This window comes from Schistocerca serialis, unplaced genomic scaffold (genome assembly GCF_023864345.2).
Source record: "Schistocerca serialis cubense isolate TAMUIC-IGC-003099 unplaced genomic scaffold, iqSchSeri2.2 HiC_scaffold_1417, whole genome shotgun sequence".
NCBI classification, from domain to species: domain Eukaryota; kingdom Metazoa; phylum Arthropoda; class Insecta; order Orthoptera; family Acrididae; genus Schistocerca; species Schistocerca serialis.
In genome coordinates, this window is record NW_026047644.1 from 17,176,863 (window position 1) to 17,248,951 (window position 72,089).

Below are 72,089 nucleotides of genomic sequence, written 5' to 3' on the forward strand. Positions count from 1 at the left end.
AGAAGCATTGGAATGTATAACTAGTGTCACAGGAATGGTTCAGAACATAGACAGTAAGAAGAGTCCGTTTTCTTGTACTTAAGTCGGCATTGTGCCTTTTGTATTTAATCCCGATGCAATTTCTATGTTTCATCGTCAATAAGAACGTCAGAGGGATACAGTAAACCTGAAGTGAAGCATCGGAATCTAAAACCGGTCTAACAGGAAAGGTTCAAAACATAGACAGTAAGAAGAGCCAGTCTTCTTGTACTTGAGTCGGCTTTGTGCCGTTTGTATATATTTCCGATGCAATTTCTGTGTTTCATCGTCAATAAGAAGGTCAGAGGGATACAGTAAACCTGAAGTGAAGCATCGGAATCTATAACTAGTGTCACAGGAGTGGTTCAAAACATAGACAGTAAGAAGAGTCAGTTTCCTTGTACTTAAGTCGGCACTGAGTCTTTTGTATTTACTTCCGATGCAATTTCTGTGTTTCATCGTCACTAAGAAGGTCAGAGGGATACAGTAAACCTGAAGTGAAGCAGCGGAATGTATAACTAGTGTCACAGGAATGGTTCAAAACATAGACAGTAAGAACTGTCAAATTTCTTGTACTTAAGTCGGCATTGTGCCTTTTGTATTCATTTCCGATGCAATTTCTGCGTTTCGTCGTCAATAAGAAGGTCCACCGTATACAGTAAACCTGAATTGAAGCATCGGAATCTCAAACCGGTCTCACAGGAAAGGTTCAATACATAGACAGTAAGAAGAGCCAGTCTTCTTGTACTAGAGTCTTCATTGTGCCTTTTGTATTCAATTCCGATGCAATTTCTGTGCTTCAACGTCAAAAAGAAGGTCAGAGGGATACGGTAAACCTGAAGTGAAGCATTGGAATCTATAACTAGTGTCACAGGAATGGTTCAAAACATAGACAGTAAGAAGAGTCAGTTTTCTTGTACTTAAGTCGGCATTGTGCCTTTTGTATTTAATTCCGATGGAATTTCTGTGTTGCATCGTCAATAAGAATGTGCAAGCGATACACTAAACCTGAAGTGAAGCATCGGAATCTAAAACCGGGCTCACAGGAAAGGTTCAAATCATAGACAGTAAGAAGAGCCAGTCTTCTTGTACTTGAGTCGGCTTTGTGCCGTTTGTATATATTTCCGATGCAATTTCTGTGTTTCATCGTCAATAAGAAGGTCAGAGGGATACAGTAAACCTGAAGTGAAGCATCGGAATCTATAACTAGTGTCACAGGAGTGGTTCAAAACATAGACAGTAAGAAGAGTCAGTTTCCTTGTACTTAAGTCGGCATTGAGTCTTTTGTATTTACTTCCGATGCAATTTCTGTGTTTCATCGTCACTAAGAAGGTCAGAGGGATACAGTAAACCTGAAGTGAAGCAGCGGAATGTATAACTAGTGTCACAGGAATGGTTCAAAACATAGACAGTAAGAACTGTCAAATTTCTTGTACTTAAGTCGGCATTGTGCCTTTTGTATTCATTTCCGATGCAATTTCTGCGTTTCGTCGTCAATAAGAAGGTCCACCGTATACAGTAAACCTGAATTGAAGCATCGGAATCTCAAACCGGTCTCACAGGAAAGGTTCAATACATAGACAGTAAGAAGAGCCAGTCTTCTTGTACTAGAGTCGGCATTGTGCCTTTTGTATTCAATTCCGATGCAATTTCTGTGCTTCATCGTCAAAAAGAAGGTCAGAGGGATACGGTAAACCTGAAGTGAAGCATTGGAATCTATAACTAGTGTCACAGGAATGGCTCAAAACATAGACAGTAAGAAGAGTCAGTTTTCTTGTACTTATGTCGGCATTGTGCCTTTTGTATTTATTTCCGATGCAATTTCTGTGTTTCATCGTCAATAAGAAGGTCAGAGGGATACAGTAAACCTGAAGTGAAGCATCGGAATCTATAACTAGTGTCACAGGAATGGTTCAAAACATATACAGTAAGAAGAGTCAGTTTTCTTGTACTTTAGTCGGCATTGTGTCTTTTCTATTTAATTCTGATGCAATTTCTGTGTTTCATCGTCAATAAAAAGGTCCACGGGATACAGTAAACCTGAAGTGAAGCATCGGAATCTAAAACCGGTCTCACAGGAAAGGTTCATAACATAGACAGTAAGAAATGCCAGTCTTCTTGTATTTGAGTCGGCGTTGTGCGTTTTGTATTTAATTCCGATGCAATTTCTGTGTTTCATCGTCAACAAGAAGGTCAGCGGGATTTAGTAAACCTGCAGTGAAGAATCGGAATCTATAACTAGTGTCACAGGAATGGTTCAAAACATAGACAGTAAGAAGAGTCAGTCTTCTTGTACTTAAGTCGGCATTGTGCCTTTTGTATTTAATTCCGATGCAATTTCTGTGTTTCATTGTCAATAAGAAGGTCAGAGGGATACTGTAAGCTTGATGTGAAGCATTGTAATCTATAACTAGTGTCACAGGAATGGTTCAAAGAAAGACAGTAAGAAAAGTAAGTTTTCTTGTACTTAAGTCGGCATTGTGCCTTTTGTATTTAATTCCGATGCAATTTCTGTGTTTCATCGTCAATAAGAAGGTCAGAGGGATACAGTAAACCTGAATTGAAGCATCGGAATCTATAACTAGTGTCACAAGAATGGTTCAAAACATTGACAGTAAGAAGAGTCCGTTTTCCTGTACTTAAGACGGCATTGTGCCTTTTGTATTTATTTCCGATGCAATATCTGTGTTTCGTCGTCAATAAGAAGGTCCAAGGGATACAGTAAACCAGAAGAGAAGCTTCGGAATCTATAACTAGTGTTACAAGAATAATTCAAACATAGACAGTAAGAAGAGTTAGTTTTTTTGTACTTAAAACGGCATTGTGCGTTTTGTATTTAATTCCGATGCAATTTCTGTGTTTCATCGTCAATAAGAAGGTCAGAGGGATACAGTAAGCTTGATGTGAAGCATCGGAATCTATAACTAGTGTCACAGGAATGGTTCAAAGAAAGACAGTAAGAAAAGTAAGTTATCTTGTACTTAAGTCGGCATTGTGCCTTTTGTATTTAATTCCGATGCAATATTTGTGTTTCATCGTCAATAAGAAGGTCAGAGGGAACAGTAAACCTGAAGTGAAGCATCGGAATCTATAACCAGTGTCACATGAATGGTTCAAAACATAGACAGTAAAAAGAGTCAGTTTTCTTGTACTTAAGTCAGCATTTTGCCTTTGGTATTTAGTTCCGATGCCATTATTGCGTCTCATCGTCAATAAGAAGGTCAGAGGGATACAGTAAACCAGAATTGAAGCATCGGAATGTATAACTAGTGTCACAGGAATGGTTTAAGACATAGACAGTAAGAAGAGCCAGTCTTCTTGTACTTAAGACGGCATTGTGCCTTTTGTATTTAATACCGATGCAATATCTGTGTTTCATCGTCAATAAGAAGGTCAGAGGGATACAGTAAACCTGAAGTGAAGCATCGGAATCTATAACTAGTGGCACAGGAATGGTTGAAATAATAGACAGTAAGAAGAGTCAGTTATCTCGTACTTAAGTAGGCACTGTTCCTTTTGTATTTAATTCCGATGCAATTTCTGTGTTTCATCGCCAATATGAAGGTCAGAGGGATACACGAAGCTTGAAGTGAAGCATCGGAATATTTAACTAGTGTCAAAGGAAAGGTTCAAAACATTGACAGTAAGAAGAGTCAATTTTCTTGTACTTAAGTGGGCATTGTGCTTTTTGTATTTATTTCCGATTAAATTTCTGTGTTTCATCGTCAATAAGAAGGTCAGAGGGATACAGAAAACCTGAAGTGAAGCATCGGAATTTGTAAGTAGTGTCACAGGAATGGTTCAAAACATAGACAGTAAGAAGAGTCAGTTTTCTTGTACTTAAGACGGCATTGTGCCTTTTGTATTTAATTCCGATGCAATATCTGTGTTTCATCGTCAATAAGAAAGTCAGAGGGATACAGTAAACCTGAAGTGAAGCATCGGATTCTATAACTAGTGGCACAGGAATGGTTCAAATCATAGACAGTAAGAAGAGTCAGTTATCTTGTACTTAAGACGGCATTGTGCATTTTGTATTCAATTCCGATGCCATATCTGTGTTTCATCGTCAATAAGAAGTTCAGAGGGATACAGTAAACCTGAAGTGAAGCATTGGAATCTATAACTGGTGGCACAGGAATGGTTTAAAACATAGGCAGTAAGAAGAGTCAGTTATCCTGTACTTAAGTCGGCATTGTGCCTTTTGTATTAAATGCCGATGCAATTTCTATGTTTCATCTTGAATAAGAAGGTCAGAGGGATATAGTAAACCTGAAGTGAAGCATCGGAATATATAACTAGTGTCACAGGAGTGTTCAGAACATTGACAGTAAGAAGAGTGAGTTTTCTTATACTTAAGTCGGCATTGTGCCTTTTGTATTTAATTCCGATGCAATTTCTGTGTTTCATCGTCAATAAGAAGGTCAGAGGGATACAGGAAGCTTGAAGTGAAGCATCAGAATATATAACTAGTGTCACAGGAATGGTTCAAAACATAGACAGTAAGAAGAGTAAGTTTTCTTGTACTTAAGTCGGCAGTGTGCCTTTTGTATTTAATTCCGATGCAATTTCTGTGTTTCATCGTCAATAAGAGGGTCAGCGGGATTCAGTAAACCTGAAGTTAAGAATCGGAATCCATAACTAGTGTCACAGGAATGGTCCAAAACATATACAGTAAGAAGAGTCAGTCTTCTTGTACTTAAGTTGGCATTGTGCCTTTTGTATTTAATTCCGATGCAATTTCTGTGTTTCATCGTCAATAAGAAGGTCAGAGGGATACAGTGAGCTTGAAGCGAAGCATCGGAATCTATAACTAGTGTCACAGGAGTGGTACAAATCAAAGACAGTATTAAAAGTAAGTTTACTTAAACTTAAGTCGGCATTGTGCCTTTTGTATTTAATTCCGATGCAATTTCTGTATTTCATCGTCTATAAGATGGTCAAGGATACAGTAAACTTTAAGTGAAGCATCGGAATCTATAACTAGTGTCAAAAGAATGGTTCAAAACATAGACATTAAGAAGAGTCAGTTTTCCTGTACTTTAGACGGCATTGTGCCTTTTGTATGTAATTCCGATGCAATTTCTGTGTTTCATCGTCAATAAGAAGGTCAGAGGGATACAGTAAACCTGAAGTGAAGCATCGGAATGTATAACTAGTGTCACAGGAATGGTTCAAAACATAGACGGTTAGAACAGTCAGTATTCTTGAACGTAAGTCGGCATTGTGCCTTTTGTATTTAATTCCGATGCAATTTCTGTGTTTCGTCGTCAATAAGAAGTTCCAAGGGATACAGTAAACCTGAAGTGAAGCTACGGAATCTATTACTTGTGTCATAAGAATAATTCAAAACATAGACAGTAAGAAGAGTCAATTTTCCTGTACTTAAGACGGCATTGTGCCTTTTGTATTTAATTCCGATGCAATTTCTGTGTTTCATCGTCAATAAGAAGGTCAGAGGGATACAGTAAACCTGAAGTGAAGCATCGGAATCTATAACTAGTGTCACAGGAGTGGTTCAAAACATAGACAGTAAGAAGAGTCAGTTTCCTTGTACTTAAGTCGGCATTGAGTCTTTTGTATTTACTTCCGATGCAATTTCTGTGTTTCATCGTCACTAAGAAGGTCAGAGGGATACAGTAAACCTGAAGTGAAGCATCGGAATGTATAACTAGTGTCACAGGAATGGTTCAAAACATAGACAGTAAGAACTGTCAAATTTCGTGTACTTAAGTCGGCATTGTGCCTTTTGTATTCATTTCCGATGCAATTTCTGCGTTTCGTCGTCAATAAGAAGGTCCACCGTATACAGTAAACCTGAATTGAAGCATCGGAATCTCAAACCGGTCTCACAGGAAAGGTTCAATACATAGACAGTAAGAAGAGCCAGTCTTCTTGTACTAGAGTCGGCATTGTGCCTTTTGTATTCATTTCCGATGCAATTTCTGTGCTTCATCGTCAAAAAGAAGGTCAGAGGGATACGGTAAACCTGAAGTGAAGCATTGGAATCTATTACTAGTGTCACAGGAATGGCTCAAAACATAGACAGTAAGAAGAGTCAGTTTTCTTGTACTTATGTAGGCATTGTGCCTTTTGTATTTAATTCCGATGCAATTTCTGTGTTTCATCGTCAATAAGAAGGTCAGAGGGATACAGTAAACCTGAAGTGAAGCATCGGAATCTATAACTAGTGTCACAGGAATGGTTCAAAACATATACAGTAAGAAGAGTCAGTTTTCTTGTACTTTAGTCGGCATTGTGCCTTTTCTATTTAATTCTGATGCAATTTCTGTGTTTCGTCGTCAATAAAATGGTCCACGGGATACAGTAAACCTGAAGTGAAGCATCGGAATCTAAAACCGGTCTCACAGGAAAGGTTCATAACATAGACAGTAAGAAGTGCCAGTCTTCTTGTATTTGAGTCGGCGTTGTGCGTTTTGTATTTAATTCCGATGCAATTTCTGTGTTTCATCGTCAACAAGAAGGTCAGCGGGATTTAGTAAACCTGCAGTGAAGAATCGGAATCTATAACTAGTGTCACAGGAATGGTTCAAAACATAGACAGTAAGAAGAGTCAGTCTTCTTGTACTTAAGTCGGCATTGTGCCTTTTGTATTTAATTCCGATGCAATTTCTGTGTTTCATCGTCAATAAGAAGGTCAGAGGGATACAGTAAACCTGAATTGAAGCATCGGAATCTATAACTAGTGTCACAAGAATGGTTCAAAACATTGACAGTAAGAAGAGTCCGTTTTCCTGTACTTAAGACGGCATTGTGCCTTTTGTATTTATTTCCGAAGCAATTTCTGTGTTTCGTCGTCAATAAGAAGGTCCAAGGGATACAGTAAACCAGTAGAGAAGCTTCGGAACCTATAACTAGTGTCACAAGAATTATTCAAACATAGAGAGTAAGAAGAGTTAGTTTTTTTGTACTTAAAACGGCATTGTGCGTTTTGTATTTAATTCCGATGCAATTTCTGTGTTTCATCGTCAATAAGAAGGTCAGAGGGATACAGTAAGCTTGATGTGAAGCATCGGAATCTATAACTAGTGTCACAGGAATGGTTCAAAGAAAGACAGTAAGAAAAGTAAGTTATCTTGTACTTAAGTCGGCATTGTGCCTTTTGTATTTAATTCCGATGCAATATCTGTGTTTCATCGTCAATAAGAAGGTCAGAGGGAACAGTAAACCTGAAGTGAAGCATCGGAATCTATAACCAGTGTCACATGAATGGTTCAAAACATAGACAGTAAGAAGAGTCAGTTTTCTTGTACTTAAGTCGGCATTTTGCCTTTGGTATTTAGTTCCGATGCCATTTTTGCGTCTCATCGTCAATAAGAAGGTCAGAGGGATACAGTAAACCAGAATTGAAGCATCGGAATGTATAACTAGTGTCACAGGAATGGTTTAAGACATAGACAGTAAGAAGAGCCAGTCTTCTTGTACTTAAGACGGCATTGTGCCTTTTGTATTTAATACCGATGCAATATCTGTGTTTCATCGTCAATAAGAAGGTCAGAGGGATACAGTAAACCTGAAGTGAAGCATCGGAATCTATAACTAGTGGCACAGGAATGGTTGAAATAATAGACAGTAAGAAGAGTCAGTTATCTCGTACTTAAGTAGGCACTGTGCCTTTTGTATTTAATTCCGATGCAATTTCTGTGTTTCATCGCCAATATGAAGGTCAGAGGGATACAGTAAACCTGAAGAGAAGCATCGGAATCTATAACTAGTGTCACAGGAATGGTTCAAAGCATAGACAGTAAGAAGAGTCAGCTTTCTTGTACTTAAGTCGGCATTGTGCTTTTTGTATATAATTCCGATGCAACTTCTGTGTTTAATCATCAATAAGAAGGTCACACTGATCCAGTAAACATGAAGTGAAGCATCAGAATCTATAACTAGTGTCACAGGAATGGTTCAAAGCATAGACAGTAAGAAGAGTCAGTTTTCTTGTACTTAAGTCGTCATTGTGCATTTTGTATTTAATTCCGATGCATTTTCTGAGTTTCATCGTCAATAAGGAGGTCGGAGGGATACAGTAAATATGAAGTGAAGCATCGGAATCTATAACTAGTGTCACAGGAATGGTTCAAAACATTGACAGTAAGGAGAGCTAGTCTTCTTGTACTTGAGTCGGCATTGGGCCTTTTGTATTTAATTCCGATGCAATTTCTGTGTTTCATCGTCAATAAGAAGGTCAGAGGGATACAGGAAGCTTGAAGTGAAGCATCGGAATATATAACTAGTGTCAAAGGAAAGGTTCAAAACATTGACAGTAAGAAGAGTCAATTTTCTTGTACTTAAGTGGGCATTGTGCTTTTTGTATTTATTTCCGATTAAATTTCTGTGTTTCATCGTCAATAAGAAGGTCAGAGGGATACAGTAAACCTGAATTGAAGCATCGGAATCTATAACTAGTGTCACAAGAATGGTTCAAAACATTGACAGTAAGAAGAGTCCGTTTTCCTGTACTTAAGTCGGCATTGTGCCTTTTGTATTTATTTCCGATGCAATTTCTGTGTTTCGTCGTCAATAAGATGGTCCAAGGGATACAGTAAACCAGAAGATAAGCTTCGGAATCTATAACTAGTATCACAAGAATAATTCAAACATAGACAGTAAGAAGAGTCAGTTTTTTTGTACTTCAAACGGCATTGTGCGTTTTGTATTTAATTCCGATGCAATTTTTGTAATTCATCGTCAATAAGAAGGTCAGAGGGATACAGTAAGCTTGATGTGAAGCATCGGAATCTATAACTAGTGTCACAGGAATGGTCCAAAGAAAGACAGTAAGAAAAGTAAGTTATCTTGTACTTAAGTCGGCATTGTGCCTTTTGTATTTAATTCCGATGCAATATCTGTGTTTCATCGTCGATAAGAAGGTCAGAGGGAACAGTAAACCTGAAGTGAAGCATCGGAATCTATAACCAATGTCACATGAATGGTTCAAAACATAGACAGTAAGAAGAGTCAGTTTTCTTGTACTTAAGTCGGCATTTTGCCTTTGGTATTTAGTTCCGATGCCATTTTTGCGTCTCATCGTCAATAAGAAGGTCAGGGGGATACAGTAAACCAGAATTGAAGCATCGGAATCTATAACTAGTGTCACAGGAATGGTTTAAGACATAGACAGTAAGAAGAGCCAGTCTTCTTGTACTTAAGACGGCATTGTGCCTTTTGTATTTAATACCGATGCAATATCTGTGTTTCATCGTCAATAAGAAGGTCAGAGGGATACAGTAAACCTGAAGTGAAGCATCGGAATCTATAACTAGTGGCACAGGAATGGTTGAAATCATAGACAGTAAGAAGAGTCAGTTATCTCGTACTTAAGTAGGCACTGTGCCTTTTGTATTTAATTCCGATGCAATATATGTGTTTCATCGTCAATAAGAAGGTCAGAGGGATACAGTAAACCTGAAGTGAAGCATCGGAATCTATAACTAGTGGCACAGGAATGGTTCAAATCATAGACAGTAAGAAGAGTCAGTTATCTTGTACTTAAGACGGCATTGTGCATTTTGTATTCAATTCCGATGCCATATCTGTGTTTCATCGTCAATAAGAAGGTCAGAGGGATACAGTAAACCTGAAGTGAAGCATCGGAATCTATAACTAGTGTCACAGGAGTGTTCAGAACATTGACAGTAAGAAGAGTGAGTTTTCTTATACTTAAGTCGGCATAGTGCCTTTTGTATTTAATTCCGAGGCAATTTCTGTGTTTCATCGTCAATAAGAAGGTCAGAGGGATACAGGAAGCTTGAAGTGAAGCATCAGAATATATAACTAGTGTCACAGGAATGGTTCAAAACATAGACAGTAAGAAGAGTAAGTTTTCTTGTACTCAAGTCGGCAGTGTGCCTTTTGTATTTAATTCCGATGCAATTTCTGTGTTTCATCGTCAATACGAAGGTCAGAGGGGTACAGTAAACCTGAAGTGAAGCATCGGAATCTATAACGAGTGTCACAGGAATGATTCAAAACATATACAGTAAGAAGAGTCAGTTTTCTGGTACTTTAGTCGGCAATGTGCTTTTCTATTTAATTCCGATGCAATTTCTGTGTTTCGTCGTCAATAAGTAGGTCCACGGGATACAGTAAACCTGAATAGAAGCATCGGTATCTAAAACCGGTGTCACTGGAAAGTTTCATAACATAGACACTAAGAAGAGCCAGTCTTCTTGTATTTGAGTCGGCGTTGTGCCTTTTGTATTTAATTCCGATGCAATTTCTGTGTTTCATCGTCAATAAGAGGGTCAGCGGGATTCAGTAAACCTGAAGTTAAGAATCGGAATCTATAACTAGTGTCACAGGAATGGTCCAAAACATATACAGTAAGAAGAGTCAGTCTTCTTGTACTTAAGTTGGCATAGTGAATTTTGTATTTAATTCCGATGCAATTTCTGTGTTTCATCGTCAATAAGAAGGTCAGAGGGATACAGTGAGCTTGAAGCGAAGCATCGGAATCTATAACTAGTGCCACAGGAGTGGTACAAATCAAAGACAGTAATAAAAGTAAGTTTACTTGTACTTAAGTCGGCATTGTGCCTTTTGTATTTAATTCCGTTGCAATTTCTGTATTTCATCGTCAATAAGATGGTCATGGATACAGTAAACTTTAAGTGAAGCATCGGAATCTATAACTAGTGTCAAAAGAATGGTTCAAAACATAGACATTAAAAAGAGTCAGTTTTCCTGTACTTTAGACGGCATTGTGCCTTTTGTATGTAATTCCGATGCAATTTCTGTGTTTCATCGTCAATAAGAAGGTCCAAGGGATACAGTAAACCTGAAGTGAAGCTACGGAAACTATAACTAGTGTCACAGCAATGGTTCAAAACATAGACAGTTAGAACAGTCACTTTTCTTGAACATAAGTCGGCATTGTGCCTTTTGTATTTAATTCGGATGCAATTTCTGTGTTTCGTCGTCAATAAGAAGGTCCAAGGGATACAGTAAACCTGAAGTGAAGCTACGGAATCTATAACTAGTGTCATAAGAATAATTCAAAACATAGACAGTAAGAAGAGTCAATTTTCCTGTACTTAAGACGGCATTGAGCATTTTGTATTTTATTCCGATGAAATTTCTGTGTTTCATCGTCAATAAGAAGGTCAGAGGGATACCGTAAGCTTGAAGTGAAGCATCGGAATCAATAAGTGGTGTCACAGGAATGGTTCAAAACATAGACAGCTAGAAGAGTCACTTTTCTTGTACTTAAGTCGGCATTGTGCCTTTTGTATTTAATTCCGATGCAATTTCTGTGTTTCATCGTCAATAAGAAGGTCAGAGGGATACAGTAAGCTTGATGTGAAGCATCGGAATCTATAACTAGTGTCACAGGAATGGCTCAAAGAAAGACAGTAAGAAAAGTAAGTTACCTTGTACTTAAGTCGGCATTGTGCCTTTTGTATTTAATTCCGATGCAATATCTGTGTTTCATCGTCAATAAGAAGGTCAGAGGGAACAGTAAACCTGAAGTGAAGCATCGGAATCTATAACTAATGTCACATGAATGGTTCAAAACATAGACAGTAAGATGGGTCAGTTTTCTTGTACTTAAGTCGGCATTTTGCCTTTGGTAATTAGTTTCGATGCCATTTTTGCGTCTCATCGTCAATAAGAAGGTCAGAGGGATACAGTAAACCTGAAGTGAAGCATCGGAATCTATAACTAGTGACACAGGAATGGTTCAAAACATAGACAGTAAGAAGAGTCAGTTTTCTTGTACTTAAGTCGGCATTGTGACTTTTGTATTTAATTCCGATGCAATTTTTGTGTATCATCGTCAATAAGAACGTTAGAGGGATACAGTAAACCTGAAGTGAAGCATCGGAATGTATAACTAGTGTCACAGGAATGGTTCAAACCATAGACAGTTAGAACAGTCATTTTTCTTGAACTTAAGTCGGCATTGTGCCTTTTGTATTTAATTCCGATGCAATTTCTGTGTTTCGTCGTCAATAAGAAGATCCAAGGGATACAGTAAACCTGAAGTGAAGCTTCGGAATCAATAACTAGTGTCACAAGAATAATTCAAAACATAGACAGTAAGAAGAGTCAGATTATCTGTACTTAAGACGGCATTGTGCATTTTGTATTTAATTCCGAAGCAATTTCTGTGTTTCATCGCCAATAAGAAGGTCAGAGGGATACAGTAAACCTGAAGTGAAGCATCGGATTCTATAACTAGTGTCACAATAATGGTTTAAAACATAGACAGGTGAAGAGTCAGTTTCCTTGTACTTAAGTCGGCATTGTGCCTTTTGTATTTAATTCCGATGCAATTCTTGTGTTTCATCGTCAATAAGAAGGTCAGAGCGGTAGAGTAAACCTGAAGTGAAGCATCGGAATCTATAACTAGTGTCACAGGATTGGTTAAAACATAGAAAGTAAGAAAAGTCAGTTTTCTTGTACTTAAGTCGGCATTGTGCCTTTTGTATTTCATTCCGATGCAATTTCTGTGTTTCGTCGTCAATAATAAGGTCCAAGGGATACAATAAACCTGAAGTGAAGCATCGGAATCTAAAAGGTTAATAACATAGACAGTAAGAAGAGCCAGTCTTCTTGCATTTGAGTCGGCATTGTGCGCTTTGTAATTCATTCCGATGCAATTTCTGTGTTTCATCGTCAATAAGAAGCTCAGCGGGATTCAGTAAACCGGAAGTGAAGAATCGGAATCCATAACTAGTGTCACAGGAATTGTTTAAAACATAGACAGTAAGAAGAGTCGGTCTTCTTGTACTTAAGTCGGCATTGAGCATTTTGTATTTTATTCCGATGAAATTTCTATGTTTCATCGTCAATAAGAAGGTCAGAGGGATACAGTAAGCTTGAAGTGAAGCATCGGATTATATAACTAGTGGCACAGGAATGGTTCACAACATAGACAGTAAGAAGAGTCAGTTTTCTTGTACTTAAGACGGCATTGTGCCTTTTGTATTTAAATCCGATGCAATATCTGTGTTTCATCGTCAATAAGAAGGTTAGAGGGATACAGTAAACATGAAGTGAATCGTCGGAATCTATAACTAGTTTTAGAGGAATGGTTCAAAACATAGACAGTAAGAAGAGTCAGTTTTCTTGTACTTAAGTCGTCATTGCGCCTTTTGTATTTAATTCCGATGCAATTTCTGAGTTTTATCGTCAATAAGAGGGTCGGAGGGATACAGTAAACCTAAAGTGAAGCATCGGAATCTGTAACTAGTGTCACAGGAATGGTTCAAAACATAGACAGTAAGAAAAGCCAGTCTTCTTGTACTTGAGCCGGCATTGTGCCTTTTGTGTTTAATTTCGATGCAATTGCTGTGTTTCATCGTCAGTAAGAAGGTCAGAGGGATACAGTAAGCTTGAAGTGAAGCATCGGAATATATAACTAGTGTCACACGAATGGTTCAAAGCATAGACAGTAAGAAGAGTCATTTTTCTTGTACTTAAGTGGGCATTGTGTCTTTTGAATTTAATTCCGACGAAATTTCTGTTTTCATCGTCAATAAGAAGGTCAGAGGGATACAGTAAACCTGAAGTGAAGCATCGGAATCTATAAGTAGTGTCACAGGAATGGTTCAAAACATAGACAGTTAGAAGAGACACTTTTCTTGTACTTAAGTCGGCATTGTGCCTTTTGTATTTAATTCCGATGCAATTTCTGTGTTTCATCGTCAATAAGAAGGTCAGAGGGATACAGTAAACCTGAAGTGAAGCATCGGAATCTATAACTAGTGCCACAAGAATGGTTCAAAACATAGACACAAGATGAGTCAGTTTTCCTGTACTTAAGTCAGCATTGAGCCATTTGTATTTAATTAAGATGCAATTTCTGTGTTTCATCGTCAATAAGAAGGTCAGAGGGATACAGTAAACCTGAATTGAAGCATCGGAATCTATAACTAGTGTCACAAGAATGGTTCAAAACATTGACAGTAAGAAGAGTCCGTTTTCCTGTACTTAAGACGGCATTGTGCCTTTTGTATTTATTTCCGATGCAATTTCTGTGTTTCGTCGTCAATAAGAAGGTCCAAGGGATACAGTAAACCAGAAGAGAAGCTTCGGAATCTATAACTAGTGTCACAAGAATAATTCAAACATAGACAGTAAGAAGAGTCAGTTTTTTTGTACTTAAAACGGCATTGTGCGTTTTGTATTTAATTCCGATGCAATTTCTGTGTTTCATCGTCAATAAGAAGGTCAGAGGGATACAGTAAGCTTGATGTGAAGCATCGGAATCTATAACTAGTGTCACAGGAATGGTTCAAAGGAAGACAGTAAGAAAAGTAAGTTATCTTGTACTTAAGTCGGCATTGTGCCTTTTGTATTTAATTCCGATGCAATATCTGTGTTTCATCGTCAATAAGAAGGTCAGAGGGAACAGTAAACCTGAAGTGAAGCATCGGAATCTATAACCAATGTCACATGAATGGTTCAAAACATAGACAGTAAGATGAGTCAGTTTTCTTGTACTTAAGTCGGCATTTTGCCTTTGGTATTTAGTTCCGATGCCATTTTTGCGTCTCATCGTCAATAAGAAGGTCAGAGGGATACAGTAAACCAGAATTGAAGCATCGGAATCTATAACTAGTGTCACAGGAATGGTTTAAGACATAGACAGTAAGAAGAGCCAGTCTTCTTGTACTTAAGACGGCATTGTGCCTTTTGTATTTAATACCGATGCAATATCTGTGTTTCATCGTCAATAAGAAGGTCAGAGGGATACAGTAAACCTGAAGTGAAGCATAGGAATCTATAACTAGTGGCACAGGAATGGTTGAAATCATAGACAGTAAGGAGAGTCAGTTATCTCGTACTTAAGTAGGCACTGTGCCTTTTGTACTTAATTCCGATGCAATATCTGTGTTTCATCGTCAATAAGAAGGTCAGAGGGATACAGTAAACCTGAAGTGAAGCATGGGAATCTATAACTAGTGGCACAGGAATGGTTCAAATCATAGACAATAAGAAGAGTCAGTTATCGTGTACTTAAGACGGCATTGTGGATTTTGTATTCAATTCCGATGCCATATCTGTGTTTCATCGTCAATAAGAAGGTCAGAGGGATACAGTAAACCTGAAGTGAAGCATCGGAATCTATAACTAGTGTCACAGGAGTGTTCAGAACATTGACAGTAAGAAGAGTGAGTTTTCTTATACTTAAGTAGGCATTGTGCCTTTTGTATTTAATTCCGATGCAATTTCTGTGTTTCATCGTCAATAAGAAGGTCAGAGGGATACAGGAAGCTTGAAGTGAAGCATCAGAATATATAACTAGTGTCACAGGAATGGTTCAAAACATAGACAGTAAGAAGAGTAAGTTTTCTTGTACTTAAGTCGGCAGTGTGCCTTTTGTATTTAATTCCGATGCAATTTCTGTGTTTCGTCGTCAATAAGTAGGTCCACGGGATACAGTAAACCTGAATAGAAGCATCGGTATCTAAAACCGGTGTCACTGGAAAGTTTTATAACATAGACACTAAGAAGAGCCAGTCTTCTTGTATTTGAGTCGGCGTTGTGCCTTTTGTATTTAATTCCGATGCAATTTCTGTGCTTCATCGTCAATAAGAGGGTCAGCGGGATTCAGTAAACCTGAAGTTAAGAATCGGAATCTATAACTAGTGTCACAGGAATGGTCCAAAACATATACAGTAAGAAGAGTCAGTCTTCTTGTACTTAAGTTGGCATTGTGCCTTTTGTATTTTATTCCGATGCAATTTCTGTGTTTCATCGTCAATAAGAAGGTCAGAGGGATACAGCGAGCGTGAAGCGAAGCAAATAGAATCTATAACTAGTGTCACAGGAGTGGTACAAATCAAAGACAGTAATAAAAGTAAGTTTACTTGTACTTAAGTCGGCATTGTGCCTTTTGTATTTAATTCCGATGCAATTTCTGTATTTCATCGTCAATAAGATGGTCAAGGATACAGTAAACTTTAAGTGAAGCATCGGAATCTATAACTAGTGTCAAAAGAATGGTTCAAAACATAGACATTAAGAAGAGTCAGTTTTCCTGTACTTTAGACGGCATTGTGCCTTTTGTATGTAATTCCGATGCAATTTCTGTGTTTCATCGTCAATAAGAAGGTCAGAGGGATACAGTAAACCTGAAGTGAAGCATCGGAATCTATAACTAGTGTCAAAAGAATGGTTCAAAACATAGACATTAAGAAGAGTCAGTTTTCTTGTACTTAAGTAGGCATTGTGACTTTTGTATTTAATTCCGATGCAATTATTGTGTATCATCGTCAATAAGAACGTCAGAGGGATACAGTAAACCTGAAGTGAAGCATCGGAATGTATAACTAGTGTCACAGGAATGGTTCAAAACATAGACAGTTAGAACAGTCACTTTTCATGAACATAAGTCGGCATTGTGCCTTTTGTATTTAATTCCGATGCAATTTCTGTGTTTCGTCGTCAATAAGAAGGTCCAAGGGATACAGTAAACCTGAAGTGAAGCTTCGGAATCTATAACTAGTGTCACAAGAATAATTCAAAACATAGACAGTAAGAAGAGTCAGATTTTCTGTACTTAAGACGGCATTGTGCATTTTGTATTTTATTCCGATGAAATTTCTGTGTTTCATCGTCAATAAGAAGGTCAGAGGGATACAGTAAGCTTGAAGTGAAGCATCGGATTATATAACTAGTGGCACAGGAATGGTTCACAACATAGACAGTAAGAAGAGTCAGTTTTCTTGTACTTAAGACGGCATTGTGCCTTTTGTATTTAAATCCGATGCAATATCTGTGTTTCATCGTCAATAAGAAGGTTAGAGGGATACAGTAAACATGAAGTGAAGCGTCGGAATCTATAACTAGTGTTAGAGGAATGGTTCAAAACATAGACAGTAAGAAGAGTCAGTTTTCTTGTACTTAAGTCGTCATTGTGCCTTTTGTATTTAATTCCGATGCAATTTCTGAGTTTTATCGTCAATAAGAGGGTCGGAGGGATACAGTAAACCTAAAGTGAAGCATCGGAATCTGTAACTAGTGTCTCAGGAATGGTTCAAAACATAGACAGTAAGAAAAGCCAGTCTTCTTGTACTTGAGCCGGCATTGTGCCTTTTGTGTTTAATTTCGATGCAATTGCTGTGTTTCATCGTCAATAAGAAGGTCAGAGGGATACAGTAAGCTTGAAGTGAAGCATCGGAATATATAACTAGTGTCACACGAATGGTTCAAAGCATAGACAGTAAGAAGAGTCATTTTTCTTGTACTTAAGTGGGCATTGTGTCTTTTGAATTTAATTCCGACGAAATTTCTGTTTTCATCGTCAATAAGAAGGTCAGAGGGATACAGTAAACCTGAAGTGAAGCATCGGAATCTATAAGTAGTGTCACAGGAATGGTTCAAAACATAGACAGTTAGAAGAGACACTTTTCTTGTACTTAAGTCGGCATTGTGCCTTTTGTATTTAATTCCGATGCAATTTCTGTGTTTCATCGTCAATAAGAAGGTCAGAGGGATACAGTAAACCTGAAGTGAAGCATCGGAATCTATAACTAGTGTCACAAGAATGGTTCAAAACATAGACAGAAGATGAGTCAGTTTTCCTGTACTTAAGTCAGCATTGAGCCATTTGTATTTAATTAAGATGCAATTTCTGTGTTTCATCGTCAATAAGAAGGTCAGAGGGATACAGTAAACCTGAAGTGAAGCATCGGAATCTATAACTAGTGACACAGGAATGGTTCAAAACATAGACAGTAAGAAGAGTCAGTTTTCTTGTACTTAAGTCGGCATTGTGTCTTTAGTATTTAATTCCGATGAGATTTCTGTGTTTCATCGTCAATAAGAAGGTTCAAGGGATACAGTAAACCTGAAGTGAAGCTTCGGAATCTATAACTAGTGTCACAAGAATAATTCAAAACATAGACAGTAAGAAGAGTCAGTTTTTCTGTACTTAAGACGGCATTGTGCATTTTGTATTTAATTCCGAAGCAAATTCTGTGTTTCATCGCCAATAAGAAAGTTAGAGGGATACAGTAAGCCTGAAGTGAAGCATCGGATTCTATAACTAGTGTCACAATAATGGTTTAAAACATAGACAGTAGGAAGAGTCAGTTTTCTTGTACTTAAGTCGGCATTGTGCCTTTTGTATTTAATTCCGATGCAATTTTTGTGTTTCATCGTCAATAAGAAGGTCAGAGGGGTAGAGTAAACCTGAAGTGAAGCATCGGAATCTATAACTAGTGTCACAGGATTGGTTTCAAAACATAGAAAGTAAGAAGAGTCAGTTTTCTTGTGCTTAAGTCGGCATTGTGCCATTTGTATTTCATTCCGATGCAATTTCTGTGTTTCGTCGTCAATAATAAGGTCCAAGGGATACAACAAACCTGAAGTGAAGCATCGGAATCGAAAACCGGTCTCACAGGAAAGGTTCAAAACATAGACAGTATGAAGAGCCAGCCCTCTTGTACTTCAGTCGGCATTGTGCATTTTGTATTTAATTCCGATGCAATTTCTGTGTTTCATCGTCAATAAGAAGGTCAGAGGGATACAGTAAACCTGAAGTGAAGCATCGGAATCTATAACTAGTGACACAGGAATGGTTCAAAACATAGACAGTAAGGAGAGTCAGTTTTCTTGTACTTAAGTCGGCATTGGGACTTTAGTATTTAATTCCGATGCAATTTTTGTGTATCATCGTCAATAAGAACGTTAGAGGGATACAGTAAACCTGAAGTGAAGCATCGGAATGTATAACTAGTGTCACAGGAATGGTTCAAACCATAGTCAGTTAGAACAGTCAGTTTTCTTGAACTTATGTCGGCATTGTGCCTTTTGTATTTAATTCCGATGAGATTTCTGTGTTTCATCGTCAATAAGAAGGTTCAAGGGATACAGTAAATCTGAAGTGAAGCTTCGGAATCTATAACTAGTGTCACAAGAATAATTCAAAACATAGACAGTAAGAAGAGTCAGTTTTTCTGTACTTAAGACGGCATTGTGCATTTTGTATTTAATTCCGAAGCAAATTCTGTGTTTCATCGCCAATAAGAAAGTTAGAGGGATACAGTAAACCTGAAGTGAAGCATCGGATTCTATAACTAGTGTCACAATAATGGTTTAAAACATAGACAGTAGGAAGAGTCAGTTTTCTTGTACTTAAGTCGGCATTGTGCCTTTTGTATTTAATTCCGATGCAATTTTTGTGTTTCATCGTCAATAAGAAGGTCAGAGGGGTAGAGTAAACCTGAAGTGAAGCATCGGAATCTATAACTAGTGTCACAGGATTGGTTTCAAAACATAGAAAGTAAGAAGAGTCAGTTTTCTTGTGCTTAAGTCGGCATTGTGCCATTTGTATTTCATTCCGATGCAATTTCTGTGTTTCGTCGTCAATAATAAGGTCCAAGGGATACAATAAACCTGAAGTGAAGCATCGGAATCGAAAACCGGTCTCACAGGAAAGGTTCAAAACATAGACAGTATGAAGAGCCAGCCCTCTTGTACTTCAGTCGGCATTGTGCATTTTGTATTTAATTCCGATGCAATTTCTGTGTTTCATCGTCAATAAGAAGGTCAGAGGTATACAGTAAACCTGAAGTGCAGCATCGGAATCAATAACTAGTGTCACAGGAATGGTTCAAAACACAGACAGTAAGAAGAGTCTGTTTTCTTGTACTTAACTCGGCATTGTGCCTTTTGTATTTAATTCCGATGCAATTCCTGTGTTTCATCGTCAATAAGAAGGTCAGAGGGACACAGTAAACCTGAAGTGAAGCTTCGGAATCTATAACTAGTGTCACAAGAATAATTCAAAACATAGACAGTAAAAAGAGTCAGTTTTTCTGTACTTAAGACGGCATTGTGCATTTTGTATTTAATTCCGAAGCAGTTTCTGTGTTTCATCGCCAATAAGAAGGTCAAAGGGATACAGTAAACATGAAGTGAAGCGTCGGAATCTATAACTAGTGTCACAGGAATGGTTAAAAACATAGACAGTAAGAAGAGTCAGTTTTCTTGTACTTAAGTCGTCATTGTGCCTTTCGTATTTAATTCCGATGCAATATCTGAGTTTCATCGTCAATAAGAGGGTCGGAGGGATACAGTAAACATAAAGTGAAGCATCGGAATCTATAACTAGTGTCACAGGAATGGTTCAAAACATAGACAGTAAGAAAAGCCAGTCTTCTTGTACTTGAGCCAGCATTGTGCCTTTTGTGTTTAATTGCGATGCAATTGCTGTGTTTCATCGTCAATAAGAAGGTCAGAGGGATACATTAAACATGAAGAGAAGCATCGGGATCCATAACTAGTGTCACAGAAAAGGTTCAAAACATAGACGGTAAGAAGAGTCAGTCTTCTTCTACTTAAGTCGGCATTGTGCATTTTGTATTTAATTCCGAAGCAATTTCTATGTTTCATCTTCAATAAGAAGGTCAGAGAGAAACAGTAAACCTGAAGTGAAGCATCGGAAATATATCTAGTGTCACAGGAATGGTTCAAAACATAGACAGTAAGAACAGTCAGTTTTCTTGCACTTAAGTCGGCATTGTGCCTTTTGTATTTAATTCTGATGCAATTTCTGTGTTTCATCGTCAATAAGAAGGTCAGAGGGATACAGTAAACCTGAAGTGAAGCATCGGAATCTATAACTAGTGTCACAGGAATGGTTAAATAATAGCCAGTAAGAAGAGTCAGTCTTTTTGTACCTAAGTCGGCATTGTCCTTTTTCTATTTAAATCCGATGCAATTTCTGTGTTTCGTCTTTGATAAGAAGGTCAGAGGGATACAGTAAAACTGAAGTGAAGCATCGGAATCAATAACTAGTGTCACATGAATGGTTCAAAACATAGACAGTAAGAGGAGTCATTTTTCTTGTACTTAAGTCGGCAATGTGCCTTTTGTATTTAATTCCGATGCAATTTCTGTGTTTCATCGTTAATAAGAAGGTCCACGGGATACAGTAAACCTGAAGTGAAGCATCGGAATCTAAAACCGCTCTCACAGAACAGGTTCAAAACAAAGACAGTATGAAGAGCCAGCCCTCTTTTACTTGAGTCGGCATTGTGCCTTTTGTATTTAATTCCGATGCAATTTCTGTGTTTCATCGTCAATGAGAAGGTAAGAGGGATACAGTAAACATGAAGTGAAGCATCGGAATCAATAACTAGTGCCACAAGAATGGTTCAAAACACAGACAGTAAGAAGAGTCTGTTTCCTTGTACTTAAGTCGGCAATGTGCCTTTTTTATTTAATTCCGATGCAATTCCTGTTTTTCATCGTCAATAAGAAGGGCAGAGGGACACATTAAACCTGAAGTGCAGCATCGGAATGTATAACTAGTGTCACAGGAATGGTTCAAAACATAGAGAGTAAGAAGATTCAGTTATCTTGTACTTAAGTCGGCATTGTGCCTTTTGTATTTAATTCCGATGCAATTTCTGTGTTTCATCGTCAATACGAAGGTCAGAGGGATACAGTAAACCTGAAGTAAGTCATCGGAATCTATAACTAGTGTCACAGGAATGGTTCAAAGCATAGACAGTAAGAAGAGTCAGTTTTCTTGTACTTAAGACGGCATTGTGCCTTTTGAATTTCATTCCGATGCAAATTCCGTGTTTCGTCGTCAATAAGAAGGTCCAAGGGAGACATTAAACCTGAAGTGAGGCATCGGAATCTATAACTAGTGTCACATGAATGGTTTAAAACGTAGACAGTAAGAAGAGTCAGTTTTCCTGTACTTAAGTCGGCAATGTGCCTTTTGTATTTAATTCCGATGCAATTTCTGTGTTTCGTCGTCAATAAGAAGGTCCATGGGATACAGTAAACCTGAAGTGAAGCATCGGAATCTAAAACCGGTCTCACAGGAAAGATTCAAAACATAGACAGTATGAAGGCATCGGAATCTATAACTAGTGTCACAGGAGTGGTTCAAAGCATAGACAGTAAGAAGAGTCAGTTTTCTTGTACTTAAGTCGGCATTGTGCCTTTTGAATTTCATTCCGATGCAATTTCTGTGTTTCATCGTTAATAAGAAGGTCCATGGGATACAGTAAACCTGAAGTGAAGCATCGGAATCTAAAACCGGTCTCACAGGAAAGATTCAAAACATAGACAGTATGAAGGCATCGGAATCTATAACTAGTGTCACAGGAGTGGTTCAAAGCATAGACAGTAAGAAGAGTCAGTTTTCTTGTACTTAAGTCGGCATTGTGCCTTTTGAATTTAATTCCGATGCAAATTCTGTGTTTCGTCGTCAATAAGAAGGTCCAAGGGATACATTAAACCTGAAGTGAAGCATCGGAATCTATAACAAGTGTCACATGAATGGGTCAAAACATAGACAGTAATAAGAGTCAGTTATCTTGTACTTAAGTCGGCATTGTGCCATTTGTATTTAATTCCGATGCAATTTCTGTGTTTCATCGATCAATACGAACGTCAGAGGGATAGAGTAAAGCTGAAGTGAAGCATCGGAATCTATAACTAGTATCACAGGAATGGTTCAAAATATAGACAGGAGGAAGAGTCAGTTTTCTTCTACTTAAGTCGGCATTGTGCCTTTTGTATTTAAGTCCGATGCTATTTCTGTGTTTCATCGTCAATAAGAAGGTCAGAAGGATACAGTAAACCGGGAGTGAAGCATCGGAATCTATAACTATTGCTCATTAATGGTTGAAAATATAGACAGTAACAAGAGTCAGTTTTCTTGTACTTAAGTCGGCATTGTGCCTTTTGTATTTAATTCCGATGCAATTTCTGTGTTTGATCGTCAATAAGAAGGTCAGAGGGATACAGTAAACCTGAAGTGAAGCAACGGAATCCATAACTAGTGTCACAGGAATGGTTCAAACTATTGACAGTAAGAAGCGTCAGTTTTCACGTACTTAAGTCGGCATTGTGCATTTTGTATTTAATTCCGATGCAATATCTGTGTTTCATCGTCAATAAGAGGGTCAGAGGTATACAGTAAACCTGAAGTGCAGCATCGGAATCAATAACTAGTGTCACAGGAATGGTTCAAAACACAGACAGTAAGAAGAGTCTGTTTTCTTGTACTTAACACGGCATTGTGCCTTTTGTATTTAATTCCGATGCAATTCCTGTGTTTCATCGTCCTTAAGAAGGTCAGAGGGACACAGTAAACCTGAAGTGAAGCATCGGAATCTATATCTAGTGTCACAGGAATGGTTCAAAACATAGACAGTAAGAAGAGTCAGTTTTCTTGTACTTAAGTCGGCATTGTGCCTTTTGAATTTAATTCCGATGCAAATTCTGTGTTTCGTCGTCAATAAGAAGGTCCAAGGCATTCATTAAACCTGAAGTGAAGCATCGGAATCTATAACTAGTGTCACATGAATGGTTCAAAACATAGACAGGAGGAAGAGTCAGTTTTCTTCTACTTAAGTCGGCATTGTGCCTTTTGTATTTAAGTCCGATGCTATTTCTGTGTTTCATTGTCAATAAGAAGGTCAGAGGGATACAGTAAACCGGAAGTGAAGCATCGGAATCTATAACTAGTGTCACAGAAATGGTTCAAAGCATAGACAGTAAGAAGAGTCAGTTTTCTTGTACTTAAGTCGGAATTGTGCCTTTTGTATTTACTTCCGATGCAATTTCTGTGTTTCATCGTCAATAAGAAGGTCAGAGGGATAGAGTAAAGCTGAAGTGAAGCATCGGAATCTATAACTAGTGTCACAGGAATGGTTCAAAACATAGACAGGAGGAAGAGTCAGTTTTCTTCTACTTAAGTCGGCATTGTGCCTTTTGTATTTAAGTCCGATGCTATTTCTGTGTTTCATCGTCAATAAGAAGGTCAGAGGGATACAGTAAACCGGAAGTTAAGCATCGGAATCTATAACAAGTGTCACAGAAATGGTTCAAAACATAGACAGTTAGAAGAGTCAGTTTTTTTGTACTTAAGTCGGAATTGTGCCTTTTGTATTTATTTCCGATGCAATTTCTGTGTTTCATCGTCAATAAGAAGGTCAGAGGGATACAGTAAACCTGAAGAGAAGCATGGGAATCTATAACTATTGTCTCATGAATGGTTCAAAATATAGACAGTAACAAGAGTCAGTTTTCTTGTACTTAAGTCAGCATTGTGCCTTTTGTATTTAATTCCGATGCAATTTCTGTGTTTGATCGTCAATAAGAAGGTCAGAGGGATACAGTAAACCTGAAGTGAAGCAACGGAATCTATAACTAGTGTCACAGAAATGCTTCAAAACATAGACAGTAAGAAGAGTCAGTTTTCTTGTACTTAAGTCGGAATTGTGCCTTTTGAATTTAATTCCGATGCAATTTCTGTGTTTAGTCGTCAATAAGAAGGTCCATGGGATACAGTAAACCTGAAGTGAAGCATCGGAACCTAAAACCGGTCTCACAGGAAAGGTTCAAAACATAGACACTATGAAGAGCCAGCCCTCTTGTACTTGAGTCGGCATTGTGCATTTTGTATTTAATTCCGATGCAATTTCTGTGTTTCATCGTCAATAAGAAGGTCAGAGGTATACAGTAAACCTGAAGTGAAGCATCGGAATCAATAACTAGTGTCACAGGAATGGTTCAAACCACAGACAGTAAGAAGAGTCTGTTTTCTTGTACTTAACTCGGCATTGTGCCTTTTGTATCTAATTCCTATGCAATTCCTGTGTTTCATCGTCAATAAGAATGTCAGAGGGACACAGTAAACCTGAAGTGAAGCATCGGAATCTATATCTAGTGTCACAGGAATGGGTCAAAACATAGACAGTAAAACGAGTCAGTTTTCTTGTACTTAAGTCGGCATTGTGCCTTTTGTATTTAATTCCGATGCAATTTCTGTGTTTGATCGTCAATAAGAATGTCAGAGGGATACAGTAAACCGGAAGTGAAGCAACGGAATCGATAACTAGTGTCACAGGAATGGTTCAAAACATTGACAGTAAGAAGAGTCAGTTTTCTTGTACTTAAGTCGGCATTGTGCATTTTGTATTTAATTCGGATGCAATATCTATGTTTCATCGTAAATAAGAAGATCAGAGGGATAGAGTAAACCTGAAGTGAAGCATCGGAATCTATAACTAGTGTCACAGGAACGGTTCAAAACATAGACAGTTAGAAGAGTCAGTTTTCTTGTACTTAAGTCGGCATTGTGCCTTTTGAATTTCATTCCGATGCATATTCCGTGTTTCGTCGTCAATAAGAAGGTCAAGGGATACATTAAACCTGAAGTGAAGCATCGGAATCTATAACTAGTGTCACAGGAATGGTTCAAAACGTAGACAGTAAAAAGAGTCAGTTTTCTTGTACTTAAGTCGGCATTGTGCAATATAGATTTTAATTCCTATGCAATTTCTGTGTTTCATCGTCAATAAGAAGGTCAGATGGATACAGTAAAGCTGAAGTAAAGCATCGGAATCTATAACTAGTGTCACAGGAATGGTTCAAAACTTAGACAATAAGAAGAGTCAGTTATCTTGTACTAAAGTCTACATTGTGCCTTTTGAATTTAATTCCGATGCAATTCCTGTATTTCATCGTCAATAAGAAGGTCAGAGGGACACAGTAAACCTGAAGTGAAGCATCGGAATCTATATCTAGTGTCACAGGAATGGTTCAAAATATAGACAGTAAGAAGAGTCAGTTTTCTTGTACTTAAGTCGGCATTGTGCCTTTTGAATTTAATTCCGATGCAAATTCTGTGTTTCGTCGTCAATACGAAGCTCCAAGGGATACATTAAACCTGAAGTGAAGCATCGGAATCAATAACTAGTGTCATATGAATGGTTCAAAACATAGACAGTAAGAAGAGACAGTTTTCTTGTACTTAAGTTGGCATTGACCATTTTGTATTTAATTCCGATGCAATTTCTGTATTTCATCGTCAATAAGATCGTCAGAGGGTACAGTAAACCTGAAGTGAAGCATCGGAATCTATAACTAGTGTCACAGGAATGGTTCAAAACATAGACAGTAAGAAGAGTCAGTTATCTTGTACTTAAGTCGGCATTGTGCCATTTGTATTTAATTTCGATGCAATTTCTGTGTTTCATCGTCCATAAGAAGGTCAGAGGGATAGAGTAAACACGAAGTGAAACATCGGTATCTATAAGTAGTGTCACATGAATGGTTCAAAACATAGACAGTAAGAAGAGACAGTTTTCTTGTACTTAAGTTGGCATTGACCCTTTTGAATTTCATTCCGATGCATATTCCGTGTTTCGTCGTCAATAAGAAGGTCAAGGGATACATTAAACCTGAAGTGAAGCATCGGAATCTATAACTAGTGTCACATGAATGGTTCAAAACATAGACAGTTAGAAGAGTCAGTTTTCCTGAACTTAAGTTGGCATTGTCCTTTTGTATTTAATTCCGATGCAATTTCTGTGTTTTATCGTCAATAAGATCGTCAGAGGGTAGAGTAAACCTGAAGTCAAGCATCGGAATCGATAGCTAGTGTTACAGGAATGGTTTAAAACATAGACAGTAAGAAGAGTCAGTTATCTTGTACTTAAGTCGGCTTTGTGCCTTTTGTATTTAATTCCGATGCAATTTCTGTGTTTCATTGTCAATAAGAAGGTCAGAGGGATACAGTAAACCTGAAGTGAAGCATCGGAATCTATAACTAGTGTCACAGGAATGGTTCAAAACGTAGACAGTAAAAAGAGTCAGTTTTCTTGTACTTAAGTCGGCATTGTGCAATATAGATTTTAATTCCTATGCAATTTCTGTGTTTCATCGTCAATAAGAAGGTCAGATGGATACAGTAAAGCTGAAGTAAAGCATCGGAATCTATAACTAGTGTCACAGGAATGATTCAAAACTTAGACAATAAGAAGAGTCAGTTATCTTGTACTAAAGTCTACATTGTGCCTTTTGAATTTAATTCCGATGCAATTCCTGTATTTCATCGTCAATAAGAAGGTCAGAGGGACACAGTAAACCTGAAGTGAAGCATCGGAATCTATATCTAGTGTCACAGGAATGGTTCAAAATATAGACAGTAAGAAGAGTCAGTTTTCTTGTACTTAAGTCGGCATTGTGCCTTTTGAATTTAATTCCGATGCAAATTCTGTGTTTCGTCGTCAATACGAAGCTCCAAGGGATACATTAAACCTGAAGTGAAGCATCGGAATCAATAACTAGTGTCATATGAATGGTTCAAAACATAGACAGTAAGAAGAGACAGTTTTCTTGTACTTAAGTTGGCATTGACCATTTTGTATTTAATTCCGATGCAATTTCTGTATTTCATCGTCAATAAGATCGTCAGAGGGTACAGTAAACCTGAAGTGACGCATCGGAATCTATAACTAGTGTCACAGGAATGGTTCAAAACATAGACAGTAAGAAGAGTCAGTTATCTTGTACTTAAGTCGGCATTGTGCCATTTGTATTTAATTTCGATGCAATTTCTGTGTTTCATCGTCCATAAGAAGGTCAGAGGGATAGAGTAAACACGAAGTGAAACATCGGTATCTATAAGTAGTGTCACATGAATGGTTCAAAACATAGACAGTAAGAAGAGACAGTTTTCTTGTACTTAAGTTGGCATTGACCCTTTTGTATTTAATTCCGATGCAATTCCTGTGTTTCATCGTCAATAAGATCGTCAGAGGGTACAGTAAACCTGAAGTGAAGCATCGGAATCAATAACTAGTGTCATATGAATGGTTCAAAACATAGACAGTAAGAAGAGACAGTTTTCTTGTACTTAAGTTGGCATTGACCATTTTGTATTTAATTCCGATGCAATTTCTGTATTTCATCGTCAATAAGATCGTCAGAGGGTACAGTAAACCTGAAGTGAAGCATCGGAATCTATAACTAGTGTCACAGGAATGGTTCAAAACTTAGACAATAAGAAGAGTCAGTTATCTTGTACTTAAGTCGGCATTGTGCCCTTTGTATTTAATTCCGATGCAATTTCTGTGTTTCGTCGTCAATAAGAAGGTCCAAGGGATACATTAAACCTGAAGTGAAGCATCGGTATCTATAAGTAGTGTCACATGAATGGTTCAAAACATAGACAGTAAGAAGAGACAGTTTTCTTGTACTTAAGTTGGCATTGACCCTTTTGTATTTAATTCCGATGCAATTTCTGTGTTTCATCGTCAATAAGATCGTCAGAGGGTACAGTAAACCTGAAGTGAAGCATCGGAATCTATAACTAGTGTCACAGGAATGGTTCAAAACATTGACAGTAAGAAGAGTCAGTCATCTTGTACTTAAGTCGGCATTGTGCCTTTTGTATTTAATTCCGATGCAATTTCTGTGTTTCATCGTCAATAAGAAGGTCAGAGGGATACAGTAAACCTGAAGTGAAGCATCGGAATCTATAACTAGTGTCACAGGATTGGTTCAAAACATAGACGGGAAGAAGAGTCAGTTTTCTTCTACTTAAGTCGGCATTTTGCCTTTTGTATTTAAGTCCGATGCTATTTCTGTGTTTCATCGTCAATAAGAGGGTCAGAGGGATACAGTAAGCCGGAAGTGAAGCATCGGAATCTATAACTATTGCTCATGAATGGTTGAAAATATAGACAGTAACAAGAGTCAGTTTTCTTGTACTTAAGTCGGCATTGTGCCTTTTGTATTTAATTCCGATGCAATTTCTGTGTTTGATCGTCAATAAGAAGGTCAGAGGGATACAGTAAACCTGAAGTGAAGCATCGGAATCTATAACTAGTGTCACAGGAATGGTTAAAACATAGACAGTAAGAAGAGTCAGTTTTCTTGTACTTAAGTCGTCATTGTGCCTTCTGTATTTAATTCCGAAGCAATTTCTTCGATTCATAGTCAATAAGAAGGTCAGAGGGATACAGTAAACCTGAAGTGAAGCATCGGAATCTATAACTAGTGTCACATGAATGGTTCAACACATAGACAGTAAGAAGAGTCAGTTATCTTGTACTTAAGTCTTCATTGTGCCTTTTGTATTTAATTCCGATGCTATTTCTGTGTTTGATCGTCAATAAGAAGGTCGGAGGGATACAGTAAACCGGAAGTGAAACATCGGAATCTATAACTAGTGTCACAGGAATGGTTCAAAACATGGACAGTAAGAAGAGTCAGTTTTCTTGTACTTAAGTCGGCATTATGCCTATTGTATTTAATTCCGATGCAATTTATGTGTTTCATCGTCAATAAGGTCAGAGGCATACAGTAAACCTGAAGTGAAGCATCGGAATCTATAACTAGTGTCACATGAATGGTTCAAAATATAGACATTAAGAAGAGACAGTTTTCTTGTACTTAAGTCGGCATTGTGCCTCTTGTATTTAATTCCGATGCAATTTCTGTGTTTCATCGTCAATAAGGTCAGAGGGATACAGTAAACCTGAAGTGAAGCATCGGAATCTATAACTAGTGTCACAGGAATGGTTCAAAACATAGACAGTAAGAAGAGTCAGTTTTCTTGTACTTAAGTCGGCATTGTGCCTTTTGTATTTAATTCCGATGCAATTTCTGTGTTTCATCAACAATAAGAATGTCAGAGGGATACAGTAAACCAGAAGTGAAGCATCGGACTCTATTACTAGTGTCACAGGAATGGTTGAAAACTTAGACAGTAAGAAGAGTCAGTTTTCTTGTGCTTAAGTAGGCATTGTGCCTTTCGTAATTAATTCCGATGCAATTTCGGAGTTTCATCGTCAATAAGAAGGCCAGAGGGACACAGTAAACCTGAAGTGTAGCATCGGAATCTATAACTAGTGTCACATAAATGGTTCCAAACATAGACAGTAAGAAGAGTCAGTTTTCTTGTACTTAAGTCGGCATTGTGCTTTTTGTATTTAATTCCAATGCAATTTCTGTGTTTCATCGTCAATAAGAAGGTCAGAGGGATACAGTAAACCTGAAGTGAAGCTTCGGAATCAATATTTAGTGTCACAGGAATGGTTCAAAGCATAGACAGTACGAAGAGTCAGTTTTCTTGTACTTAAGTCGGCATTGTTCCTTTTCTACTCAATTCCGATGCAATTTATATGTTTCATCGTCAATATGAAGGTCAGAGGGATACACTAAACCTGAAGTAAAGCATCGGAATCTATAACTAGTGTCACAGAAATGGTTCAAAACATAGACAGTAAGAAGAGTCAACTTTCTTGTACTTAAGTCGGCATTGTGCTTTTTGTATTTAATTCCGATGCCATTTCTGTGTTTCATCGTCAATAAGAAGGTCAGAGGGATACAGTAAACCTGAAGTGAAGCTCCGGAATCAATATTTAGTGTCACAGGAATGGTTCAAAACATAGAAAGTACGAAGAGTCAGTTTTCTTGTACTTAAGTCTGCATAGTTCCTTTTCTATTCAATTCCGATGCAATTTGTATGTTTCATCGTCAATATGAAGGTCAGAGGGATACAGTAAACCTGAAGTGAAGCATCGGAATCTATAACTAGTGTCACAGAAATGGTTCAAAACATAGACAGTAAGAAGAGTCAGTTTTCTTGTACTTAAGTCGGCATTGTGCCTTTTGTATTTAATTCCGATGCAATTTCTGTGTTTCATCAACAATAAGAAGGTCAGAGGGATACAGTAAACCTGAAGTGAAGCATATGAATCTATAACTAGTGTCAAAGGAATGGTTCAGAACTTAGACAGTAAGAAGAGTCAGTTTTCTTGTACTTAAGTCGGCATTGTGCTTTTTGTATTTAATTCCGATGCAATTCCTGTGTTTCATCGTCAACAAGAAGGTCAGAGGGATACAGTAAACCTGAAGTGAAGCATCAGAATCTATAACTAGTGTCACAGGAAAGGTTTAAAACTTAGACAATAAGAAGAGTCAGTTTTCTTGTACTTAAGTCGGCATTGTGCCATTTATATTTAATTCCGATGCAATTTCTGTGTTTCGTCGTCAATAAGAAGGTCAGAGGGATACAGTAAACCTGAAGTGAAGCATCGGAATCTATAACTAGTGTCACAGGAATGGTTCAAAACATAGACAGTAAGAAGAGTCAGTTTTCTTGTACTTAAGTCGGAATTGTGCCTTTTGTATTTAATTCCGATTAAATTTCTGTGTTTCATCGTCAATAAGAAGGTCAGAGGGATACTGTAAACCCGAAGTGAAGCATCGGAATCTATAACTAGTGTCACAGGAATGGTTAAAACATAGACAGTAAGAAGAGTCAGTTTTCTTGTACTTAAGTCGGCATTGTGCCTTCTGTATTTAATTCCGATGCGATTTCTGTGATTCATCGTCTATAAGAAGGTCAGAGGGATAAAGTAAACCTGAAGTGAAGCATCGGAATCTATAACTAGTGTCACATGAATGGTTCAACCCATAGACTGTAAGAAGAGTCTGTTATCTTGTACTTAAGTCGGCATTGTGCCTTTTGTATTTAATTCCGATGCTAATTCTGTGATTTCTTCGTCAATAAGAAGGTCAGAGGGATACAGTAAACCGGAAGTGAAGCATCGGAATCTATAACTAGTGTCACAGAAATGGTTCAAACATAGACAGTAAGAAGAGTCAGTTTTCTTGTACTTAAGTCGGCATTGTGCCTTTTGTATTTAATTCCGATGCAATTTCTGTGTTTCATCGTCAATAAGTAGGTCAGAGCGATACAATAAACCTGAAGTGAAGCATCGGAATCTATAACTAGTGTCACATGAATGGTTCAAAATATAGACAGTAAGAAGAGTCAGTTTTCTTGTACTTAAGTCGGCATTGTGCCTTTTGTATATAATTCCGATGCAATTTCTGTGTTTCATCAACAATAAGAATGTCAGAGGGATACAGTAAACCAGAAGTGAAGCGTCGGACTCTATTACTAGTGTCACAGGAATGGTTGAAAACTTAGACAGTAAGAAGAGTCAGTTTTCTTGTGCTTAATTAGGCATTGTGCCTTTCGTAATTAATTCCGATGCAATTTCGGAGTTTCATCGTCAATAAGAAGGCCAGAGGGACACAGTAAACCTGAAGTGTAGCATCGGAATCTATAACTAGTGTCACATAAATGGTTCCAAACATAGACAGTAAGAAGAGTCAGTTTTCTTGTACTTAAGTCGGCATTGTGCTTTTTGTATTTAATTCCAATGCAATTTCTGTGTTTCATCGTCAATAAGAAGGTCAGAGGGATACAGTAAACCTGAAGTGAAGCTTCGGAATCAATATTTAGTGTCACAGGAATGGTTCAAAGCATAGACAGTACGAAGAGTCAGTTTTCTTGTACTTAAGTCGGCATTGTTCCTTTTCTACTCAATTCCGATGCAATTTATATGTTTCATCGTCAATATGAAGGTCAGAGGGATACACTAAACCTGAAGTAAAGCATCGGAATCTATAACTAGTGTCACAGAAATGGTTCAAAACATAGACAGTAAGAAGAGTCAACTTTCTTGTACTTAAGTCGGCATTGTGCTTTTTGTATTTAATTCCGATGCAATTTCTGTGTTTCATCGTCAATAAGAAGGTCAGAGGGATACAGTAAACCTGAAGTGAAGCTCCGGAATCAATATTTAGTGTCACAGGAATGGTTCAAAACATAGAAAGTACGAAGAGTCAGTTTTCTTGTACTTAAGTCTGCATAGTTCCTTTTCTATTCAATTCCGATGCAATTTGTATGTTTCATCGTCAATATGAAGGTCAGAGGGATACAGTAAACCTGAAGTGAAGCATCGGAATCTATAACTAGTGTCACAGAAATGGTTCAAAACATAGACAGTAAGAAGAGTCAGTTTTCTTGTACTTAAGTCGGCATTGTGCCTTTTGTATTTAATTCCGATGCAATTTCTGTGTTTCATCAACAATAAGAAGGTCAGAGGGATACAGTAAACCTGAAGTGAAGCATATGAATCTATAACTAGTGTCAAAGGAATGGTTCAGAACTTAGACAGTAAGAAGAGTCAGTTTTCTTGTACTTAAGTCGGCATTGTGCTTTTTGTATTTAATTCCGATGCAATTCCTGTGTTTCATCGTCAACAAGAAGGTCAGAGGGATACAGTAAACCTGAAGTGAAGCATCAGAATCTATAACTAGTGTCACAGGAAAGGTTTCAAACTTAGACAATAAGAAGAGTCAGTTTTCTTGTACTTAAGTCGGCATTGTGCCATTTATATTTAATTCCGATGCAATTTCTGTGTTTCGTCGTCAATAAGAAGGTCAGAGGGATACAGTAAACCTGAAGTGAAGCATCGGAATCTATAACTAGTGTCACAGGAATGGTTCAAAACATAGACAGTAAGAGGTGTCAGTTTTCTTGTACTTAAGTCGGAATTGTGCCTTTTGTATTTAATTCCGATTAAATTTCTGTGTTTCATCGTCAATAAGAAGGTCAGAGGGATACTGTAAACCCGAAGTGAAGCATCGGAATCTATAACTAGTGTCACAGGAATGGTTAAAACATAGACAGTAAGAAGAGTCAGTTTTCTTGTACTTAAGTCGGCATTGTGCCTTCTGTATTTAATTCCGATGCAATTTCTGTGATTCATCGTCTATAAGAAGGTCAGAGGGATACAGTAAACCTGAAGTGAAGCATCGGAATCTATAACTAGTGTCACATGAATGGTTCAACCCATAGACTGTAAGAAGAGTCTGTTATCTTGTACTTAAGTCGGCATTGTGCCTTTTGTATTTAATTCCGATGCTAATTCTGTGATTTCTTCGTCAATAAGAAGGTCAGAGGGATACAGTAAACCGGAAGTGAAGCATCGGAATCTATAACTAGTGTCACAGAAATGGTTCAAACATAGACAGTAAGAAGAGTCAGTTTTCTTGTACTTAAGTCGGCATTGTGCCTTTTGTATTTAATTCCGATGCAATTTCTGTGTTTCATCGACAATAAGTAGGTCAGAGCGATACAATAAACCTGAAGTGAAGCATCGGAATCTATAACTAGTGTCACATGAATGGTTCAAAATATAGACAGTAAGAAGAGTCAGTTTTCTTGTACTTAAGTCGGCATTGTGCCTTTTGTATATAATTCCGATGCAATTTCTGTGTTTCATCAACAATAAGAATGTCAGAGGGATACAGTAAACCAGAAGTGAAGCATCGGACTCTATTACTAGTGTCACAGGAATGGTTGAAAACTTAGACAGTAAGAAGAGTCAGTTTTCTTGTGCTTAAGTAGGCATTGTGCCTTTCGTAATTAATTCCGATGCAATTTCGGAGTTTCATCGTCAATAAGAAGGCCAGAGGGACACAGTAAACCTCAAGTGAAGCATCGGAATCTATAACTAGTGTCACATGAATGGTTCCAAACATAGACAGTAAGAAGAGTCAGTTTTCTTGTACTTAAGTCGGCATTGTGCTTTTTGTATTTAATTCCGATGCAATTTCTGTGTTTCATCGTCAATAAGAAGGTCAGAGGGATACAGTAAACCTGAAGTGAAGCTTCGGAATCAATATTTCGTGTCACAGGAATGGTTCAAAACATAGACAGTACGAAGAGTTAGTTTTCTTGTACTTAAGTCGGCATTGTTCCTTTTCTATTCAATTCCGATGCAATTTGTATGTTTCATCGTCAATATGAAGGTCAGAGGGATACACTAAACCTGAAGTGAAGCATCGGAATCTATAACTAGTGTCACAGAAATGGTTCAAAACATAGACAGTAAGAAGAGTCAGTTTTCTTGTACTTAAGTCGGCATTGTGCTTTTTGTATTTAATTCCGATGCAATTTCTGTGTTTCATCGTCAATAAGAAGGTCAGAGGGATACAGTAAACCTGAAGTGAAGCTCCGGATTCAATATTTAGTGTCACAGGAATGGTTCAAAACATAGAAAGTACGAAGAGTCAGTTTCCTTGTACTTAAGTCTGCATTGTTTCTTTTCTATTCAATTCCGATGCAATTTGTATGTTTCATCGTCAATATGAAGGTCAGAGAGATACAGTAAACCTGAAGTGAAGCATCGGAATCTATAACTAGTGTCACAGAAATGGTTCAAAACATAGACAGTAAGAAGAGTCAGTTTTCTTGTACTTAAGTCGGCATTGTGCCTTTTGTATTTAATTCCGATGCAATTTCTGTGTTTCATCAACAATAAGAAGGTCAGAGGGATACAGTAAACCTGAAGTGAGGCATCGGAATCTATAACTAGTGTCAAAGGAATGGTTCAGAACTTTGACAGTAAGAAGAGTCAGTTTTCTTGTACTTAAGTCGGCATTGTGCTTTTTGTATTTAATGCCGATGCAATTCCTGTGTTTCATCGTCAACAAGAAGGTCAGAGGGATACAGTAAACCTGAAGTGAAGCATCAGAATCTATAACTAGTGTCACAGGAATGGTTTAAAACTTAGACAATAAGAAGAGTCAGTTTTCTTGTACTTAAGTCGGCATTGTGCAATTTGTATTTAATTCCGATGCAATTTCTGTGTTTCGTCGTCAATAAGAAGGTCAGAGGGATACAGTAAACCTGAAGTGAAGCATCGGAATCTATAACTAGTGGCACAGGAATGGTTCAATACATAGACAGGAAGAAGAGTCAGTTTTGTTCTACTTATGTCGGCATTGTGCCTTTTGTATTTTATTCCGTTGCAATTTCTGTGTTTCATCGTCAATAAGACGGTCAGAGGGATACAGTAAACCTGAGGTGAAACATCGGAATCTATAACTAGTGTCACAGGAATGGTTCAAAACATAGACAGTAAGAAGAGTCAGTTTTCTTGTACTTAAGTCGGAATTGTGCCTTTTGTATTTAATTCCGATGAAATTTCTGTGTTTCATCGTCAATAAGAAGGTCAGAGGGATACAGTAAACCCGAAGTGAAGCATCGGAATCTATAACTAGTGTCACAGGAATGGTTAAAACATAGACAGTAAGGAGAGTCAGTTTTCTTGTACTTAAGTCGGCATTGTGCCTTCTGTATTTAATTCCGATGCAATTTCTGTGATTTCATCGTCAATAAGAAGGTCAGAGGGATACAGTAAACCTGAAGTGAAGCATCGGAATATATAACTAGTGTCACATGAATGGTTCAACCCATAGACTGTAAGAAGAGTCTGTTATCTTGTACTTAAGTCGGCATTGTGCCTTTTGTATTTAATTCCGATGCTATTTCTGTGATTTCATCGTCAATAAGAAGGTCAGAGGGATAGAGTAAACCGGAAGTGAAGCATCGGAATCTATAACTAGAGTCACAGAAATGGTTCAAACATAGACAGTAAGAAGAGTCAGTTTTCTTGTACTTAAGTCGGCATTGTGCCTTTTGTATTTAATTCCGATGCAATTTCGGAGTTTCATCGTCAATAAGAAGGTCAGAGGGATACAGTAAACCTGAAGTGAAGCTTCGGAATCAATATTTAGTGTCACAGGAATAGTTCAAAACATAGACAGTACGAAGAGTCAGTTTTCTTGTACTTAAGTCGGCATTGTTCTTTTTCTATTCAATTCCGATGCAATTTGTATGTTTCATCGTCAATATGAAGGTCAGAGGGATACAGTAAACCTGAAGTGAAGCATCGGAATCTATAACTAGTGTCACTGAAATGGTTCAAAACATACACTCCTGGAAATTGAAATAAGAACACCGTGAATTCATTGTCCCAGGAAGGGGAAACTTTATTGACACATTCCTGGGGTCAGATACATCACATGATCACACTGACAGAACCACAGGCACATAGACACAGGCAACAGAGCATGCACAATGTCGGCACTAGTACAGTGTATATCCACCTTTCGTAGCAATGCAGGCTGCTATTCTCCCATGGAGACGATCGTAGAGATGCTGGATGTAGTCCTGTGGAACGGCTTGCCATGCCATTTCCACCTGGCGCCTCAGTTGGACCAGCGTTCGTGCTGGACGTGCAGACCGCGTGAGACGACGCTTCATCCAGTCCCAAACATGCTCATAGGGGGACAGATCCGGAGATCTTGCTGGCCAGGGTAGTTGACTTACACCTTCTAGAGCACGTTGGGTGGCACGGGATACATGCGGACGTGCATTGTCCTGTTGGAACAGCAAGTTCCCTTGCCGGTCTAGGAATGGTAGAACGATGGGTTCGATGACGGTTTGGATGTACCGTGCACTATTCAGTGTCCCCTCGACGATCACCAGTGGTGTACGGCCAGTGTAGGAGATCGCTCCCCACACCATGATGCCGGGTGTTGGCCCTGTGTGCCTCGGTCGTATGCAGTCCTGATTGTGGCGCTCACCTTCACGGCGCCAAACACGCATACGACCATCATTGGCACCAAGGCAGAAGCGACTCTCATCGCTGAAGACGACACGTCTCCATTCGTCCCTCCATTCACGCCTGTCACGACACCTTTGGAGGCGGGCTGCACGATGTTGGGGCGTGAGCGGAAGACGGCCTAACGGTGTGCGGGACCGTAGCCGAGCTTCATGGAGACGGTTGCGAATGGTCCTCGCCGATACCCCAGGAGCAACAGTGTCCCTAATTTGCTGGGAAGTGGCGGTGCGGTCCCCTACGGCACTGCGTAGAATCCTACGGTCTTAGCGTGCATGCGTGCGTCGCTGCGGACCGCTCCCAGGTCGACGGGCACGTGCACCTTCCGCCGACCACTGGCGACAACATCGATGTACTGTGGAGACCTCACGCCCCACGTGTTTAGCAATTCGGCGGTACGTCCACCCGGCCTCCCGCGTGCTTACTATACGCCCTCGCTCAAAGTCCGTCAACTGCACATACGGTACACGTCCACGCTGTCGCGGCATGCTACCAGTGTTAAAGACTGCGATGGAGCTCCGTATGCCACGGCAAACTGGCTGACACTGACGGCGGCGGTGCACAAATGCTGCGCAGCTAGCGCCATTCGACGGCCAACACCGCTGTTCCTGGTGTGTCCGCTGTGCCGTGCGTGTGATCATTGCTTGTACAGCCCACTCGCAGTGTCCGGAGCAAGTATGGTGGGTCTGACACACCGGTGTCAATGTGTTCTATTTTCCTTTTCCAGGAGTGTAGATAGTAAGAAGAGTCAGTTTTCTTGTACTTAAGTCGGCATTGTGCTTTTTGTATTTAATTCCTATGCAATTTCTGTGTTTCATCGTCAATAAGAAGGTCAGAGGGATACAGTAAACCTGAAGTGAAGTTTCGGAATCAATATTTAGTGTCACAGGAATGGTTCAAAACATAGAAAGTACGAAGAGTCAGTTTCCTTGTACTTAAGTCGGCATTGTTCCTTTTCTATTCAATTCCGATGCAATTTGTATGTTTGATCGTCAATATGAAGGTCAGAAGGATACAGTAAACCTGAAGTGAAGCATCGGAATCTATAACTAGTGTCACAGAAATGGTTCAAAACATAGACAGTTAGAAGAGTCAGTTTTCTTGTACTTATGTCGGCATTGTGGCTTTTGTATTTAATTCCGATGCAATTTCTGTGTTTCATCAACAATAAGAAGGTCAGAGGGATACAGTAAACCTAATGTGAAGGATCGGAATCTATAACTAGTGTCAAAGGAATGGTTCAGAACTTAGACAGTAAGAAGAGTCAGTTTTCTTGTACTTAAGTCGGCATTGTGCTTTTTGTATTTAATTCCGATGCAATTCCTGTGTTTCATCGTCAACAAGAAGGTCAGAGGGATACAGTAAACCTGAAGTGAAGCATCAGAATTTATAACTAGTGTCACAGGAATGGTTTAAAACTTAGACAATAAGAAGAGTCAGTTTTCTTGTACTTAAGTCGGCATTGTGCCATTTGTATTTAATTCCAATGCAATTTCTGTGTTTCGTCGTCAATAAGAAGGTCAGAGGTATACAGTAAACCTGAAGTGAAGCATCGGAATCTATAACTAGTGTCACAGGAATGGTTCAATACATAGACAGGAAGAAGAGTCAGTTTTCTCTACTTAAGTCGGCATTGTGCCTTTTGTATTTAATTCCGTTGCAATTTCTGTGTTTCATCGTCAATAAGAAGGTCAGAGGGATACAGTAAACCTGAGGTGAAGCATCGGAATCTATAACTATTGTCACATGAAAGGTTCAACCCATAGACTGTAAGAAGAGTCTGTTATCTTGTACTTAAGTCGGCATTGTGCCTTTTGTATTTAATTCCGATGCTATTTCTGTGATTTCATCGTCAATAAGAAGGTCAGAGGGATACAGTAAACCGGAAGTGAAGCATCGGAATCTATAACTAGTGTCACAGAAATGGTTCAAACATAGACAATGAGAAGAGTCAGTTTTCTTGTACTTAAGTCGGCATTGTGCCTTTTGTATTTAATTCCGATGCAATTTCTGTGTTTCATCGTCAATAAGAAGGTCAGAGGGATACAGTAAACCTGAAGTGAAGCATCGGAATCTATAACTAGTACCACATGAATGGTTCAAAATATAGACAGTAAGAAGCGTCAGATTTCTTGTACTTAAGTCGGCATTGTGCCTTTTGTATTTAATTGCGATGCAATTTCTGTGTTTCATCGTCAATAAGAAGGTCAGAAGGATACAGTAAACCTGAAGTGAAGCAACAGAATCTATTACTAGTGTCACAGGAATGGTTCAAAACATAGACAGTTAGAAGAGTCAGTTTTCTTGTACGTAAGTCGGCATTGTGCCTTTTGTACTTAATTACGATGCAGTATCTGTGTTTGATCGTAAATAATAAGATCAGAGGGATAGAGTAACCCTGAAGTGAAGCATCGGAATCTATAACTAGTGTCACAGGAATGGTTCAAAACATAGACATTAAGAAGAGGCAGTTTTCTTGTACTTAAGTCGGCATTGTGCCTTTTGAATTTCATTCCGATGCCAATTCCGTGTTTCGTCGTCAATAAGAAGGTCCAAGGGATACATTAAACCTGAAATGAAGCATCGGAATCTATAACTAGTGTCACATGAATGGTTCAAAACATAGACAATAAGAAGAGTCAGTTTTCTTGTACTTAAGTTGGTATTGTCCCTTTTGTATTTAATTCCGATGCAATTTCCGTGTTTCATCGTCAATTAGGTCGTCAGAGGGTACAGTAAGCCTGAAGTGAAGCATCGGAATCTATAACTAGTGTTACGGGAATGGTTTAAAACGTAGACAGTAAGAAGAGTCAGTTATCTTGTACTTAAGTCGGCATTGTGCCTTTTGTATTTAATTCCGATGCAATTTCTGTGTTTCATCGTCCATAAGAAGGTCAGAGGGATACAGTAAACCTGAAGTGAAGCATCGGAATCTATAACTAGTGTCACAGGAATGGTTCAAAACGGAGACAGTAAGAAGATTCAGTTTTCTTGAACTTAAGTCGGCATTGTGCATTTTACATTTCATTCCAGTTCAATTTCTGTGTTTCATCGTCAATAAGAAGGTCAGAGGGATACAGTAAACCTGAAGTAAAGCATCGGAATCTATAACTAATGTCACATGAATAGTTCAACACATAGACAGTAAGAAGAGTCAGTTTTCTTGTACTTAAGTCGCCATTGTGCCTTTTGTATTTATGTCCGATGCAATTTCTGTGTTTCATCGTCAATAAGAAGGTCCGAGGGATACAGTAAACCTGAAGTGAAGCATCGGAATCTGTAACTAGTGTCACAGGAATGGTTCAAATCATAGACAGTAAGAAGAGTCAGTTTTCTTGTACTTAATTCGGCATTGTGCCTTTTGTATTTAATTCCGATGCAATTTCTGTGTTTCATCAACAATAAGTAGGTCAGAGGAATACAGTACACCTGAAGTGAATCATCGGAATCTATTACTAGTGTCACAGGAATGGTTCAAAACTTTGACGCTAAGAAGAGTCAGTTGTCTTGTACTTAAGTAGGCATTGTGCCTTTTGTATTTAATTCCGATGCAATTTCTGTGTTTCATCGTCAATAAGAAGGCCAGAGGGATACAGTATACCTGAAGTGAAGCATCTGAATCTATAACTAGCGTCACATGAATGGTTCAAAGCATAGACAGTAAGAAGAGTCAGTTTTCTTGTACTTAAGTCGGCATTGTGCTTTTTGTATTTCATTCCGATGCAATTTCTGTGTTTCATCGTCAATAAGAAGGTCAGAGGGATACAGTACACCTGAAGTGAAGCTTCGGAACCAATATTTAGTGTCACAGGAATGGTTCAAAACATAGACAGTACGAAGAGTCAGTTTTCTTGTACTTAATTCGGCATAGTGCCTTTTGTATTTAACTCCGATGCAATATCTGTGTTTCATCGTCAATAAGAAGGTAAGAGGGATACAGTAAACCTGAAGTGAAGTTTCGGAATCAATATTTAGTGTCACAGGAATGGTTCAAAACATAGAAAGTACGAAGAGTCAGTTTCCTTGTACTTAAGTCTGCATAGTTCCTTTTCTATTCAATTCCGATCCAATTTGTATGTCTCATCGTCAATATGAAGGTCAGAGGGATACAGTAAACCTGAAGTGAAGCATCGGAATCTATAACTAGTGTCACAGAAATGGTTCAAAACATAGACAGTAAGAAGAGTCAGTTTTCTTGTACTTAAGTCGGCATTGTGCCTTTTGTATTTAATTCCGATGCAATTTCTGTGTTTCATCAACAATAAGAAGGTCAGAGGGATACAGTAAACCTGAAGTGAAGCATATGAATCTATAACTAGTGTCAAAGGAATGGTTCAGAACTTAGACAGTAAGAAGAGTCAGTTTTCTTGTACTTAAGTCGGCATTGTGCTTTTTGTATTTAATTCCGATGCAATTCCTGTGTTTCATCGTCAACAAGAAGGTCAGAGGGATACAGTAAACCTGAAGTGAAGCATCAGAATATATAACTAGTGTCACAGGAATGGTTTAAAACTTAGACAATAAGAAGAGTCAGTTTTCTTGTACCTAAGTCGGCATTGTGCCATTTGTATTTAATTCCGATGCAATTTCTGTGTTTCGTCGTCAATAAGGTCAGAGGGATACAGTAAACCTGAAGTGAAGTATCGGAATCTATAACTAGTGTCACAGGAATGGTTCAATACATAGACAGGAAGAAGAGTCAGTTTTCTTCTACTTAAGTCGGCATTGTGCCTTTTGTATTTAATTCCGTTGCAATTTCTGTGTTTCATCGTCAATAAGAAGGTCAGAGGGATACAGTAAACCTGAGGTGAAGCATCGGAATCTATAACTAGTGTCACAGGAATGGTTCAAAACATAGACAGTAAGAAGAGTCAGTTTTCTTGTACTTAAGTCGGAATTGTGCCTTTTGTATTTAATTCCGATGAAATTTCTGTGTTTCATCGTCAATAAGAAGGTCTGAGGGATACTGTAAACCCGAAGTGAAGCATCGAAATCTATAACTAGTGTCACAGGAATGGTTAAAACATAGACAGTAAGAAGAGTCAGTTTTCTTATACTTAAGTCGGTATTGTGCCTTCTGTATTTAATTCCGATGCGATTTCTGTGATTCATCGTCTATAAGAAGGTCAGAGGGATACAGTAAACCTGAAGTGAAGCATCGGAATCTATAACTAGTGTCACATGAATGGTTCAACCCATAGACTGTAAGAAGAGTCTGTTATCTTGTACTTAAAGCGGCATTGTGCCTTTTGTATTTAATTCCGATGCTATTTCTGTGATTTCATCGTCAATAAGAAGGTCAGAGGGATACAGTAAACCGGAAGTGAAGCATCGGAATCTATAACTAGTGTCACAGAAATGGTACAAACATAGACAGTAAGAAGAGTCAGTTTTTTTGTACTTAAGTCGGCATTGTGCCTTTTGTATTTAATTCCGATGCAATTTCTGTGTTTCATCGTCAATAAGAAGGTCAGAGGGATACAATAAACCTGAAGTGAGGCATCGGAATCTATAACTAGTGTCACATGTATGGTTCAAAATATAGACAGTAAGAAGAGTCTGTTTTCTTGTACTTAAGTCGGCATTGTGCCTTTTGTATTTAATTCCGATGCAATTTCTGTGTTTCATCAACAATAAGAATGTCAGAGGGATACAGTAAACCAGAAGTGAAGCATTGGACTCTATTACTAGTGTCACAGGAATGGTTGAAAACTTAGACAGTAAGAAGAGTCAGTTTTCTTGTGCTTAAGTAGGCATTGTGCCTTTCGTAATTAATTCCGATGCAATTTCGGAGTTTCATCGTCAATAAGAAGGCCAGAGGGACACAGTAAACCTCAAGTGAAGCATCGGAATCTATAACTAGTGTCACATGAATGGTTCCAAACATAGACAGTAAGAAGAGTCAGTTTTCTTGTACTTAAGTCGGCATTGTGCTTTTTGTATTTAATTCCGATGCAATTTCTGTGTTTCATCGTCAATAAGAAGGTCAGAGGGATACAGTAAACCTGAAGTGAAGCTTCGGAATCAATATTTAGTGTCACAGGAATGGTTCAAAACATAGACAGTACGAAGAGTTAGTTTTCTTGTACTTAAGTCGGCATTGTTCCTTTTCTATTCAATTCCGATGCAATTTGTATGTTTCATCGTCAATATGAAAGTCAGAGGGATACACTAAACCTGAAGTGAAGCATCGGAATCTATAACTAGTGTCACAGAAATGGTTCAAAACATAGACAGTATGAAGAGTCAGTTTTCTTGTACTTAAGTCGGCATTGTGCCATTTGTATTTAATTCCGATGCAATTTCTGTGTTTCGTCGTCAATAAGGTCAGAGGGATACAGTAAACCTGAAGTGAAGTATCGGAATCTATAACTAGTGTCACAGGAATGGTTCAATACATAGACAGGAAGAAGAGTCAGTTTTCTTCTACTTAAGTCGGCATTGTGCCTTTTCTATTTAATTACGTTGCAATTTCTGTGTTTCATCGTCAATAAGAAGGTCAGAGGGATACAGTAAACCTGAGGTGAAGCATCGGAATCTATAACTAGTGTCACAGGAATGGTTCAAAACATAGACAGTAAGAAGAGTCAGTTTTCTTGTACTTAAGTCGGAATTGTGCCTTTTGTATTTAATTCCGATGAAATTTCTGTGTTTCATCGTCAATAAGAAGGTCAGAGGGATACTGTAAACCCGAAGTGAAGCATCGGAATCTATAACTAGTGTCACAGGAATGGTTAAAACATAGACAGTAAGAAGAGTCAGTTTTCTTGTACTTAAGTCGGCATTGTGCCTTCTGTATTTAATTCCGATGCGATTTCTGTGATTCATCGTCTATAAGAAGGTCAGAGGGATACAGTAAACCTGAAGTGAAGCATCGGAATCTATAACTAGTGCCACATGAATGGTTCAACCCATAGACTGTAAGAAGAGTCTGTTATCTTGTACTTAATGCGGCATTGTGCCTTTTGTATTTTATTCCGATGCTATTTCTGTGATTTCATCGTCAATAAGAAGGTCAGAGGGATACAGTAAACCGGAAGTGAAGCATCGGAATCTATAACTAGTGTCACAGAAATGGTACAAACATAGACAGTAAGAAGAGTCAGTTTTCTTGTACTTAAGTCGGCATTGTGCCTTTCGTATTTAATTCCGATGCAATTTCTGTGTTTCATCGTCAATAAGAAGGTCAGAGGGATACAATAAACCTGAAGTGAGACATCGGAATCTATAACTAGTGTCACATGTATGGTTCAAAATATAGACAGTAAGAAGAGTCAGTTTTCTTGTACTTAAGTCGGCATTGTGCCTTTTGTATTTAATTCCGATGCAATTTCTGTGTTTCATTAACAATAAGAATGTCAGAGGGATACAGTAAACCAGAAGTGAAGCATTGGACTCTATTACTAGTGTCACAGGAATGGTTGAAAACTTAGACAGTAAGAAGAGTCAGTTTTCTTGTGCTTAAGTAGGCATTGTGCCTTTCGTAATTAATTCCGATGCAATTTCGGAGTTTCATCGTCAATAAGAAGGTCAGAGGGATACAGTAAACCTGAAGTGAAGCTCCGGAATCAATATTTAGTGTCACAGGAATGGTTCAAAACATAGAAAGTACGAAGAGTCAGTTTCCTTGTACTTAAGTCTGCATTGTTCCTTTTCTATTCAATTCCGATGCAATTTGTATGTTTCATCGTCAATATGAAGGTCAGAGGGATACAGTAAACCGGAAGTGAAGCATCGGAATCTATAACTAGTGTCACAGAAATGGTTCAAAACATAGACAGTAAGAAGAGTCAGTTTTCTTGTACTTAAGTCGGAATTGTGCCTTTTGTATTTAATTCCGATGAAATTTCTGTGTTTCATCGTCAATAAGAAGGTCAGAGGGATACTGTAAACCCGAAGTGAAGCATCGGAATCTATAACTAGTGTCACAGGAATGGTTAAAACATAGACAGTAAGAAGAGTCAGTTTTCTTGTACTTAAGTCGGCATTGTGCCTTCTGTATTTAATTCCGATGCGATTTCTGTGATTCATCGTCTATAAGAAGGTCAGAGGGATACAGTAAACCTGAAGTGAAGCATCGGAATCTATAACTAGTGCCACATGAATGGTTCAACCCATAGACTGTAAGAAGAGTCTGTTATCTTGTACTTAATGCGGCATTGTGCCTTTTGTATTTTATTCCGATGCTATTTCTGTGATTTCATCGTCAATAAGAAGGTCAGAGGGATACAGTAAACCGGAAGTGAAGCATCGGAATCTATAACTAGTGTCACAGAAATGGTACAAACATAGACAGTAAGAAGAGTCAGTTTTCTTGTACTTAAGTCGGCATTGTGCCTTTCGTATTTAATTCCGATGCAATTTCTGTGTTTCATCGTCAATAAGAAGGTCAGAGGGATACAATAAACCTGAAGTGAGACATCGGAATCTATAACTAGTGTCACATGTATGGTTCAAAATATAGACAGTAAGAAGAGTCAGTTTTCTTGTACTTAAGTCGGCATTGTGCCTTTTGTATTTAATTCCGATGCAATTTCTGTGTTTCATTAACAATAAGAATGTCAGAGGGGTACAGTGAACCAGAAGTGAAGCATTGGACTCTATTACTAGTGTCACAGGAATGGTTGAAAACTTAGACAGTAAGAAGAGTCAGTTTTCTTGTGCTTAAGTAGGCATTGTGCCTTTCGTAATTAATTCCGATGCAATTTCGGAGTTTCATCGTCAATAAGAAGGTCAGAGGGATACAGTAAACCTGAAGTGAAGCTCCGGAATCAATATTTAGTGTCACAGGAATGGTTCAAAACATAGAAAGTACGAAGAGTCAGTTTCCTTGTACTTAAGTCTGCATTGTTCCTTTTCTATTCAATTCCGATGCAATTTGTATGTTTCATCGTCAATATGAAGGTCAGAGGGATACAGTAAACCTGAAGTGAAGCATCGGAATCTATAACTAGTGTCACAGAAATGGTTCAAAACATAGACAGTAAGAAGAGTCAGTTTTCTTGTACTTAAGTCGGCATTGTGCCTTTTGTATTTAATTCCGATGCAATTTCTGTGTTTCATCAACAATAAGAAGGTCAGAGGGATACAGTAAACCTGAAGTGAAGCATATGAATCTATAACTAGTGTCAAAGGAATGGTTCAGAACTTAGACAGTAAGAAGAGTCAGTTTTCTTGTACTTAAGTCGGCATTGTGCTTTTTGTATTTAATTCCGATGCAATTCCTGTGTTTCATCGTCAACAAGAAGGTCAGAGGGATACAGTAAACCTGAAGTGAAGCATCAGAATATATAACTAGTGTCACAGGAATGGTTTAAAACTTAGACAATAAGAAGAGTCAGTTTTCTTGTACTTAAGTCGGCATTGTGCCATTTGTATTTAATTCCCATGCAATTTCTGTGTTTCGTCGTCAATAAGAAGGTCAGAGGGATACAGGAAACCTGAAGTGAAGTATCGGAATCTATAACTAGTGTCACAGGAATGGTTCAATACATAGACAGGAAGAAGAGTCAGTTTTCTTCTACTTAAGTCGGCATTGTGCCTTTTGTATTTAATTCCGTTGCAATTTCTGTGTTTCATCGTCAATAAGAAGGTCAGAGGGATACAGTAAACCTGAGGTGAAGCATCGGAATCTATAACTAGTGTCACAGGAATGGTTCAAAACATAGACAGTAAGAAGAGTCAGTTTTCTTGTACTTAAGTCGGAATTGTGCCTTTTGTATTTAATTCCGATGAAATTTCTGTGTTTCATCGTCAATAAGAAGGTCAGAGGGATACTGTAAACCCGAAGTGAAGCATCGGAATCTATAACTAGTGTCACAGGAATGGTTAAAACATAGACAGTAAGAAGAGTCAGTTTTCTTGTACTTAAGTCGGCATTGTGCCTTCTGTATTTAATTCCGATGCGATTTCTGTGATTCATCGTCTATAAGAAGGTCAGAGGGATACAGTAAACCTGAAGTGAAGCATCGGCATCTATAACTAGTGTCACATGAATGGTTCAACCCATAGACTGTAAGAAGAGTCTGTTATCTTGTACTTAATGCGGCATTGTGCCTTTTGTATTTAATTCCGATGCTATTTCTGTGATTTCATCGTCAATAAGAAGGTCAGAGGGATACAGTAAACCGGAAGTGAAGCATCGGAATCTATAACTAGTGTCACAGAAATGGTTCAAACATAGACAGTAAGAAGAGTCAGTTTTCTCGTACTTAAGTCGGCATTGTGCCTTTTGTATTTAATTCCGATGCAATTTCTGTGTATCATCGTCAATAAGAAGGTCAGAGGGATACAATAAACCTGAAGTGAAGCATCGGAATCTATAACTAGTGTCACATGAATGGTTCAAAATATAGACAGTAAGAAGAGTCAGTTTTCTTGTACTTAAGTCGGCATTGTGCCTTTTGTTTTTAATTCCGATGCAATTTCTGTGTTTCATCAACAATAAGAATGTCAGAGGGATACAGTAAACCAGAAGTGAAGCATTGGACTCTATTACTAGTGTCACAGGAATGGTTGAAAACTTAGACAGTAAGAAGAGTCAGTTTTCTTGTGCTTAAGTAGGCATTGTGCCTTTCGTAATTAATTCCGACGCAATTTCGGAGTTTCATCGTCAATAAGAAGGCCAGAGGGACACAGTAAACCTCAAGTGAAGCATCGGAATCTATAACAAGTGTCACATGAATGGTTCCAAACATAGACAGTAAGAAGAGTCAGTTTTCTTGTACCTAAGTCGGCATTGTGCCATTTGTATTTAATTCCGATGCAATTTCTGTGTTTCGTCGTCAATAAGGTCAGAGGGATGCAGTAAACCTGAAGTGAAGTATCGGAATCTATAACTAGTGTCACAGGAATGGTTCAATACATAGACAGGAAGAAGAGTCAGTTTTCTTCTACTTAAGTCGGCATTGTGCCTTTTGTATTTAATTCCGTTGCAATTTCTGTGTTTCATCGTCAATAAGAAGGTCAGAGGGATACAGTAAACCTGAGGTGAAGCATCGGAATCTATAACTAGTGTCACAGGAATGGATCAAAACATAGACAGTAAGAAGAGTCAGTTTTCTTGTACTTAAGTCGGAATTGTGCCTTTTGTATTTAATTCCGATGAAATTTCTGTGTTTCATCGTCAATAAGAAGGTCAGAGGGATACTGTAAACCCGAAGTGAAGCATCGGAATCTATAACTAGTGTCACAGGAATGGTTAAAACATAGACAGTAAGAAGAGTGAGCTTTCTTGTACTTAAGTCGGCATTGTGCCTTCTGTATTTAATTCCGATGCGATTTCTGTGATTCATCGTCTATAAGAAGGTCAGAGGGATACAGTAAACCTGAAGTGAAGCATCGGAATCTATAACTAGTGTCACATGAATAGTTCAACCCATAGACTGTAAGAAGAGTCTGTTATCTTGTACTTAATGCGGCATTGTGCCTTTTGTATTTAATTCCGATGCTATTTCTGTGATTTCATCGTCAATAAGAAGGTCAGAGGGATACAGTAAACCGGAAGTGAAGCATCGGAATCTATAACTAGTGTCACAGAAATGGTACAAACATAGACAGTAAGAAGAGTCAGTTTTTTTGTACTTAAGTCGGCATTGTGCCTTTTGTATTTAATTCCGATGCAATTTCTGTGTTTCATCGTCAATAAGAAGGTCAGAGGGATACAATAAACCTGAAGTGAGGCATCGGAAACTATAACCAGTGTCACATGTATGGTTCAAAATATAGACAGTAAGAAGAGTCAGTTTTCTTGTACTTAAGTCGGCATTGTGCCTTTTGTATTTAATTCCGATGCAATTTCTGTGCTTCATCAACAATAAGAATGTCAGAGAGATACAGTAAACCAGAAGTGAAGCATTGGACTCTATTACTAGTGTCACAGGAATGGTTGAAAACTTAGACAGTAAGAAGAGTCAGTTTTCTTGTGCTTAAGTAGGCATTGTGCCTTTCGTAATTAATTCCGATGCAATTTCGGAGTTTCATCGTCAATAAGAAGGCCAGAGGGACACAGTAAACCTCAAGTGAAGCATCGGAATCTATAACTAGTGTCACATGAATGGTTCCAAACATAGACAGTAAAAAGTGTCAGTTTTCTTGTACTTAAGTCGGCATTGTGCTTTTTGTCTTTAATTCCGATGCAATTTCTGTGTTTCATCGTCAATAAGAAGGTCAGAGGGATACAGTAAACCTGAAGTGAAGCTTCGGAATCAATATTTAGTGTCAAAGGAATGGTTCAAAACATAGACAGTACGAAGAGTTAGTTTTCTTGTACTTAAGTCGGCATTGTTCCTTTTCTATTCAATTCCGATGCAATTTGTATGTTTCATCGTCAATATGAAGGTCAGAGGGATACACTAAACCTGAAGTGAACCATCGGAATCTATAACTAGTGTCACAGAAATGGTTCAAAACATAGACAGTAAGAAGAGTCAGTTTTCTTGTACTTAAGTCGGCATTGTGCCATTTGTATTTAATTCCGATGCAATTTCTGTGTTTCGTCATCAATAAGGTCAGAGGGATACAGTAAACCTGAAGTGAAGTATCGGAATCTATAACTAGTGTCACAGGAATGGTTCAATACATAGACAGGAAGATGAGTCAGTTTTCTTCTACTTAAGTCGGCATTGTGCCTTTTGTATTTAATCCCGTTGCAATTTCTGTGTTTCATCGTCAATAAGAAGGTCAGAGGGATACAGTAAACCTGAGGTGAAGCATCGGAATCTATAACTAGTGTCACAGGAATGGTTCAAAACATAGACAGTAAGAAGAGTCAGTTTTCTTGTACTTAAGTCGGAATTGTGCCTTTTGTATTTAATTCCGATGAAATTTCTGTGTTTCATCGTCAATAAGAAGGTCAGAGGGATACTGTAAACCCGAAGTGAAGCATCGGAATCTGTAACTAGTGTCACAGGAATGGTTAAAACATAGACAGTAAGAAGAGTCAGTTTTCTTGTACTTAAGTCGGCATTGTGCCTTCTGTATTTAATTCCGATGCGATTTCTGTGATTCATCGTCTATAAGAAGGTCAGAGGGATACAGTAAACCTGAAGTGAAGCATCGGAATCTATAACTAGTGTCACATGAATGGTTCAACCCATAGACTGTAAGAAGAGTCTGTTATCTTGTACTTAATGCGGCATTGTGCCTTTTGTATTTAATTCCGATGCTATTTCTGTGATTTCATCGTCAATAAGAAGGTCAGAGGGATACAGTAAACCGGAAGTGAAGCATCGGAATCTATAACTAGTGTCACAGAAATGGTACAAACATAGACAGTAAGAAGAGTCAGTTTTCTTGTACTTAAGTCGGCATTGTGCCTTTTGTATTTAATTCCGATGCAATTTCTGTGTTTCATCGTCAATAAGAATGTCAGAGGGATACAATAAACCTGAAGTGAGACATCGGAATCTATAACTAGTGTCACATGTATGGTTCAAAATATAGACAGTAAGAAGAGTCAGTTTTCTTGTACTTAAGTCGGCATTGTGCCTTTTGTATTTAATTCCGATGCAATTTCTGTGTTTCATCAACAATAAGAATGTCAGAGGGATACAGTAAACCAGAAGTGAAGCATTGGACTCTATTACTAGTGCCACAGGAATGGTTCAAAACATAGACAGTAAGAAGAGTCAGTTTTCTTGTGCTTAAGTAGGCATTGTGCCTTTCGTAATTAATTCCGATGCAATTTCGGAGTTTCATCGTCAATACGAAGGTCAGAGGGATACAGTAAACCTGAAGTGAAGCTCCGGAATCAATATTTAGTGTCACAGGAATGGTTCAAAACATAGAAAGTACGAAGAGTCAGTTTCCTTGTACTTAAGTCTGCATTGTTCCTTTTCTATTCAATTCCGATGCAATTTGTATGTTTCATCGTCAATATGAAGGTCAGAGGGATACAGTAAACCTGAAGTGAAGCATCGGAATCTATAACTAGTGTCAAAGGAATGGTTCAGAACTTAGACAGTAAGAAGAGTCAGTTTTCTTGTACTTAAGTCGGCATTGTGCTTTTTGTATTTAATTCCGATGCAATTCCTGTGTTTCATCGTCAACAAGAAGGTCAGAGGGATACAGTAAACCTGAAGTGTCACAGGAATGGTTTAAAACTTAGACAATAAGAAGAGTCAGTTTTCTTGTACTTAAGTCGGCATTGTGCCATTTGTATTTAATTCCGATGCAATTTCTGTGTTTCGTCGTCAATAAGAAGGTCAGAGGGATACAGTAAACCTGAAGTGAAGTATCGGAATCTATAACTAGTGTCACAGGAATGGTTCAATACATAGACAGGAAGAAGAGTCAGTTTTCTTCTACTTAAGTCGGCATTGTGCCTTTTGTATTTAATTCCGTTGCAATTTCTGTGTTTCATCGTCAATAAGAGGGTCAGAGGGATACAGTAAACCTGAGGTGAAGCATCGGAATCTATAACTAGTGTCACAGGAATGGTTCAAAACATAGACAGTAAGAAGAGTCAGTTTTCTTGTACTTAAGTCGGAATTGTGCCTTTTGTATTTAATTCCGATGAAATTTCTGTGTTTAATCGTCAATAAGAAGGTCAGAGGGATACTGTAAACCCGAAGTGAAGCATCGGAATCTATAACTAGTGTCACAGGAATGGTTAAAACATAGACAGTAAGAAGAGTCAGTTTTCTTGTACTTAAGTCGGCATTGTGCCTTCTGTATTTAATTCCGATGCGATTTCTGTGATTCATCGTCTATAAGAAGGTCAGAGGGATACAGTAAACCTGAAGTGAAGCATCGGAAACTATAACTAGTGTAACATGAATGGTTCAACCCATAGACTGTAAGAAGAGTCTGTTATCTTGTACTTAATGCGGCATTGTGCCTTTTGTATTTAATTCCAATGCTATTTCTGTGATTTCATCGTCAATAAGAAGGTCAGAGGGATACAGTAAACAGGAAGTGAAGCATCGGAATCTATAACTAGTGTCACAGAAATGGTTCAAACGTAGACAGTAAGAAGAGTCAGTTTTCTTGTACTTAAGCCGGCATTGTGCCTTTTGTATTTAATTCCGATGCAATTTCTGTGTATCATCGTCAATAAGAAGGTCAGAGGGATACAATAAACCTGAAGTGAAGCATCGGAATCTATAACTAGTGTCACATGAATGGTTCAAAATATAGACAGTAAGAAGAGTCAGTTTTCTTGTACTTAAGTCGGCATTGTGCCTTTTGTATTTAATTCCGATGCAATTTCTGTGTTTCATCAACAATAAGAATGTCAGAGGGATACAGTAAACCAGAAGTGAAGCATTGGACTCTATTACTAGTGTCACAGGAATGGTTGAAAACTTAGACAGTAAGAAGAGTCAGTTTTTTTGTGCTTAAGTAGGCATTGTGCCTTTCGTAATTAATTCCGATGCAATTTCGGAGTTTCATCGTCAATAAGAAGGCCAGAGGGACACAGTAAACCTCAAGTGAAGCATCGGAATCTATAACAAGTGTCACATGAATGGTTCCAAACATAGACAGTAAGAAGAGTCAGTTTTCTTGTACTTAAGTCGGCATTGTGCTTTTTGTATTTAATTCCGATGCAATTTCTGTGTTTCATCGTCAATAAGAAGGTCAGAGGGATACAGTAAACCTGAAGTGAAGCTTCGGAATCAATATTTAGTGTCACAGGAATGGTTCAAAACATAGAAAGTACGAAGAGTTAGTTTTCTTGTACTTAAGTCGGCATTGTTCCTTTTCAGTTCAATTCCGATGCAATTTGTATGTTTCATCGTCAATATGAAGGTCAGAGGGATACACTAAACCTGAAGTGAAGCATCGGAATCTATAACTAGTGTCACAGGAATGGTTTAAAACTTAGACAATAAGAAGAGTCATTTTTCTTGTACTTAAGTCGGCATTGTGCCATTTGTATTTAATTCCGATGCAATTTCTGTGTTTCGTCGTCAATAAGAAGGTCAGAGGGATACAGTAAACCTGAAGTGAAGCATCGGAATCTATAACTAGTGTCACAGGAATGGTTCAATACATAGACAGGAAGAAGAGTCTGTTTTCTTCTACTTAAGTCGGCGTTGTGCCTTTTGTATTTTATTCCGTTGCAATTTCTGTGTTTCATCGTCAATAAGACGGTCAGAGGGATACAGTAAACCTGAGGTGAAACATCGGAATCTATAACTAGTGTCACAGGAATGGTTAAAACATAGACAGTAAGAAGAGTCAGTTTTCTTGTACTTAAGTCGGCATTGTGCCTTCTGTATTTAATTCCGATGCAATTTCTGTGTTTCATCGTCAATAATAAGGTCAGAGGGATACAGTATACCTGAAGTGAAGCATCAGAATCTATAACTAGTGTCACATGAATGGTTCAAGCCATAGACTGTAAGAAGAGTCTGTTATCTTGTACTTAAGTCGGCATTGTGGCTTTTGTATTTATTTCCGATGCTATTTCTGTGATTTCATAGTCAATAAGAAGGTCAGAGGGATACAGTAAACCGGAAGTGAAGCTTCGGAATCTATAACTAGTGTCACAGGAATGGTTCAAACATAGACAGTAAGAAGAGTCAGTTTTCTTGTACTTAAGTCGGCATTGTGCCTTTTGTATTTAATTCCGATGCAATTTCTGTGTTTCATCGTCAATAAGAAGGTCAGAGGGATACAGTAAACCTGAAGTGAAGCATCGGAATCTATAACTAGTGTCACATGAATGGTTCAAAATATAGACAGTAAGAAGAGTCAGTTTTCTTGTACTTAAGTCGGCATTGTGCCTTTGTATTTAATTCCGATGCAATTTCGGAGTTTCATCGTCAATAAGAAGGCCAGAGGGACACAGTAAACCTCAAGTGAAGCATCGGAATCTATAACTAGTGTCACATGAATGGTTCCAAACATAGACAGTAAGAAGGGTCAGTTTTCTTGTACTTAAGTCGGCATTGTGCTTTTTGTATTTAATTCCGATGCAATTTCTGTGTTTCATCGTCAATAAGAAGGTCAGAGGGATACAGTAAACCTGAAGTGAAGCTTCGGAATCAATATTTAGTGTCACAGGAATGGTTCTAAACATAGACAGTACGAAGAGTCAGTATTCTTGTACTTAAGTCGGCATTGTTCCTTTTCTATTTAATTCCGATGCAAATTGTATGTTTCATCGTCAATATGAAGGTCAGAGGGATACAGTAAACCGGAAGTGAAGCTTCGGAATCTATAACTAGTGTCACAGAAATGGTTCAAGCATAGATAGTAAGAAGAGTCAGTTTTCTTGTACTTAAGTCGGCATTGTGCTTTTTGTATTTAATTCCGATGCAATTTCTGTGTTTCATCGTCAATAAGAAGGTCAGAGGGATACAGTAAACCTGAAGTGAAGCTTCGGAATCAATATTTAGCGTCACAGGAATGGTTCAAAACATAGAAAGTACGAAGAGTCAGTTTCCTTGTACTTAAGTCGGCATTGTTCCTTTTCTATTTAATTCCGATGCAATTTGTATGTTTCATCGTCATTATGAAGGTCAGAGGGATACAGTAAACCTGAAGTGAAGGATCGGAATCTATAACTAGTGTCAAAGGAATGGTTCAGAACTTAGACAGTAAGAAGAGTCAGTTTTCTTGTACTTAAGTCGGCATTGTGCTTTTTGTATTTAATTCCGATGCAATTCCTGTGTGTCATCGTCAACAAGAAGGTCAGAGGGATACAGTAAACCTGAAGTGAAGCATCAGAATTTATAACTAGTGTCACAGGAATGGTTTAAAACTTAGACAATAAGAAGAGTCAGTTTTCTTGTACTTAAGTCGGCATTGTGCCATTTGTATTTAATTCCAATGCAATTTCTGTGTTTCGTCGTCAATAAGAAGGTCAGAGGTATACAGTAAACCTGAAGTGAAGCATCGGAATCTATAACTAGTGTCACAGGAATGGTTCAATACATAGACAGGAAGAAGAGTCAGTTTTCTTCTACTTAAGTCGGCATTGTGCCTTTTGTATTTAATTCCGATGCAATTTCTGTGTTTCATCGTCAATAAGAAGGTCAGAGGGATACAGTAAACCCGAAGAGGAGCATCGGAATTTATAACTAGTGTCACAGGAATGCTTAAAACATAGACAGTAAGAAGAGTCAGTTTTCTTGTACTTAAGTCGGCATTGTGCCTTCTGTATTTAATTCCGATGCAATTTCTGTGATTCATCGTCAATAAGAAGGTCAGAGGGATACAGTAAACCTGAAGTGAAGCATCGGAATCTATAACTATTGTCACATGAATGGTTCAACCCATAGACTGTAAGAAGAGTCTGTTATCTTGTACTTAAGTCGGCATTGTGCCTTTTGTATTTAATTCCGATGCTATTTCTGTGATTTCATCGTCAATAAGAAGGTCAGAGGGATACAGTAAACCGGAAGTGAAGCATCGGAATCTATAACTAGTGTCACAGAAATGGTTCAAACACAGACAGTGAGAAGAGTCAGTTTTCTTGTACTTAAGTCGGCATTGTGCCTTTTGTATTTAATTCCGATGCAATTTCTGTGTTTCATCGTCAATAAGAAGGTCAGAGGGATACAGTAAACCTGAAGTGAAGCATCGGAATCTATAACTAGTACCACATGAATGGTTCAAAATATAGACAGTAAGAAGCGTCAGTTTTCTTGTACTTAAGTCGGCATTGTGCCTTTTGTATTTAATTCCGATGCAATTTCTGTGTTTCATCGTCAATAAGAAGGTCAGAGGGATACAGTAAACCTGAAGTGAAGCAACGGAATCTATTACTAGTGTCACAGGAATGGTTCAAAACATAGACAGTAAGAAGAGTCAGTTTTCTTGTACTTAAGTCGGCATTGTGCCTTTTGTATTTAATTACGATGCAGTATCTGTGTTTGATCGTAAATAATAAGATCAGAGGGATAGAGTAACCCTGAAGTGAAGCATCGGAATCTATAACTAGTGTCACAGGAATGGTTCAAAACATAGACATTAAGAAGAGGCAGTTTTCTTGTACTTAAGTCGGCATTGTGCCTTTTGAATTTCATTCCGATGCAAATTCCGTGTTTCGTCGTCAATAAGAAGGTCCAAGGGATACATTAAACCTGAAGTGAAGAATCGGAATCTATAACTAGTGTCACATGAATGGTTCAAAACATAGACAGTAAGAAGAGTCAGTTTTCTTGTACTTAAGTTGGTATTGTCCCTTTTGTATTTAATTCCGATGCAATTTCCGTGTTTCATCGTCAATTAGGTCGTCAGAGGGTACAGTAAGCCTGAAGTGAAGCATCGTAATCTATAACTAGTGTTACAGGTATGGTTTAAAACGTAGACAGTAAGAAGAATCAGTTATCTTGTACTTAAGTCGGCATTGTGCCTTTTGTATTTAATTCCGATGCAATTTCTGCGTTCCATCGTCCATAAGAAGGTCAGAGGGATACAGTAAACCTGAAGTGAAGCATCGGAATCTATAACTAGTGTCACAGGAATGGTTCAAAACGGAGACAGTAAGAAGATTCAGTTTTCTTGAACTTAAGTCGGCATTGTGCATTTTACATTTAATTCCAGTTCAATTTCTGTGTTTCATCGTCAATAAGAAGGTCAGAGGGATACAGTAAACCTGAAGTGAAGCATCGGAATTATAAAATAAATAAAATAAAATAAAATAAAATATTAATTATTTTTATCTGTCTGATTGGCTCTCCTATGAGTCGTCAGGTTTTGATTATTCGGTATCAGACGCTTGACAATGGCTTTTTCGTAAAGGCAATGTTACTCGTAGTTGACCGTGAAATAAAACTGAAATAATCGGACTTCGTAATTAAATCGTTTCCAAAGACTGCTGCGGTAGGTGCGGACTCATAAACTAAATCTCAATATTACAATAATTTGCCAGCCATGCCAAAACGTCGTACAGAGGTGATTGTCTATTTTATAAATATAAATTCTTTTCAGAATCGAGTGCCTAGTATGGTTGCAACTCGCAGTAATTTTCTATAACATGAAATATGGCGGTGTGCCAGACAATAAACTAAAATACGTGCTTCTCGCACCACTTGAACCAGAGCTCTCCTATCTTAATCAAACATACGAGTAACGTAATTCCTTTTTTGTTTTATCAGCGACACAGCGCTGCAGTTCTGTGCCATAGGCTTTATTTATTTCTCACAGATTAATTATTTAATTAAGATTTCGCGTTTCCGAGGAAACTCACGCACGGCATGCAAATGTGCCTTTATATTGCCCCCTGAATTGCGAGGCGAAAGGACACACCTGCAGGCGAGCAATTCACCTAAAGGCACAAGAAAATCTAAGTTATCTACAACTATTTACATGACTTACATTATACTGTATATTATATACAAAATTTGAATGACGCGCGTGCGCCGAAAAAGTTCTTATGTTGGCAAACAGAGTGCGCGCATGCGCAGAAGCGTCTGTGTAACTACGGCACTGCCGTTATTTCGTAAATTTAGATCACGCGGCACAGTATTGCAGTTCATATTGTTCGTGTGCGCGCGCATTTCTTAGTCGTTGCACAAAGAAAATATTCCACCAAGATTACATATGAAGACTACATTCTATGACAGGTAACTTAGTTTTAAAATTACAATATTTGTTATAATACAATACAACTTTAGATTGTTGAATGTTCTTAGTTACATAGCATTGCAATGAAACGCTTCAAAGAAAAATGTCCGTATTTTTCAGGTGCGTTGACCTATACACATGGTGTCGTTATCACAGTTCATATTCATCTGCTGCACAATAATTTTTTACAGGTTAGTATCGTCGTGGTAAAGTTTTTTTGATCACAGTAACATCGTTGTATAACAACGTGATTGATACATAAGCATGTCCATTTCCTATTTCCATTATAGTCGTTGTGATGCAGTTCGTTGTGACAAAAAGCATTGTTTATTACAGATCAGACGTGACCCGTCGAGTAATTAGTCCATATGCAGTTCGTTTTCGATATTCCGTGGAAGCTTGGTTGCAGAACCTCGGACGGCACATAGCTGGCGTCGATCCTTGGACAGTCCAGGTAAGAGTGTCCGTCACATTTCGAGAACATTTCATTCCCTGAAGTTCCAACCAAAATTCTTCCACCCGTCGTGTTGTTTTCTGGACAGGCACTTTGTGTGCATTTAATCCAGTTAACATCTTGAAGTTGGGTACTGTAGTAATGTCACTAGACGATGCACGAATTATGCACTTCACATATTCAGTTTTTTTTTTTTAATATAGCTCACCTAAATGTTCGTGGTTACTCATCGAAGAAATCGTTCATCGCGTTAACAAAGGTACGATGCATCATGAATGTCATTAGTCATTAACAGTTTCTTTCACATAGGTTTCTGCGTAGTTGCAGACTTAGTAATGTACGTTAATGTCCGTGAACAGTGGTTCACTACGCATTTTTTTTTTTTTTTAAAAAAAATTTTTCACATTTTGGCACTCGTTATCGTTCAAATTTTCACACAGTAACAGTTACATTATACATCAGTTTAAAAAAAAACATAAGTAATAATACATACACACGTCACATATTTTCTTAGCATAAACATAATACAGTTGCACATAAACATGTTTACATCATCATTACATAGCTATAGGTTATTACATTGTGTCATATTTGATTACATGAATTGCAGATATTTACATCCTCTTTAGCGGTTTTGCTGGGATATTATCGATGTTTTTTGTGACGTCATCTGAAATTAAGATAGGTTAGACACAACATTCATTACATCAGTAGGCAAGACCAGGCGTTTTCACTACTCAATAAATATTCAAAATAGTAAGAGAGAGAAAATGTTCGATTCCTCGCGTTTTGTGCGTGTGTGTAGTGTGTCTGTGTGGCCTTGACTACTGGTAGATGCTTTTCTTGCTGAGAGATGTGCGTCTAATCTATTTCTCGAAGTAAAAGATCGCTTCACAGATGACGTCTGTCGGTTCGTCAGGTGTCATAGCAAGTCAGTGGTACCTACAGTCACAAATGTTCCGTGAAAAATTTATATATCATTCACTGCTACGTAATCATAAATTTTACTTTAATATTCAGTCTTCTCGGTGGAACCGCGGCGTTGAAAGAAAAGTTCTTCTGTCTTCAACTGCGACTCTGGAACGCTGAAATGAAAATTTCTATACTACTTATTATCTGTGTTGTAGCAACAGAGTTTTTCGAGTTGCTTAGCAATATTTTGATGGGTATGACTTTTACATTATTCAGCATGAAATGCTCTAAGATCTCGGTGTGCGTATAGCCCAATAATTTTGTTAGTTCTACGATGTTGTAACAGATACGCACCAGGGTGCGGTATGTTAACAATTATATAAGGTCCTTCATATAGCAGACGCCACTTAGCGTTGCGTCGTTTGAGTGCAACAGATTTATGATGAGTACGAAGTAGTACAAGCATTCCTACCTCGAATTTTTGTTTTCTTTTTATTATGTTTCTGTGATGTTTGTTTCGTATCTGTGCGTGATGTGTCAGCGTAGTCAATACTTCTTTTATTTTCTGTTCAGGTGTGATTTCCTTGTCTGACAACTTAGGTAATGGTTCTATCCACTGATCGTTCTGTTTGCAATTGAACATGATCTCGTTAGGTGTGTAATTTGTATCGTAAATATTTAAGTTATTGTGTACGTCTTCGAAAAGACTTAGGTAGGACACCCAATTAGTATGTTTTGATGAAATATAGGTCCTCATGAATCGATTTAATTCTCGGAAAAGTCTCTCAGTCGCGTTACATTGTGGACTAAACCTCGAAATAAATATACTTTTAATGTTATTGTCCTTCAAGAAATTTCTCCATTTGTACCCAGAATAGTATGCTGCATTATCTGATAGAATTGCTTTAGGTTTTCCCACGTGCGTCAGGTAATCACTTGAGAATCTTCGTATTATAGCATTTGCAGTGGCGGATTTTAAAGCATAAAGTTTTACATGTTTAGAAAATATATCGTAAAAAGCTAAGATATATTTGACGCCTCCAGAACTTGCTGGATGCGGTCCACTGATGTCAGTACACAGAATTTCCAGGGGTTTACTAGGTAAAATAGAATGTAAATCTGTTTTTGTGGATAAATTCTGAGGTTTTGATTTTTGACATATGACACATGTTTTTAGTTCCCTGTAAATTTTTCTTCTCATATTGCTAAAATAACAGTACGTACTGAGCTTTGCCAAACACTTTTTCGTCCCATAATGACCCCAAACTAAGTGTGTGTGCCAAATTAGATTACGTTCAGACTCTTTGGGAATGCATACACACCAGTTAGTAGCATTTGAATGTCGGCGGTAAAATAACACATCATTGTGTAACTTGTAATACTTAGTCAAAGGATGATTGTGTTTTTCTACCAGTAATGTTATTATCTTATACCAGTGAGGATCAGATTTTTGTAATTCAGCCATGTTTCTGCACATATCAATATAATATTGGTGATACTGGTTGTCTTGCATTAAGAGAATCCTGTAGTCATTTATATTTTCTAAGTCACTGTTGGTATCATTCATACCTTGTGGAAGTCTAGACAAAGTGTCTGCAATGGTGTTGTCCTTACCTCTTACGTACTTAATTTCAAAAGAGTAGTTCTGAAGTGTAACTGCCCATCGTGATAGTCTAGGATGTACAAGTTTACAAGTTAACAAAAATGTCAGGGCCTGGTGATCGGTGTAAATTACCGTATGTTTTCCAAATAAATAATAATTGAATTTCTTGAATGCCCATACTATGGAAAGTGTTTCTAACTCAGTAGTGGAGTATGTACGCTCACATTCAGTTAGAGTGCGACTCGCAAACCCAATAATTCTTATCTGTTCCTCCTCTTTATTCTTTACAACTTGAAATAAGCAACAGCCCAAGCCAGTACGTGAAGCGTCACAAGTCATACAAAAATCTAAATTGAAATCTGGATGGCTCAAAATGTTAGCATTCACTAAAGCATGTTTAATTGTATTAAAGTCATTCTGGCACTGTTCCGACCAGATCCAAACTTGATTCCTTCTGAGTAGATTTAGCAGATGTTTACTGTTCAAAAGTGGTTGTGGCAAAAAACGTCTGAAAAATGAACATAGCCCAAGGAATGATTTTAACTGCTTTTTAGTTCGAGGGCTAGGAAAGTTTCTGATAGCATCTAATTTACTGGGATCCGGACGTATGCCCTGTGAATTAATGATATGTCCTAAATACTTTATCTCACTGCAACCAAATTTTGATTTTCTTAGGTTGGCTGTGACTCCAGCTTGTGCAAATTTTTCTAAAATTCTTTGAAGTGTGTCAACGTGTTCATTCCAGGATTGTGTAGCTATCAGTATATCATCTACATAGTGTGTGACTGTCTCAACTAAATCGTCGCCAAGCACGGTATCCAGGGCTGTAATGAATACCCCAGAGCTGACATTCAGTCCGAAGGGTAGAACACAAAACTGATAGGTTCGCCCCCCGAACATAAATGCAGTATATTTCCGAGAATCAGGAGTGATACCCACCTGCCAAAACGAATTAGCGAGATCTATTGTGGAAAAATATTTTGCATCTAGAAATTTCTGTAATTGCTCTTCTAAATTTTCAGGTTTTGTGTGAACCGGTAAAATTATTTCATTAATAGCTCGTGCGTCTAACACTAACCTAATGCCTCCATTTGATTTTTTGACAACAAGTAGAGGACTACAATAAGGTGAGGTGGATGGTTCAATGACCTTCCAGTCTAACATTTGTTTTAATTCTTGCCACACAGCAGGTCGTTGAGATAACGGTACGTTATATGTCTTATGGTAGAAGATCTTGTGAGGCTTAACTTCAATCTTGTACACATACGTGTTGATAACACCTAATCGTTTGGTAAAAACTTGTAAATATTTGGATAACACTTCCTGTAGTTTTATACGTTCATGTACACTGAGAGCTGTAGCTTCACTTATCTTATGATCAAGCAATGTTTTCAAGTCCATTAGCTCTGTGTCAGATGAGTGTGTTTGCATGTCTTGAATGTCTTTGTCAAGTACTAACTGAACCTTGTACCCTGTACAGTGTTTGTCATGCTTTAGAGTTCTCCTGTCCAAATCAATAATAATTACCCTGCTTTTATCATTTAAAATACATTTACCTTTGGAGAAGTCTATAATGCAGTCCTTCTCGCTCATAATATCTATTCCTAATATGCAATTTGTCACAAGGTTTTGTACAACCAGGAATGGCCATTGTACGGTTCCATTACCTATTTTAACGTTTACAAAAACTTGCTTCGTAACCCTACATGACTTATTACCTAGTGCAGTAGTTATTTTACAGTTTTGGGCAGGAAACTCAGGCACAGGTTCCAATTCACACATCTTTTTATAAAAATTAAGAGATAAAACGCTCACAGCTGCACCTGTATCTAGGATAATAGTAGTTGGAATCCCACCTACTACTCCAGTAGTGGATGCTAAAACAATTTCATTTGTGTTTAAACGACATTGTGTACTGTCTTGTAAAAGTTCATCTGATATATTGTTATTGTGGTTGTATCTTATAAATAAAACAGGTAGTTTTTGTTTAGAATTACTCGGCATATCATTATTCTGTTGTTCAAGTGTGGTGTCAAATAACTGATTAACATTGAAGCCGCCCCCCAAGGATTCTTCAGCCACGACCTGGGGCAAAGTAGTGACTGTTTCTAGTTTGTTGGATTATCATTTGTACTAGGTACTGACACAGATTGAGGTTGTGCATCAGGTGTCATTTCTATTATATTCACATTCGGATATTGCCTATTATGATCTCCAAACTTTTGCGGTTGTTGTTGCTGTTGCGCATTATAACTTACCTGTCGGTCGTAAGGTATGCTCCAATTTTGACCTGGTGGCTGCTGTGGTAAAGCAGAGTTTGAATGAAAGTACTGATCGTTACGAGTCCAACCTTGATGCTGTCTTGGCTCGTAGTTATTATTATTTCTATTTCTGTTTGTGTTTTTGTTATTACCTTTGTATCCGTTGTTACCGTTGCAGTTATTACCGCGGTGCCTTTTGTATGGATTGCCGCATGAAATGTTATTACTGTTGTAACTATTGTTCGTATTGGAATACGCGTGTTGATTTTGATTTCCGTACTGAGACGGCATGTGAGTTTGCTGTTTTTGTTGTACCGCGTATCCAACTGTGGGCGCGCCAGAATTGTGTTGGCAAGCCTGTATGTTTTGCATACCACTAGTGTAAACATTGTGGCTGCTGTTTTGCCGCGCGAAGCGCTGATCTTCAAGTAACATGTCAACCGAATCTAAAGCTGTTAAAAAATAATCTGAATCGTCATCCGGGACATGTAGAAGTTTTTCCTTAATGTTGAAAGGCAATTTGGCCTTCAACGCTCGGAGTATATCACGTGTTGCGACTGGTTCGTCTAAAAAATGTCCCATGTTCAAGTATTTTTCAAAATATCTGCGTAAGTTACCATTTTTACTGTTAAAAGTTTCAGGTTCTAAAATTTGTCTCCTGAGTCGCTCCTGGACGGATTGCGACCAGAATTTGTTCAGAAAGGCACGCTCAAACTCACTGTACGTGGTACATACGTCAGCTTGACTGTATGCCCAGACAGCTGCATCGCCTTGGATGTAACCGACAATATATGAAATCTTTTTCCGGTCACTCCAAGTGCGTGGAAATGCGTTACTAAAAGATTTAAGAAAAATCACCGGATGAATGGTTCGTTTCTCTGGGATAAAAGCCTGAAATTGCCTGTGTTTTATTAAGCTTTCTTCTTCCTTTGCATTATGATATGGATTTGTTCCACTGTAATTACTGCAATGCTCAGCTGGCGAGTAATTACGATAATGTTGCTGTGGTTTACCATGATAATAGCTTGTGTTTGTGGTTGCACGTCGTGGTATGTGTTGTAGTCGTGGTGTGTTTTGTTCTTGTGTGTTTGTCGTGTGCGGTATGTGTGCGTCATACTCGAATGTATATTGATTTCTGAACTGTACATTTTGACTGATATTTTCGTTACATTCAGACTGTGGTTGATCGGTGAATTGTCTCATGGGTGCAGTGACGGATTGCACTGCGTCACTAATCAGCTGTTTGTTATTAGTGATGTATTCCGCTACGGAGTCGTGCACAATTGTTGGTAAATTTTCACGTATGCATCTATTAAAATGTTTGTCTTTGTTCTCTACCCAATCATGAAATTCTTTATTAATATTTTGAAAATGAGCTATGGCATCAGATTGTAAGATGTCAGTCAGGTGTTGTTCAACATCGTCAAATTTATTCTGCACGTCAGTAATTCGTTTTTCAAGGTTGTCGTGTACTGAAGGATATGTTTGAATTTGTTCAGTAAGAGCTTCACACGTGACATTAAGGTTTTTTAATTGTTTCTGTAAAAGTGCTACGTCATTTGTAGTCTTTTCTTGTCTCGTATTAAGCCTGGAAAATTTCGTACTGAGTTCAGTCATCTGTTCGGTCAGTGTGGCGTCTATAAGTTCCACACGTTTACACAAAGTGTCATTACATGCCTTGATTGCTATGAGATCAGATTTAATTTCGTCATTTTGTGTCTTTAAGGTTGCCATGTTTTCCGCGTTCTGCATCCTTAAGGTTGCCATATTTTCTGCGTTTTGTTTCATTAGCATTTGTAACATGTTGGCAATGTTTACTGTTTGCAAGGTCTCTGCCCCCGCCGCGTCATTAGACGTGACGTCATGCATTAACATGGGCTCTGATTGAGACTTTGAAATTTTTGTGGTGGAAGGCCTATTGTCAAAATTTTCGTCAACACTCGCGTCAATGTTTGATGAATCGTCACTACCGGTTGCTGTCGTAAAGTCATTTTCTAACATTTGTCTCTCGTCCGAGTCGGATTGCGTCTGAATAGTACGTCTTTGCTGTTCCATCTTTGCGTATTGTTTTCTAGTTATGACCATGCCACACGTGATATATGTTTCAAGAAAATATTTGACACTGATTTTAAAATAAAATACAGTTGAGTATGAATCGGTCGTAGCAACAATGGCTGTCTGTTAATTTAAAAATATAAACTGAATTTGAGATTATTGGTAATGGCTGCTGGCCATGTTACATGATATCGTACAGAAGTCGGCCATATTGTACACTCGTGTATTGGTATTGTTGCATACGTTATTGTTTAAGGAAAAATACTGAGAATGGAATTTATCACTGAAACTGTTATGCGGAAAAGAAACACTACAGAATTTTACTGAAAAGCTAATACACTGAATTATACGTCTGGTCAAGCCTGCTAATGCAAAGATGCTGCGTCTTACCTTATTTTGCTGGAAGCTTCTTTGCGTCTTCCCGCAAAATTTTATAATTGGCAAATATCTTCTGATTTTTTTATTTCTCATATAGTCAAGTCCAGGACCAGAAGGTTGATTTTTCCCATGAAACAAAGAGAACAATGTAACAAATGACAAAATAACAAGTCCGACACGCAGTCGCCAATATAAAATAAATAAAATAAAATAAAATAAAATATTAATTATTTTTATCTGTCTGATTGGCTCTCCTATGAGTCGTCAGGTTTTGATTATTCGGTATCAGACGCTTGACAATGGCTTTTTCGTAAAGGCAATGTTACTCGTAGTTGACCGTGAAATAAAACTGAAATAATCGGACTTCGTAATTAAATCGTTTCCAAAGACTGCTGCGGTAGGTGCGGACTCATAAACTAAATCTCAATATTACAATAATTTGCCAGCCATGCCAAAACGTCGTACAGAGGTGATTGTCTATTTTATAAATATAAATTCTTTTCAGAATCGAGTGCCTAGTATGGTTGCAACTCGCAGTAATTTTCTATAACATGAAATATGGCGGTGTGCCAGACAATAAACTAAAATACGTGCTTCTCGCACCACTTGAACCAGAGCTCTCCTATCTTAATCAAACATACGAGTAACGTAATTCCTTTTTTGTTTTATCAGCGACACAGCGCTGCAGTTCTGTGCCATAGGCTTTATTTATTTCTCACAGATTAATTATTTAATTAAGATTTCGCGTTTCCGAGGAAACTCACGCACGGCATGCAAATGTGCCTTTATAGAATCTATAACTAATGTCACATGAATGGTTCAACACATAGACAGTAAGAAGAGTCAGTTTTCTTGTACTTAAGTCGGCATTGTGCCTTTTGTATTTAGGTCCGATGTAATTTCTGTATTTCATCGTCAATAAGAAGGTCAGAGTGATACAGTAAACCTGAAGTGAGGCATCGGAATCTATAACTAGTGTCACATGAATGGTTCAAAATATAGACAGTAAGACGAGTCAGTTTTCTTGTACATAAGTCGGCATTGTGTTTTTGTATTTAATTACGATGCAATTTCTGTGTTTCATCGTCAATAAGAAGGTCCGAGGGATACAGTAAACCTGAAGTGAAGCATCGGAATCTATAACTAGTGTCACAGGAATGGTTCAAACATAGACAGTAAGAAGAGTCAGTTTTCTTGTACTTAAGTCGGCATTGTGCCTTTTGTATTTAATTCCGATGCAATTTCTGTGTTTCATCAACAATAAGTAGGTCAGAGGAATACAGTAAACCTGAAGTGAATCATCGGAATCTATTACTAGTGTCACAGGAATGGTTAAAAACTTTGACGCTAAGAAGAGTCAGTTGTCTTGTACTTAAGTAGGCATTGTGCCTTTTGTATTTAATTCCGATGCAATTTCTGTGTTTCATCGTCAATAAGAAGGCCAGAGGGATACAGTATACCTGAAGTGAAGCATCTGAATCTATAACTAGCGTCACATGAATGGTTCAAAGCATACACAGTAAGAAGAGTCAGTTTTCTTGTACTTAAGTCGGCATTGTGCTTCTTGTATTTCATTCCGATGCAATTTCTGTGTTTCATCGTCAATAAGAAGGTCAGAGGGATACAGTACACCTGAAGTGAAGCTTCGGAATCAATATTTAGTGTCACAGGAATGGTTCAAAACATAGACAGTACGAAGAGTCAGTTTTCTTGTACTTAATTCGGCATAGTGCCTTTTGTATTTAACTCCGATGCAATATCTGTGTTTCATCGTCAATAAGAAGGTAAGAGGGATACAGTAAACCTGAAGTGAAGTTTCGGAATCAATATTTAGTGTCACAGGAATGGTTCAAAACACAGACAGTACGAAGCGTCACTTTTCTTGTACTTAATTCGGCATTGTGCCTTTTCTATTTAATTCCGACGCAATGGCTGTGTTTCATAGTCAATAAGGAGGTCTGAGGGATACAGTTAACCTGAAGTGAAGTATCGGTATCAATAACTAGTGTCACAGGAATGGTTCAAAACATAGACACTCCGAAGAGTCAGTTTTCTTGTACTTAAGTCGGCATTGTTCCTTTTCCATTTAATTCCGATGCAATTTCTATGTTTCATCGTCAATATGAGGGTCAGAGAGATACAGTAAACCTGAAGTGAAGCATCGGAATCTATAACTAGTGTCACAGGAATGGTTCAAATCATAGACAGTAAGAAGAGTCAGTTTTCTTGTACTTAAGTCGGCATTGTGCCTTTTGTATTTAATTCCGATGCAATTTCTGTGTTTCATTAACAATAAGAAGGTCAGAGGGATACAGTAAATCTGAAGTAAAGCATCGGAATCTATAACAAGTGTCACAGGAATGGATCAAACATAGACAGTAAGAAGAGTCAGTTTTCTTGTACTTAAGTCGGCATTGTGCCTTTTGTATTTAATTCCGAAACAATTTCTGTGATTCATCGTCAATAAGAAGGTCAGAGGGATACAGATAAATCTAGAGTAAAGCATCGGAATCTATAACTAGTGTCACATGAATGGCTTAAAATATTGACAGTAAGAAGAGTCAGTTTACTTGTACTTAAGTCGGCATTGTGACTTTTGTATTTAATTCCGATGCAATTTGTGTGTTTCATCGTCAATAAGAAGGTCAGAGGAATACAGTAAACCTGAAGTGAAGCATCGGAATCTATAACTAGAGTCACAGGAATCTTTCAAAGCATAGACTGTAAGAAGAGTCAGTTTTCTTGTACTTAAGACGGCGTTGTGCCTTTTGTATTAATTTCCGATGCAATTTCTGTGTTTCATCGTCAATAAGAAGGTCAGAGGGATACAGTAAACCTGAAGTGGAGCATCGGAATCTATAACTACTGTCACAGGAATGGTTTAAAGCAAAGACAGTAAGATGAGTCAGTTTTCTTGTACTTAAGTCGACATTGTGCCTCTTGTATTTAATTCCGATGCAATTTCAGTGTTTCATCGTCAATAAGGAGGTGAGAGGGAAACAGTGAACCTCAAGAGAAGCATCGGAATCGATAACTAGTGTCACAGGAATGGTTCAAAACATAGACAGTAAGAACAGTCAGTTTTCTTGTACTTACGTCGGCATTGTGCCTTTTGTATTTAATTCCGATGCAGTTTCTGTGTTTCATCGTCAATAAGAATGTCAGAGGAATACAGTAAACCTGAAGTGAAGCATCGGAATCTGTAACTAGTGTCACAGGAATGGTTCAAAACATAGACAGTAAGAAGAGTCAGTTTTCTTGTACTTAAGTCGCCATTGTTCCATTTGTATTTCATTCCGATGCAATATCTGTATTTCATCGTCAATAAGAAGTTCAGAGGGATACAGTAAACCTGAAGTGAAGCATCGGAATCTATAACTAGTGTCACCGGAATGGTTCAAAACATAGACTGTAAGAAGAGTCAGTTTTCTTGTACTTAAGTCGGCATTGTGCTTTTGTATTTAATTCCGATGCAATTTCTGTTTTTCAACGTCAATAAGAAGGTCAGAGGGATACAGTAAACCTGAAGTGAAGCATCGGAATCTATACCTAGTGTCACAGGAATGGTTCAAAACGTAGACAGTAAGAAGAGTCAGTTTTCTTGTACATAAGTCGCCATTGTGCCTTTTGTATTTAATTCCGATGCACTTTCTGTGTTTCATCGTCAATAAGAAGGTCAGAGGGATACACTAAACCTGAAGTGAAGCATCGGAATCTATAACTAGTGTCACAGGAATGGTTCAAACATAGACAGTAAGAAGAGTCAGTTTTCTTGTACCTAAGTCGGCATTGTGCCTTTTGTATTTAATTCCGATGCAATTTCTGTGGTTCATCATCAATAAGAAGGTCAGAGGGATACAGCAAACCTGAACTGAAGCATCGGAATCTATATTTAGTGTCACAGGAATGGTTCAATTTATAGACAGTAAGAAGAGTCAGTTTTCTTGTACTTAAGTCGGCATTGTGCATTTTCTATTTAATTCCGATGCCATTTCTGTGTTTCATCGTCTATAATAAGGTCACAGGGATACAGTAAACCTGAAGTGAAGCATCGGAATTTATAACTAGTGTCACAGGAATGGATCAAAACATAGACAGTAAGAAGAGTCAGTTTTCTTGTACTTAAGACGGCATTGTGCCTTTTGTATTTAATTCCGAAACAATTTCTGTGATTCATCGTCAATAAGAAGGTCAGAGGGATACAGTAAATCTAGAGTAAAGCATCGGAATCTATAACTAGTGTCACATGAATGGCTTAAAGCATTGACAGTAAGAAGAGTCAGTGTACTTGTACTTAAGTCGGCATTGTGCATTTTGTAATTAATTCCGATGCAATTTCTGTGTTTCATCGTCAATACGAAGGTCAGAGGAATGCAGTAAACCTGAAGTGAAGCATCGGAATCTATAACTAGAGTCACAGGAATGGTTCAAAACATAGACAGTAAGAAGAGTCTGTTTTTTTGTACTTAAGTCGGCATTGATCCTTTTCTATTTAATTCCGATGCTATTTCTATGTTTCATCGTCAATAAGAAGGTCACAGGGATACAGTAAACCTGAAGTGAAGCATCGGAATGTATAACAAGTGTCACAGGAATGGTTCAAAACATAGACAGTAAGAAGAGTCAGTTTTCGTGTACTTAAGAGGACATTGTGCCTTTTGTCTTTAATTCCGATGCAATTTCTGTGTTTCATCGTCAATAAGAAGGTCAGAGGGATACACTAAACCTGAAGCGAAGCATCGGAATCTATAACTAGTGTCACAGGAAAGGTTCAAACATAGACAGTAAGAAGAGTCAGTTTTCTTGTACTTAAGTTGGCATTGTGCCTTTTGTATTTAATTCCGATGCAATTTCTGTGGTTCATCATCAATACGAAGATCAGAGGGATACAGCAAACCTGAAGTGAAGCATCGGAATCTATAATTAGTGTCACAGGAATGGTTCAATTCATAGACAGTAAGAAGAGTCAGTTTTCTTGTACTTAAGTCGGCATTGTGCATTTTCTATTTAATTCCGATGCCATTTCTGTGTTTCATCGTCAATAAGAAGGTCAGTGGGATACAGTAAATCTGAAGTGAAGCATCGGAATCTATAACTAGTGTCACAGGAATGGATCAAAACATAGACAGTAAGAAGAGTCAGTTTTCTTGTACGTAAGTCGCCATTGTGCTTTTTGTATGTAATTCCGAAACAATTTCTGTGATTCATCGTCAATAAGAAGGTCAGAGGGATACAGTAAATCTAGAGTAAAGCATCGGAATCTATAACTAGTGTCACATGAATGGCTTAAAACATTGACAGTAAGAAGAGTCAGTGTACTTGTACTTAAGTCGGCATTGTGCATTTTGTAATTAATTCCGATGCAATTTCTGTGTTTCATCGTCAATACGAAGGTCAGAGGAATGCAGTAAACCTGAAGTGAAGCATCGGAATCTATAACTAGAGTCACAGGAATGGTTCAAAACATAGACAGTAAGAAGAGTCTGTTTTTTTGTACTTAAGTTGGCATTGATCCTTTTCTATTTAATTCCGATGCTATTTCTATGTTTCATCGTCAATAAGAAGGTCACAGGGATACAGTAAACCTGAAGTGAAGCATCGGAATGTATAACAAGTGTCACAGGAATGGTTCAAAACATAGACAGTAAGAAGAGTCAGTTTTCGTGTACTTAAGAGGACATTGTGCCTTTTGTCTTTAATTCCGATGCAATTTCTGTGTTTCATCGTCAATAAGAAGGTCAGAGGGATACACTAAACCTGAAGCGAAGCATCGGAATCTATAACTAGTGTCACAGGAAAGGTTCAAACATAGACAGTAAGAAGAGTCAGTTTTCTTGTACTTAAGTTGGCATTGTGCCTTTTGTATTTAATTCCGATGCAATTTCTGTGGTTCATCATCAATACGAAGGTCAGAGGGATACAGCAAACCTGAAGTGAAGCATCGGAATCTATAATTAGTGTCACAGGAATGGTTCAATTCATAGACAGTAAGAAGAGTCAGTTTTCTTGTACTTAAGTCGGCATTGTGCATTTTCTATTTAATTCCGATGCCATTTCTGTGTTTCATCGTCAATAAGAAGGTCAGTGGGATACAGTAAATCTGAAGTGAAGCATCGGAATCTATAACTAGTGTCACAGGAATGGATCAAAACATAGACAGTAAGAAGAGTCAGTTTTCTTGTACGTAAGTCGGCATTGTGCTTTTTGTATGTAATTCCGAAACAATTTCTGTGATTCATCGTCAATAAGAAGGTCAGAGGGATACAGTAAATCTAGAGTAAAGCATCGGAATCTATAACTAGTGTCACATGAATGGCTTAAACCATTGACAGTAAGAAGAGTCAGTTTACTTGTACTTAAGTCGGCATTCTGCCTTTTGTAATTAATTCCGGTGCAATTCCTGTGTTTCATCGTCAATAAGGAGGTCAGAGGAATACAGTAAACCTGAAGTGAAGCATCGGAATCTATAACTAGTGTCACAGGAATGGTTCAAAACATAGACTGTAAGAAGAGTCAGTTTTCTTGTACTTAAGTCGGCATTGTGCCTTTTGTATTTAATTCCGATGCAATTTCTGTTTTTCATCGACAATAAGAAGGTCAGAGGGATACAGTAAACCTGAAGTGAAGCATCGGAATCTATAACTAGTGTCACAGGAATGGTTCAAAACGTAGACAGTAAGAAGAGTCAGTTTTCTTGTACATAAGTCGACATAGTGCCTCTTGTATTTAATTCCGATGCAATTTCAGTGTTTGATCGTCAATAAGGAGGTCAGAGGGAAACAGTGAACCTGAAGTGAAGCATCGGAATCTATAACTAGTGTCAC